Source organism: Eulemur rufifrons, chromosome 30, assembly GCF_041146395.1.
Source record: "Eulemur rufifrons isolate Redbay chromosome 30, OSU_ERuf_1, whole genome shotgun sequence".
Classification (NCBI taxonomy): Eukaryota; Metazoa; Chordata; class Mammalia; order Primates; family Lemuridae; genus Eulemur; species Eulemur rufifrons.
In genome coordinates, this window is record NC_091012.1 from 90,894,785 (window position 1) to 90,956,298 (window position 61,514).

General features: G+C 39.5%; 1 protein-coding gene, 1 non-coding gene and 1 pseudogene across 4 annotated transcripts; 2 read left to right on the forward strand and 1 right to left on the reverse strand.

Annotated features, from left to right (window-relative positions):
• Positions 1-12,338: 12,338 nt before the first annotated feature.
• OGT (O-linked N-acetylglucosamine (GlcNAc) transferase) lies at positions 12,339-48,145 on the reverse strand. Of its 3 annotated transcripts, none has more exons than XM_069464056.1 (22): positions 47,910-48,145; positions 44,837-44,987; positions 43,709-43,952; positions 37,455-37,523; positions 34,054-34,170; positions 29,848-29,927; positions 29,075-29,270; positions 28,676-28,816; positions 27,994-28,094; positions 27,389-27,542; positions 27,202-27,303; positions 26,824-27,003; positions 25,976-26,134; positions 25,733-25,822; positions 23,605-23,730; positions 22,923-23,093; positions 22,694-22,810; positions 22,423-22,593; positions 20,125-20,277; positions 18,179-18,431; positions 17,803-17,926; positions 12,339-14,618 (listed from the first exon to the last, which is right to left on the reverse strand). In XM_069464056.1, exons 1-22 carry the CDS (start codon positions 47,944-47,946, stop codon positions 14,444-14,446), a joined length of 3,111 nt encoding a protein of 1,036 aa, XP_069320157.1. In that variant the 5' UTR covers positions 47,947-48,145; the 3' UTR covers positions 12,339-14,443. The 3 variants fall into 3 exon arrangements, with proteins under 3 accessions (XP_069320157.1, XP_069320156.1, XP_069320158.1); XM_069464055.1 differs by having other exon boundaries at positions 44,837-45,017; XM_069464057.1 differs by lacking the exons at positions 34,054-34,170; positions 37,455-37,523; positions 43,709-43,952; positions 44,837-44,987; positions 47,910-48,145 and adding an exon at positions 32,618-32,779 and having other exon boundaries at positions 12,355-14,618.
• Positions 32,704-32,807, forward strand: LOC138379364 (small nucleolar RNA U13). The gene has a single exon (XR_011232127.1). It is a non-coding gene; the product is annotated as a small nucleolar RNA U13 (small nucleolar RNA).
• Positions 48,146-50,795: 2,650 nt separating the features above from the next.
• Positions 50,796-52,345, forward strand: LOC138378965 (suppressor of cytokine signaling 6-like; annotated as a pseudogene).
• The last annotated feature ends 9,169 nt before the right edge of the window (positions 52,346-61,514 follow it).

Below are 61,514 nucleotides of genomic sequence, written 5' to 3' on the forward strand. Positions count from 1 at the left end.
CTTGTCATGTCAGACCCCCTGTTCAGTACCCGGACCTCTGTCCCACTCAGGCACAGCCACCCAAGCTAGAGAGAGGGAGGGGGAAAGAAAATTGAGGGGACAGGGGGGTGAAACAAAACGACACTAGGGCTCCAAGCCACCTTTCCTTTCCCTGCTGAGATCCCAGGTTAGCTAGGAAACTGTGGCCAACGATAGCTCTTGGGTAGGGATCTAAGAAGTAGCCAGAGAAAGTACACAGTCATTTTTTATACACTGTCAGCACTGTGTCCCTACTTTTAAAAAATTTTTAAATTTCTTTAAGGACCTCCCATTTTCAGTTGAGTTCAGCTTAGCAAACATTAATTAGGTGCCCAAGTATCACGCTCTACACCTGGTACTGACTGAACAAACATCAGTAAACTACTATCCCTAATGCTTAAGAAGCTTCTAGTCTTCCTGTGTCTCATGTCCACTGAGCAGGTAGGTTCTGAACTGGAAGTAAAGCTCTGAGCCTCACAAAAAAGCCTCTTTGAATCCACAGAGGCAAGGATTTTCTGTGAGAAACAGGCTCTAAGAAACACAGGAATCTCTAGAAAATATAAAGGACGTGGCCAACAGCAGACATCAACAGCTTGATGGAGAAAGCAGGGATTTCCCCTGACGTGTCACTGCCAGCTGGCCCACAACCACCGCCCACCCAAGTGTCCACCAAGCTGGAAGAACGAGTCCATGCCTCCTCCTCCTTTCCTCCTCCTCGTCATTCCCACACATAGAGAAGGAGGGGAAGAGTGGAAGAGGGAGCAGCAGAGCAGCCTGCATACTTCTCAGCCTCAGTTCTCGACTTTGTCCCCTCTGCTCCCCTGGTGTAGTCCTAGGCAAGCAAGAACTCTACTGAGGGGGCCGCCTCAGGTCTAAGGCAGAAAGAACAGTGGCGTCTGTGTTAGGAAATTGACCAAGAGGTACAGGGAACCCAGCCATATCCACAGCCAGCACATAGGAGGAAAGAAATGGTGGCGCTTGCTACTAAGTGATTCCGAATAGAAAGTCTGCTGACTCTTATCCTCACACTACTGTGTGTGATGAGGTTTCAGAGCTCAGCTGCTTCTCTGGGAGAGCAGTATACTTGCCATCACTGCTTATTTCAAATAGCCTGGATTTCTTTTCCTTTCGCAAGTATTCACCATCAGATTCCCAGTCAATCGTCTCCAAGCTGAGTGATGAGAGGGGGAAAAACAAAAGAGAAATGTCAGTGCGACAGTCTCCCTGTCACGGCATTTTCAATGAACACGATCACTTGTCAATTTTTTGTCTTTTCCCCACAGTAATTCTGTTCCCCTTCTTTAGAGCTACTCAGTCTTGCCATTATTCCCGCTTTTCCATCTTTTCCATGTTTCTACCGCATCTTTCCATCTGTCTCACTTCTAAAAGAAGGTATCTGTCACGCATTGAGAGTGAAATGGGCTCTGTCAGAGTGCTCACATTCAAATAGTTTGGGTGCGGGGCAGGGGAACTGAGAGGGAAATGTCTAGTTAGAAAATGTCATCACTTTTCTTTATCGAGTTTGAGATCCAGTTGTCTGGGAAGGGCAAAGGGCCACAGACGGAGAGAGGCAGCCTGAGAGCAAGGAGGTTTCTCCTCAGCGCCACTCTCTGCAACCCCAAACCGGCAGGCACCCTCTCTTCAATTGAAAGAGTGCTCTGGCAGGAGTCAAACTCAGTGGTGGCCCTGCACCACTGAGGGTGCCAGTGGTGTACACCCCCTGGGGTCCTCATTCTCAGCTGGGGCTGGTATTTGGGTCAGAGACTCCAGCAGGATGAAATTTGCCACACTCCTGTATTTTCCAAATACTGTAACATGGGCATGATATACTTTTCATGATGAGAGAAGACACATGCTGGCTCACTCCCTTGACTAGATTTCCTACTCATTTATCAGCCACTACACACTGGACTTACTCAGTAGGAAGCTTCAAATTTATTTTTTTAGTAAGGAAAGAAAACTGGCTGGGTGTAAAGTTTCCTAGGTATGGGTCAAGACATCACCTTGGGTATCAGTAAATAGCACTATATACAAACTAAAAAGTGATTCATACTTCATCCTTTTACATTTGTGTTACACACACACAAATATGTATGATACACATACAAATATGTTTTGAGAGGTCAGGCAAAAGGAACAAAGGATGGGAAACATGACAAAGAAAGTTACACAACACAGAGCCCCACCCCAATCTCTAAAGGCAAAATATCCAGTTCCGGGATGGATAGTAACCGATAGAAGTGGTCCAAGGAAAGCACTAAGGAAGAAATATGTGGTCGAAAAGAAGGCAGATTTTGTTTGGTATCTTTTTCAAGTAAAATTTACCACCAGGAGTACAAGTCCGTAGATTGTGTTTCAAGGCTCATGTTACTGTCATTGGAAAATATATGCAGCCTGGGCGCAGTAGCCCACCCCTGCAGTCCCAGCTACTCTAGAGGCTAAGGCAGGAGGATCGCTTGAGCCCAGGAGTTTGAGGCCTCAGTGGGCCATGTTTGTGCTGTGAATAGCCACTGCACTCCAGCCTGGGCAACATAGAGAGATCCTGTCTCAAACTCCTGGCCTCAAGCGATCCTCCTGCCTTGGCCTCCCAAAGTGCTGAGATTATAGCCATGAGCCACCAAGCCTGGCTCAGATCCTGTCTCTGAAACAAAAAAGAAAAGAAAAGAAAAGAAAGAAACTATATGCATCAAAGGAAGAGCCTGTGACCTCAACCAGAACTCTAACATCAAAGGAGTAGGAAATTCACATTAGAAGGCTTTGAAGATACATCAAACAAAAACCCTCAAAAACTTTATGAAAAATCCAAAGAAGTTTTCCCCTTTAAAACTGGGGCCAGAGACTGGGCATAGTGGTTCATGCCTATATTTCTAGCACTTTGGGAGGCCAAAGTGGGAGGATTACTTGAGGCCAGAGTTTCAAGACCAGCCTGGGCAACATAGTGAGAACCCATCTCTAATAAAAGCTGTTTTAAAAAATTAGCCAGGCCCGTGCCTGTAGTCCTAGCTATGCGGGAGAATCGCTGGAGGCCAAGAGTTTGACGTTGCAGTGAGCTATGATCTCACTACTGCACTCTAGCCCAGGCGATAGAGCAAGACTCTGTCTCAAAGAAAAACATATATATATATATATATATATATATATGTGTGTGTGTATATATATATATATATATATGTATATATATATAAAACACTGGAGCCATAAATCATGAAGAATGTACATGCTTTTATATGACTATAGAAAAAGATCTAAAAGAATCAACACCAAATTAGTCATACCTCAGAAGAATGGGAGGACGTGTCCATGTGAAGGTGAACTTTGACTTTTTACTTTATATGCTTTTGTATTGTTTGTTTTTACCACAGACCCATATTCCCTTGGCAAGTTTTGCAACTCAATAAATATGTTATAATTACATATGATAAGGATATCTGTGGTTCATTCATTCACTGATTCAACATTTATTGAGCATCTACTATATGTTTGGTACTGGGGCTACATAAAAAGGAGCAAGACTTTCAAGGATCTAACAGTCTAGTGACAAAGACACAAAAGTAAATAGATGGTTTTCATGAACCTCATTCCAGAATGACTGGAATCAGAAACTACATTTTTAACAAGCACCCCCAGGCAATACTGACCCAGGAAGCTGGAGGACCACACTTTCAAGAATACTAGTTGAGTGCAACAGCCTTCTTTTCCTTGAATCAGGAAATATCAACAGGATGCTAAGTATAGGATGCTAACTAAGTAAACTTGGCATTATTATGAAATTTGAAACAATAGCCAGCCTGCTAAGTGACCCATTTGCTTTTCTGATCCAATTATTTAAACTCAGTATAACAGAGTAATTTGTAAAATAAGGTATTTCTATGTTGAGCCTAAGAAATATTGATTTATAGAAATGCCCCTCCACAAGGCTTTGCCCTAAAGGAAAATGTAAATGCCTTAGTTCGCATATCAAAAGCTACCTGGCCTCAGGAGGACGTCTCAATAGTCAGTAGCAGCTCCAGTCCAGGCCTGTGGCTCTCACCTGCTTTGAAAGACAAAGCAGATTTTGCCTAGCGCCATGGGACCCCGGAGCTGATCAACAAAGACAGGCGCCAGAGATGAGAGCTAACCCCAGCCGGGCCCAGACGGAACCATGCAGTTAAAGTAAATAGCATAAGGCACAGCTCGTTTGACTTCTAACTCCCCGCATTTCTGCATATCATCAAGGCTACCTTGTCACGGTACTAACAAAACGAAGACACTTGGGCTAAAAAAGACTAGTCAGTGGGTACCAGAGTACTAAATAGGCTTTGAATGATCGATGAAAACCAGTAGTCCACTTCTTGAATTATATTTCAGTAGCACTTCTGCCTTCAAAGTGCCAAACCATACTTCCCCAACCCCCTCACTCTGTTAATGACCTTGTCTCATAGGACACTGGGAAAATAGAAGCAATCAGCTGGGAACTCCTTCATCCTCCCACCAACAAATCTCCCAAACTATACCGGGCTCTCTGGAGCTTTCTCTATTGCTAACAGCAAACATTGCCCCTATTGCTATCAAAGGCCAATCCCTCCCTCATACTTTGGACCTCATCCCCTTCAGCCTTTTCAAGGATTTTATTCTTATAATTCCAGCACTCTGTGCTGCATCATTGAGCCCTCTCTCCTGGATCATTCCTTCTACTATCCCTAGACCCCATGTCCCCAATTTTATGTTAATAGCCTTGAGCTCTCCATTGAACTCCAACTGTCGACCTGACATCTTGGATATTCACTAATATTTAAAACATCACATGGCCACAACACAGAATTCTTGATTTCCTCCCTCAACCCTGTTCCTCTTCCAGCCTCACCCATCCCAGTCAATGGCAGCAACATCCACCCAGTAACGCAAGCCCATAACTGAAGAGTCATCCTGGATTCCTCTCTTTCCCTCACCTCCCACAACCAACTCATCTGCCAGACCTGTTGGCTCTACCTCTATAACATTATTTCTTCTAATCTAAGATATCATTATATGTACCTCTAAGAAAGAAAAAGGCTGGGTGCAGTGCCTCTTGTCTATAATCCCAGCACTTTGAGAGGCTGAGGCAAGAGGATCACATGAGGCCAGGAGTTTGAAACCAGCCTGGGCAACATAGTGAGACTCTCTAAAAACAAAAAAAGGAACAAAAGAGAGAGAAAGAGAGAGAGAGAGAGAGAGAGAGAGGAAAGAAACACTACCAAACTATAACCTGCCTTCAAATGATGCATGCCAATTTCAGAAATGTGAAAATATGAAAAGATGTCTCAGAACTGATGAAATTACAATATATTGCATATTCATCCAAATCTCTCCAATTCTATTACCACCCTACTCTAAGCCACCACCACGTCTCACCTAGACTTCTGTAATATCAAGTTCCTGGGCCTTGGCTACAAAAGAAACATTTTTTCATAGGGCTATTGTGAAAAGTAAATAAGATAAGGTCTGCCCACCTCTACTCCGCCTCTACTCCTATGGCATCGTGTACTTCTGCCCCATCACAGCATTTATCACGTTTCTATCCCCCACCCCAGGCAGTAAGTTATACAAGGACTTGGAAGTGTATTTGTTTCACATTGGTCAGTACAAAGCCAGGATTCAATAAATATTTGTTGAATGAATGAATGTATGAATGACTCTCAGAGAGTGATTCCAAGGACCCCTTTTATTATTTTCCACCCCCTGATATAACTTCAAGTTGTGAAAGGATTTTTGCCCACTAGATCTAAGTAATAATTTTCTCTATGTAAAACTATAATGACATATATGCTCATCTATGTGAAGGTTTGAGGTTCAGAGTCAGCCCAAGGTAAAACAAAAAAAACAAAACACTAACAATCTTATCTGCATTAATGAAAATACAGTGCCCAGATATCAGTGGAAGCAGTGGTCCCAACTTGCAGCTAGGGTGGTGTAGAGATTGGCAGGATGTTGTCCAGCCTCAAAGACAATCTCCATCCAGAATCTCAGGATCTGGTCCTTGCACTTATAGCTTCAGAAACTCAAGTTTATCAATTCTTCATCAAACGCTAAAGGCATGACTCCTGTTAACCAAAGTCACAAGGGACTGACTAATAAAAAAGAATGTCTATTTACCTCCCAGGACAACTCAAGCCAACCATTTGCCCTGGGTACTCTCTCTTTGGGAGCAGGTGACTGAGGGTCATGGAGAGAGCTATGATTTGACCTTTTGCATTTTTGATCACACATATAATATTACTTTAATTTTTAAACTAAATGCTACAAAAGCATCTTTGTGCATTTAATTACTTTCATAAACTGGATTTTCTTAGAACTGGCTTCCAAAAATTAAAGTAACCAAAAGTATGCCCAATTTTATAGCTCTTGGCACATTTGATTAATCATTTCCAAAGGGTTCTGTCAATTTATGTTAGCAGCAATACCACAATAGGGTTAAATATTTTAAATTTGCTAATAAGTAAATAATTTTTAAATTAGCACTTTTTATTGCTTAAGATGTATATTTTCCAACCTTTGCTGCATTCTTTTGCTAATCCTCCCCTTCATAATGACTATCACAAAATAAGGTTTATCAGGTAGTTTTTGTGGCTGATAAAAAATAATGAAAAGAGGAGGAAGAACACTTTGTCCCTATTCCTCCAACAGTCCCACTCCCCAGAGATAAATAATGTATCTTATTTATCCTTCTAGAAAGTTCTTAAGCATAAGCACATATCAGCACAAGTACACACACCTCTTTTTTTTTTGACAAATAGCATTATGCTATATGAATTGTTCTGCAGTTTGCATTTTTCATTTCATATACCTTAGTGGTCTTTCCATTACCAGTGCACATAGCTCTCCCCCGGAACGTCCCCATATACTAGTCATTAAATCATGCATCCTTCTTCTACAGAACTGAACACTGACCAAAATAGCCTGTATATGTCTGTATATGATTATATGAACAGGGAGAAAAGCATGGAAGGATATGTAAATATTTAGCATGGGTTACATACAGGGAGAAGAGACATGGGAAAAGGGGAAAAGGAGTCGACACAAAGTAAAACTGAACTACAAAAAAAGCATGTATGCTATAACCACGTTTATGTACTTACACATATGTGAGTATATGTATAAAGACATTAAATCAAATTGTTTTAAAAGAAAAAGTTCTGGTAGTAGAATTGCTGGTTCAAATGACATGGGCATTTAAAATTTTGATACCGTTAGAATGCCTTCTATAAAGGTTGTACCAATTTATGCTCCAACCAAGAGTGTTTAAGATTGCCTATTTTCCTACAAATTTGCCAACACTAGATTTTATCAAATTTTTTTATCTTTGCCAATCTGATTTATGAAAACTGGTATTTCATTTAAAAATTTCTATTTAGGCCAGGCGCGGTGGCTCACGCCTGTAATCCTAGCACTCTGGGAGGCCAAGGCGGGAGGATCACTCGAGGTCAGGAGTTTGAGACCAGCCTGAGCAAGAGCAAGACCCCGTCTCTACTAAAAATAGAAAGAAATGATCTGGACAGCTAAAAATATATAGAAAAAATTAGCCGGGCATAGTGGCACATGCCTGTAGTCCCAGCTACTTGGGAGGCTGAGGCAGAAGGATTGCTTGAGCCCATAACGGCACTCTAGCCCGGGCAACAGAGCGAGACTCTGTCTCAAAAAAAAAATCGTATTTAATGATAAATAATTAAAAGTTGAATAAATTTTAATGTCTATGGGCCATTTGTATTTCTTTCCCAGAGAGCTACGTTCTAATATCCTTTGCTCATTTGTGTTTGCTCACCTTTTTCTAAATTATTGATTTGTAAAAGTCCTTTGTAGATTAAGGAAAAAAGCCCTTTATATATGTAATGCAAATATTTTTCCAGTTTCTCATTTGCCGTTTTTATGCTTTTTGTTTCATACCAAACTTAGAAAGACCTTTCCACTCCAAAATTATTGGAAACAAAATCCACCTATGCATTCCTCTAACATTTTTTATTTTAATTTTTAACTTGTTTCATCAACAGAGTAAGACTAAACTAAGAAAAAACAGAACTTTTAAAATCTCACCCCTCCAAAAGCAATGACAAAATAAATTGTAAGGAAAAGATGGGAGGAAAGGAGTGGGAAGAGAATCCATAAGATTCTTGAGACTTAAATCAACCAACTGCGTTTGGATCTCATTTGTACCTTGATTCAAATAAACTATTTAAAAAGAAATCTCACCCATCATTATCCTCGAAGTACGATTGGTCAGGCTCTTCTTCGGACCTGTCCATGTCTGTAGTCAAGACAAAGAGATGCCTTCTTAAGAAAATCAGAACTCAGAACCAGTAAGACATTTCTACCTTCTGCATTTATCTTTCAGCATCTTTTACACCCTAATTTAAAGCTGAAACTTTGCTCTCTGAAATGAGAAATATTTAAAATTTTTTGTTGCAGACTTTTCCTGGACGGAGAAAACTAGAAACAGGGTGCATCCCCCACCCCAGGGGTTCTTTGCAGATCAATCAGAAAGCACAAAGTGCAGGACAGCCCCTGAGGTTAAGTCACTTCAAACACCACGTGTTAAGGAGGCAGCGTGCAAGGAAGATAGTCATTCACCTATTAGCCCCCAGATAAATTTTCTCCTTGGCATGAGGCTTTAGCATGCATAAACTCCTACTCAGTCCCCAGCCCAGTGCTCTCTCAACCCCCAGATTCCAACCCCTGCACCCCCCCCCCACCCCGCAGCCAGTCTTCACTGCTCAGGCCTCGTCCATCCCACCCCCCACCCCCTCCCCCCACCCCCCTCCACTCAGCTAGTCTTCTACTGACCAGGTTTCATCCACCCCCAGGCCCCTGCCAGCCCTCCACCTCCCATTACGCCTCCACCCTCCCTACGCCTTCACTCCCCCTACTCCCGTCTCACACCTGAAGGAAGTCTTCCACCTATGAGGTAGACCCTTCCATCCTCCCCTCTCCTCCACCTCCTTACTCCCCACTCTCAGCTGGTCTTACCCAAACTAGGCCACCACTACCCCTCCTACCTCCCCCTCTTCCCAACCTCCACCCTCCCCAATCCCTTACTCCAGCTTCCCACTGGTCTTACCAGTCTCCACTATCCTACTCCAACCTCCCGCTGCCAGCCAGAATTCCACCAAACAGGCTTCAAACCCGCCACTCACTCCCCACACCTCCTGTGTCACAGCAGGCCTAGACTCTCTCCCCACCATTCCCGCCTCAACCAGGCTTCCACCAATCAGGTCTCGACCCCTCCACCCTTCCCCCCCCACAACTATCCCTGTCTCCGGCTGGTCTTCCACCAATCAGGTCTCGACCCCTCCACCCTCCCCCCCCCCAACTATCCCTGTCTCCGCTGGTCTTCCACCAATCAGGTCTCGACCCCTCCACCCTTCCCCCCCCAACTATCCCTGTCTCCGGCTGGTCTTCCACCAATCAGGGATCAACCCCTCCACCCTTCCCCCCCTCCATTATTTCCCCCTCCTGCTGGTCCTTCCACCAATCAGGCATGGACCCCTCCACTATCCCCGCCTCCAACTGGTCTTCCACCAATGAGAGCTCAACCCCTCTACCCATCCCCCCACTATCCGCACCTCCTGCTAGTCTTCCACCAATCAGGCCTGGCTCTTCATCCTTCCCCCTCCACTATCCCCGCCTCCAGCTGGTCTTCCACCAATCAGACTTCCATTCCCCTCACGCCTCGATCTAAACTCTACCCTCCTACCCACTCCTGCCTTCCACCCCCAGTCTTCAACCGTCTTGACCCCCCCCCCACCTCCACCCCCCCCCCACTCCCACCTCATCTTGCCAGCCAATCTCCCACAGATAAGGCCTCAACCACCCCTACACCCCCACTGGCCTTTCACCTCCCCCCAGGCCTCCACTTCCCCTACACTCCCTCACTCCACCAGATCTTCCACCACTCTGGCCCAGGCCCCCCTACATGCTTCCATCCCCTCTCAAGCCCCTAGCCGTTATTCTGCCGGCTTGGTCCTAGACCTCCCCCAATCACCCTCCACCGCCCCCTTCCTCCCACCCCCACAGGAATATTTGTCCTCCCCATTCCCGCCAGAATACCAGAATACCATTAACAAAACAAAATCCCTTCTTCCAGAAGCTTTTTTCCCTCCCAGTGGAAACTGGTAAGATATTTTGCCTGAATCTCAGTCCCAAGATCCACAGGCAATCAGAATCCAAGGTACATGGTAGTCCTGATTTTAATTAAATCAGCCCAATTGGGATTAGCTTCATAGATTGCTCCTGCTTCAGCTTCAGTGCCCATCTCAGTCCCACTAGTCACCTACCTGCTGCGGCCTCCAGCGTGGCGGATTCCACCTCACCTCCAACTGGCTCCAACCGGCAGTTGGAGGTGTGCAAGATCCTCAGCAACTGGAGAGTGATGCCAGGCGCAAGACCTTTTTATAGAGCCCAGAGCCCCAGCAGGGGGTAGGAACTGACGTATTCTCCGTATTCTCGTGATCCCTGTACCCACCAATCACAGCGTGGATCACCAGGCAACAAAATTTGAACTTCGCGGTTATGAATTTAAATTTGGCGCCTAACCACACTGCTTCCAGAATCGGGTCTATCACTTCCACAGGATGTTGCTTATTTGTCCTGACAGTGCCATTTCAATACAGAGCTTGCCATTTCAATACAGATCTCGGCACCACGGTACTCACTGTAGCCTGGGCAACAGAGCGACACTCACAGAGCGACACTCTGTCTCAAAAAAAAAAAAAAAATACAGACCTCGGACCAAGCCAGATTCTGTAGTTGAAGTTCCCTAACTTAACTTTCTGAGGGATAAGGAAAACCCGAGCTGAATTCTCCCCTAACAAAATTCCATCCTTGTGGAAATTTGGATAAGTGATATTTGTTCCTTGTTTGAATTGCCCAAACCTCTAAGTCAGTTTGCCTGCCTTGCAAACTACTCCGAGCTGGGGGTGGAGGGGGGGGGCACATAGACTCCTAGATAATAGCAAGGCAGCAACCCAACAGCTCCTGGCAACACTGAACTATAAGGTTTGCTTTCAGAAGCCTCTGAACCCTGGAGATAAAGAGGGAGGTCAGTTGCGAAGCTTTTCGGTGCTCGCTCCAAACATACCAAGAAAAACAGGGGAAGCAAATGCTTTCCAGATTGTGCCCATTTCTCTGACAGACATCCATACGTTTCATAAATTGTTTGGCCAACAGAATATAAATAAAACATTCCTGCATTTATTTTGTGCTAGGCATTGTTCCAAGTGTTTTATGTGGATTTAATTCTTACAGTGACACTTTAAAAAGCAGGCACTCGTATTTTATAGAGCTCACATAGCTAGAAAGTGACAGCTAGGATTCAAACTCCAACAATCTAGTTCCAAAACCTACTCTTAACGCAGCGGACTGCCACTTTCTCAATTGACAGGGAATTGGATTAAAAGGGTTTATTACTCTATCTCTACAACAAACTTGCAAATTATCCTCTACAAGCCTCTTCCATAATAATGAGGATTTCATAACTCTGCCTGAGAGGTCTGGGCAAAGAACCTAAATGTTAGCTATCATTAAGAGGCATGTGCTTCAAGTAAAAGAGTGGGTTAGGATTGGACTAGAACCTTAAAACAGGCAGTTCATAAATCACACAAGTTTATTCTAGGTGTGCAAGCAACCCCCTTAGACAGAGGCAGAAGCTGAAGTAGACAAATAACTGGCACAGATTCTTAAATAGAAGAGGGTAGGGTTAAAAACTTTTATGAGCAGGCTACTGGACACCTTTCTTCACATACCTTTAGTAAACAAACATTAATCCACATTAAGGCTTTGAAGGCACAACCAACAGAAGTTGGGAAATTACCTTAATTTTTGTTCAAAAACACTTTCCCTCTCATTTATATCTCTGAGAAAACTGGCAGCCAAACAGCTTGTTCTGATCTCTGATGCACTGATACCCTCCTCCTCCCTCAGCCTCACGGCAGAGTTCAACCATTGTACAGAGGAGGAAGATAATTTTGCCCCCAAGAGCCAAGACAACACTAGTCCACATAAAGAACAAGACTACAAGGGTAAAATAAAGCCAGAGAGGGTAAAGGGTAAAAATAAAGCCATAAGCAAAAGAGGAACAAGATGAATTGGGGGGCAGGGGGTCCAAAGGCTTTGTCTTCTTAAATTGTTCATAAATCAACCCCACCGCCCCACCAGACTTGGCTAAGAAAACAATTTTTAATATCATAGCTACAGTAGGGAAATCTGATCCTTTTAAGTTCTTTGGAGCCATTCAAATGTAGGTTTCATCATTTGATGACACTATTATTCAGTCCAACACTCAATATAACAGGACACAAAATACATTAGCCACATTAAGGGGAAATCACTCATTTATTGTTTAAAGATCGCAAGACAATATCTGAATTTCTGTAGCACAATTAAATGTTTTACTTTTTTGATAAAGCAGGGTACAATAGAAAAAACAATTAGTTTCCAGTAATATCTATATCTCTATTCAGAATTAAGTCTTCCACAGACATGTTACCTGGAAATAAAAGCCTGTTACAATAAGCAAAGCTTTGACCAGAGCGGCTACTTTACGCGCCAGGAAAAAGTTCATCCCTATAGGAGGAATGATGTGCTATGTAAAATGGCTGTAAGGTCACAGCCTTGAGGGCATTGGAAGTATATTATCCTATTCCACATTAAGTAGTTCAGTGAACTTCAAATATTAGTTTATTTGCAACCATGCTGGCAACCTTTAACTGATATTTAAATCAGGTAAAAAATAAATTAAGAAATCCCTTAACTGATGTTTTTTGATTTACACTGTTAAATGGTACACGGTTCATTAACATGTAATTCAGGTTCAGAATTACATTTGAGACTCTTTGCTCAGAATTTGGTTAGCAGTAAGAATCTTTCAGAAATTCAAGTTCTTATTAATCAATAATTTGTCAGCTAGGATACATTCAGGCATCAGCTGCAACTACACAATAGGTGCACTGCCTCAGCGCTTTGGAAAGACATTATAATCTAGAACACTACTAGCAGACAAAAAATTATCTGTGACTGGATAGCGTTAAGTGCTGTACAGCAAGACAAAACATATATTCATATGTTGGCTTAAGCCCAAGTCCTCGACCGTTTGTTGAGACTCGATCATTTTATTCCTATGATTTTTAATACCAATAACTCAAGTTCTAATAGGACTAAAGTCTAATTTATACTCCAAACCAAGTAGCAGTGCAGTTCACTACTATTGAGGCTGAATCTGTACAGACTTCACGACCAAGTCCAGAACACAGTTGTTATAATACCCTACAAGGTCTGAAAAATAATTACTTGTATACATAAATGGTCCTTCAGAGATTTTACCTATGTTTCTCGATGAAAATTATTTAATATATTGAAGATAACTGCGACTTACTGATCAAATATTTGAATACTTATACTTACCTGGGATTTCATTTCTGCTGAAAGAAATAGGAAGAACAGGACTCACTTAAAAAAAAAAACAAACTTTAGAAAGGAAGGTCAAAATCTTATCACACACTATCACTTCTGGAAGCAGCATAGAAGGGGCAGTCAGGGGTAAAACACTGGTAAAATAGGTCAAAATTCGGCAAAAAAAAATCTATATTATTATCAATAACAGTACCACAACTGTGCCCTTCATAACTAATATCACTCCTAAGAATCTTCATTTGGCACCAGATGGTGTGTTTAAGAGAAACACTCTAGGATATTTTGAGAATCAGACTTGGTTTTGTTAGTTGAGTTACAGGAGAAATTTTAAGGGGGTAAGGGGGAGAGAAGGAAATGGGAAATGGACCAGAAGAATTTTTGAGTCATCATCTAAACCAACATAGCACTGATAGCTCCAAACATTAGGTCAGACACTAAAATGACTGATATAGGCTCAAGTGGTTTATAAAACCTATAAAAAGACTACACCAGCAAAGTCCCCACTGATCTGTCAGAGTTCAGAAACTAACGGAGTAACATTTTAGCTTAAAACCTTATTCTCAAGAGAATCATATACACTTCACATGAATAAAAATACCTGAAATCAAACATTTTTAAAAGCTCCAATACCCAAAATATAAAGAAAAAAATGAACTCAGAAGACTCAATCAATCCATGGAATCACAAAACGGCTGGACAATCTGTATCTCCCCTCCACACTAACCATCCCATGGAAGACCAAGGGAGATCAGAACTTCCAGACCTATGCACCACCTGGTTGCTGCAAAATTCTATGGAGATTCCTTGTGGAACAGCAGTTTCCCATCTCTTGTGTCTCTCTCTATCATGCAGGAATAAAGTCTGGCTGTGCTATTCTATTACCATTATGTCACCCATCTGCAACATGGTACTGTACAGATAAGTAAAGAAGTATGTTATCTAGTTCCCTTTCCCCCAGAAGGTGAGGCTCAGGTATAAGGGTAATTCTTCTGTGCACAGTCTTTTATATTTAGGTTGACTCAGTGACTTCGACAGGCTTAATCATGTGGTCAGGTTTGTTGCCAGCTGCGTAATGCTCCCACATCTGTAGATAGAGCCGCTCTAGTTCCATTGTGTATTGTTTGGTGTTGAACAGAGGGCTAGATATTCTCTGCTTCCAGACTTTGCCACGAATTTTCTTCAGACTGGGTAATAAAAAAAAGAGAACCAAGTGTACAAATCAGAGGAGAAACTCAGAACTAAACCCTATAAACTTAGTCACCTTTATGGCAAAATATATGAATAAACTTCATGTTATCTTCTTTTCTGATTGGCCCACTGTTACCTCAATGCCAAAAAAGTAAAGGCTCACAGCTAACACAATGCTAACACTTACAAACAAGTTTACCCCCATGTCCTCTGAAAAAAGTTAGTTCTTTCCTAAACAGGTATATCCAAGGACTATCATGCTTTCTCCATTTCACCTCATCTCTAGCTTCGGAATAAAAATAAGAATTGGCAATGGCACATGACTATTCCTATGTACTATCTGTTAGAATGTAAACTGCTTACCTTTGTGGAAAGCAATTTAGCAATGGGTGTATTAAGAATTTTAAATGTTCAGAACCCTCTGACCTATCAATAGCACTTTTCAATCTATTAAAAAGAAATAATTAGATACAAAGACACACATGATCATGCAAAGAAATTCACTGAAGCATCACTTACAATAGTTAAGGCACAAATACAAGATGAAATATTCAGTTTATGAAGATTTTAATGAAACAGGAAAACACTCAAGGGGGGAAAGAAATGCATGTCTATTGTCATAATTTTCCACTTATATCTGAACTGCATCATTTATTTAGGAATTAAAAATATGTTCCATGCTCAGTGTTACCTGAACTGACACTAAAAATAAAACAAAAAACAAATGTTCCTAATATCACCAAAACTATGGTTTTGTTCAGCAACAGGGAAAAAGAAGCAATCAATTCTTCTGGAAACAGGAGGGAAAGAATTCTATTCCCCTTCTGAATATATTATTTCTCATGAGATTATTCTTAGACGAAGAAAGAATTATTACTGTAGAACCAGAAGCTGGAACACTTCTGTGCATTTTTAAAAGCAGTTTTAAAAAGTTGTTTTAATGTTTGTTGCAACAGAACTAGTAAAATAGCTGTGCACGTATACATATGTTGGCCTCAACTTAGCCCTGTCCATTCTTAATGCTACTTTCCAAAGAAGACCTCTGCACTCTACTGTTTAAGGTTCTGTGTGTCAACAGAACAGTTAAACTGTGGTACATCCATATAATGAAATACTACTCCACAATAAAAAGGAATGAACTTGCTGAGTGAAAGAAGCCTTCAGAATGCACACCATATGGTTTTATTTGGATAAAGTCCTAGAAAGGCAAAACTAATTTATGGTAGGAAAAAAAAATCCAGAACAGTGGTTGCCTCTGGGGGTTGGTAAGGAAAACTGGCTGAGAAAGGGGCATAAAGGAACTTTCTAGAGTGATAATAATGTTCTATATCTTAATAGGGATTTGGGTTACAAAGGTATTTCTCAAAACTCACTGAATGGTAATATCTGTGTAATAATGCTTCCCTCACTATATATAAATTCGGCCTTGGCTGGGCACGGTGGCTCATGTTTGTAATCCTAGCACTTTGGGAGGCTAAGGCAGGAGGATCACTTGAGCCCAGGAGTTTGAGGTTGCTGTGAGCTATGATGATGCCACTGCACTCTAGCCCAGGCAACAGAGACTCTCTCAAAAAAAAAAAAAAAAATTCTGCGTCAAAAGAAAAAACAAACAGCTTAGTAAAATATTAATGGTAGAATCTAAGCAATAAGTATAAAAGTATTTATAAAACAGAAAATTTTCATAACAAAATGTTAGGGAACAGTATTGTATGAACCAAACTAAGTTACAAAAGTCTAATAAAAATTTAAAAAATATTACAATGTTTACTGTAGTTATCTCTGAGATGATGGACATGAATCTTAAATTTTTTTGAATGCCTGGGCTCAAAATTTTCATTTTTCTATTGAAAATCTGAGTATGTAGTATACATAATAAATTGTGAATTGGTGGGAGTTATATAACGTTAACCTTATCAACATTTGAAGATACTGGCACTTGATATGCTCTTAAGGAAAATTTGCCTCCAAATTTTAAGCTGGAAAGTCACTGCAATAACTGTTTAAAAAAGAATTGCAACACATTTTTTTTTAGATTTTCAATATGTATAAGAATTGTGTACAAATCGAAATGTTTGTATACTGATCCTCAACACAACCAATAAAATCTCAATTACAAAAAATAAATTAAAAATAAAGCAAACAAAACTTTTTTTTTTCCATTTTTCTTGGATGTATATGTGATGTTCAATGGAGAAAATTTTGAAAATAGCTAACATCTGCTGAATGCTTACTATGCACTAAGAACTATTCTAAGTGCTTCACGTGAAGTATCTTTTTTAATCCTCACAAGATCTTGTTAAGCTCCATTTTGCAGATAGAAAAATCAAGGCACATAGAGACTAATTTGCCCAAAGTCACAGAGCTTGGATTCACTCAGGCAGTATGACTCAAAGAGCATGCTTCTTTAACTTCTATATAATATGCTACTTCTCAGAAAAACATAAGGAAAAAAAAATCACCCATAATACCCAAAGAAAAACCTCATTAAGAAATACTATTTCATTGTATGGATGAAACCTCATCTAGCTAAGCATCACCCCTCTAAATCCCACCCATTTTCAGGCATTTAAGTTATGCTTTTTATTTCTTATGCTACAGTGAAGAAGTGGCAGGATTAGGGTTAAAGATCTGACTTTTTTTTAAGGCTCCAAAAACTGTGAGGAAGACTTATACCAATTCATTCACCAATTAATGAAAAGGCCAGTGCCTCAACAATGCTCCCTCACTGATATCATATTAAAACTCTTTATTTTATAGAAAATAACGGATATACCTCAATATTACTTTAATTGGCATTTCTACTAGAGACTGAAACGTTTTCTTGTTAACCACTTGTATTTCCACTTCAGTGAGTGTCTGGTCACTTCCTTGTTTACTTTCCTATTGGGGGATTTAAAATTTAAATGTCCTTCAGTCTTTATATAGCCAGGCTATTAATACTTTGACATATGAAACAAAGATTTTTCTTTTCCTCATTTGTCTTTTAATTTTTTTATTCAGCCTCTTACTCTCTACATAGTAAAATCTATTGATCACTTCATTTATGAAAGTATAGAAAGTTCTTCTCCCATCCAGAGATCATACAACTGATTCACCTATATTATCCTTACTTTATAGTTTTATTTTATAACAGCTATATTCTCTCTACCATATAATATGTTCATGGAAAAGTTTACTTACTATTCTAGATCAGTTCCCAGTTTCACAGCTATATCTTCATATTCTTGTCTATTTTTAGCAATAAGCTCAAGACAACCTAAGCAAGTAAGCTGGGAAGCTGCAACTCGAGAAGCAAGAGTCTCTCCTATAAAACAAAAGATAACAATTGCACACCTGAGAATGTAAATAACACAGTTATCAATGTTATTTATGGTAAGCATCCACACAATACAGATTAAGAGAGTGGAACCAAGTGTTCAGATTTAAACAAGTTTCATTATCTATCATCTTTCCTTAGCTGTTGCTTCTAATACTATAATTTCACCTGTGTCTTCCCCTCAAAAGAGATTTTTAAAAAAACAAGAAGGAAGATTCCAATGACTTATCAGCAACTTACCTGGCATAGTTACCATGGGTGTCCCTGCCCAGAGGACATCCATCCCCGTGGTGTGTCCATTACAAAGTGGAGTGTCCAAGCAGACATCTGCCAGCTGGCCTCTCCTGACATGTTCCTCTTTAGGAGCAACAGGTGAAAAAATGATACGGTTCTGGGGAAGGCCCATGTTTTGTGCATACTGTTGAATATTAGGTTCTCCTACTGCTGGAAAACGCAACAGCCATAGTACACTATTGGGAACACGCTTCAGAATCTAAAATAGAGAAAATAAGAATAATTATTAATGGCAGACCTACACTTCTCAAAATATTCCCATAGGTCTCTAATAATCCTACCACACTCTATTCTTTCCATCCAGACAGAAGCCTACTGTGAACTTAAAGTCTTTTCTTCACATAGATGAATTAGATCAACTGAATTACTCTTCTTCTGCTTAGCTGTCCCCAGAGAGAGTTCAAAGAAAGAGACGAGACTGACATTATAAGACACAAATCAAGTTACTAATTGGCAAAATCTTAGGTAGCTACCTCCTGTGGGAACTGACACAGGCAGTGGTTTTTGTTGAAGATATGGAAATTTTCCATTTCAAATTTTAAATCCCCCACCATGACACAACAAAGAAAGTTAACTCACACTTGCCTAACTGTATTTGCCTAATATAAATCAGAGATCAGCAAACCTTTTCTGTAAAGGGCCAGACAGCAAATATTTTTGGCTCTGTGGCCATAGACCATCATAAATGCTCAATTCTTCCACTATAGCTTGAAAGCAGCCATAAACAATGTGTAAACAAGTAGGTGTGGCTGTGTCAATAAAATTTATAAAAACAGGCAGTGGGCTGGATTTGGCCCATGGGGACATAGTTTGCCAACTCCTGATTTAGAGCTTCTTCTACTCAATGTACCACAGAAGTTCAAAAAGAACACATGAATTTCTGAATTCAGAATATTTCCGATTTTAAAAAAAGTAGTACAGTACACATATATTACATAACCCCGTCAGCAGCAACTCCTTATAAACAAACACATTAGTACCTCTGCCTTGAGAGGAAGGAATGTTCATACTAAATGGATTAAATAAAAGATGATAAATAGCTTAATGTCAGTTCAGGTAGTTTTGCTGTCAAATTTGCCACACTTATGAAAAAGCTTTTGATTTTCAGATTTTTTTCAACATTGGAAAGTGAGGACAGTACACCTGTACTCATCCTCATCTGCTTCCTCTTCTCCTCTACCCGCCCCTCTCCTCTAAAACAAAACAAAACAAAACAGATATGGGGGGGAGGAAATTAACCAAGGAATTATATTCAGATTACCTGAAGGTAAAACATGCCATTTTATTTTAATTCTATGGACTAAGATCAAGTTACAGATATGCAATATCCTATTTATGCAAACTGGTCTGATGAACTGAGAGGTAATGACATAAATCGACTCCTTCCTGGTTATAACTCTAAAATACTGCAAGAATGTTAAACATGGGTGGATATACATGACAGCTTTTGCTATCAGCTAAGACCAGGGGTTGGCAAACTACAGCCTGTAAGCCAAATCTGGCATGCTGCCAGTTTTAGTAAATAAAATTTTATTGGAACACAGCCATATTCATCATTTATGTAAAGTCTGTGGTATTTTCATGCTACAACAGCAGAGCTGATTAAATATGACAGAGACCATAGACCACAAAACTGAAAATATTTACCTTCTGGCCCTTTAAGAAAAATTTTACTGACACCTGATTTAGACAGAATATATATATTTAAAAGGTTCATAATATAATATTTAGAAATTAGAAGAAATCAAAAATGCCTTAAAAATCTATAATTCTTGAAGATTAGGAATAAACAGTTCCTGAATGGGGGTAGGAGGACCTGCCTCAGCAAGATGGTCTATGTACAGAATCTTTACTAGTCTCTAGACTTTAATAATGAATCTATGTACACTCACATTTGCCCACATCTGCAAAGTAGAAGGGTCAATTTTATACAACTGATTAAAGTTACAGTACACAATGGCATCTTCCGGTAGCCCATACTGAGAACGGGTAGTTACGATAATGGTGCGGGGAACCTCCTCTCCAGTTGCAGCCTTATTGTTGATCTAGAACAAGGAAAAGAATATGATTACATTTATTTAAAGTCAAGAAAGTCCTTTTTTTTTTTAAGAGACAGGTCTCACTCTGCCACCCAGGCTGAAGTGCAATGGTGCAATCACAAGCTCAAATGCAGCCTTGAACTCCTATGGTCAAGAGGAGCGATCCTCCTGCCTCAGCATCCCAAGTAACTAGGACTACAGGCCTCCAACATCACATCTGGCTATTTTTTTAATTTTATAGAGATAGGGTCTCACTATGTTGCCCAGGCTGGCCTCAAACTCCTGGCCTCAAGCAATCCTCCCCTCTCGGCCTCCCAAAGCGCTGGGATTACAGATGTGAGTCACCACATCAAGCTGATTTTTTTAATCAATAAAGAATCTGGCCGGGCGCGGTGGCTCACGCCTGTAATCCTAGCACTCTGGGAGGCCGAGGTGGGTGGATCGTTTGAGCTCAGGAGTTCGAGACCAGCCTGAGCAAGAGCGAGACCCCATCTCTACTAAAAATAGAAAGAAATTATATGGACAGCTAAAAATATATATATAGAAAAAATTAGCCGGGCATGGTGGTGCATGCCTGTAGTCCCAGCTACTCGGGAGGCTGAGACAGGAGGATCGCTTGAGCTCAGGAGTTTGAGGTTGCTGTGAGCTAGGCTGACGCCACGGCACTCACTCTAGCCTGGGCAACAGAGTGAGACTCTGTCTCAAAAAAAAAAAAAAAAAAAAAAAAAAAAAAAAAAGAATCCATAAGATGCAAAATGTAAAACCATTCAAAGTCATGTCACTGAACTATGGGAAAATATACATGATACAGTAAGTTTAAAAAAAAAAAAAAAGAAAAAGAAAATAGGCCGGGCGCAGTGGCTCACACCTGTAATCCTAGCACTCTGGGAGGCCGAGGTGGGAGGATCACTCAAGGTCAGGAGTTCAAGACCAGCCTGAGCAAGAGCAAGACCCCGTCTCTACTAAAAATAGAAAGAAATGATCTGGACAGCTAAAAATATATATAGAAAAAATTAGCCGGGCATGGTGGCACATGCCTGTAGTCCCAGCTACTCGGGAGGCTGAGGCAGAAGGATTGCTTAAGCCGAGGAGTTTAAGGTTGCTGTGAGTTTGACGCCACGGCACTCTAGCCCGGGCAACAGAGTGAGACTCTGTCTCAAAAAAAATAAATTTAAAAAAAAAAAAAAGAAAGAAAGAAAATAGTTGCAACACTATTTTAATTTGGGGGAGATTGCACTATGAAACATCTTGTTCTAGCCTGCAAAGTTCTAAAACCCTATTAACAATCCAACAGCAAATTTTTGCTCATTTTCTTTATGGATAAAATGTCCTTTTCATAATCACACTCATACTTCAGGGATAAATCACTCTTCCAAATGGGTCTCTTCTCCTAAGACTGCCTCTCCTCACACTGATCATCACCATTTTTGAGCTTCTACATTATACAATTAATCTTCCCTTGTAATTTCCACACATTTGAATACTGCCTTAGTTGTTATGTAATTATTCCAGATGTTTATGGACATTTAACTGTTAACTCCTAAGAGGTCAGAGATCCTTGGCTTATACTCTTGACAGAGCTACTTATTCAAGAATGCAATATATATTTAAGTATATATACTACATTACTGTGGTTAACACATGGGTCCCAAAGTAATTCAACTCAGTGGCAGATACAAACACAGGGAATTATGTGTTACGTTGAATATGATCATATATCCCAAATATTACAGAAGCACAGAAGACAGGTACCAATGGAGTGGCGATAGAGAGGTTAGCAATAAGTACAGGAACAGATACCTGAAGGAGCTGTCTGAACTGAGAGTCTGAGTAGGATTTATCCAGGGAAAGGATGGGGTTATAGAAGCAAGAAACTGTAGTGCCTACAGATAGTTGACCATATGATAAGAGAGTAAAGCCACAGTGAGGGAATAGCAAGATATTAACACAGTAGACATTCAGTAATAACCTACTGGCTAAATCTGGAAGACTTAAAATAAGATAAACCTACATAAGATGCCAATTTCCACTGAACTCATTTCCTCATTTATAAAATGGGAATAATGACATTTGCTTCCTAGAGTTCTTATGAGGTTTAAAGGAAATAAATGCATGCTTGGTGGTACATATTATGGCCTATTATTCTCTCACCTGGGTAGTTGCCAGTCCATTGCTAATACTGAATCCATTAATTGTTATCTGAATCTGTCCTCTGTTAATCATTTCAATAACTGCTTCTGCAATGGTATTCATAGGAATGACAGGCATATTAAGAGCTGTGTTACTGGTGTCTGCATTGTCTCCTCCCTCAGGACATTTCATCTTTAAAAAAAAAAAAAAAAAGACACAAAATGCATTATTAGGGAAAAGATCCCAAATGCAGTTAACTTTTCTTCAGTGACAATATTAACTAGGTTCTGACCTTGACAATTTTCACATCTGGTAGACTATCAAGAAATGCTTTGAGGTCGATGCCATTCAGAACAATCCGATTGTCATAAATGTGCCCATTGGACTTAAAATCGATGACTGCTTTTTTCTAATGAAAAAAATAGTTTCAAACATGTCTGTTAGGATGAGTATGGACAACAGCAAGGAAAGAAATGACTACAGTTCTTTGAAATTCCCCTATAGCACTGTTTTATACTGACCTTCAGGTGAGGGAACATATTAGCATGATCACCAATAAAGAAAGTGTGGGGCATATAAGCCAGTTTCTCAGAGTACTGCTCAGCAACTTCAGCTGGTGATGTTTCCTGATCAGTGATGATGTAATCCATGAAAAGCGCACCACTAGTCCCGGGGTATCCCAGCCACATTGCCTAAAACCAAACAATCCCAGATCAAAAACTGATTAAGAACCTTCATTAGTATACTCATCTTTAAATTCATCATCAAATACCTTAAATATGTATAGCTTTTCGTATGTCAATCATACCTCAATAAAGTGGTTTTTAAAAAAAAAAAGAACTTTCATCAAAAGGTGCCAAAGTTAAATAAGTAAATAAACAAACAAGGAGGGTTGACTTCTTTAGCTAAGAGCAATCAAGTAGTATTTTAGACTAAACTTCTAAGTGCTAAAATGTTTTTCAAATCTGTAAGACAGAGCAACTGTTTATACCCAACCATGAATTATATGCCTCCACCTACATGTACCTATAGGCATTGCGTTCTACACTCAAATTCTTTATTCCTGTGCATTTCAAGAACTTTTAAAAAATCAAGCATGTCTGCCCTATTGTTTCAAATGTCAGTTAACCAGAGGGGGGAAAAAAACAGCATTGTCTTTTTAGCCCAATACATGTTATAAGCGATTGCTATTAATTCCTTTACCTGTATAGGAGCTGGTCTGAGAGCAAAGAGCTCATTTCGAGCGCCCTTGGTATAACCATTCATATTTACAAGGATGTGAATTCCATCCTGATGGATGCGATCAGCTGCTTTTCCATTGCATGGAATCTATGGAAAATAGAAAACAAGAACTCACTATGTATAATCTCAGATTAGTTCATTTAGCTTTTTTTTTTTTTTTTTTTGAGACAGAGTGTCGCTTTGTCGCCCTGGCTAGAGTGAGTGCCGTGGCATTAGCCTAGCTCACAGCAACCTCAAACTCCTGGGCTTAAGTGATCCTACTGCCTCAGCCTCCCGAGTAGCTGGGACTACAGGCATGGGCCACCATGCCCAGCTAATTTTTTCTATATATGTTTTAGTTGGCCAGATAATTTCTTTCTATTTTTTTAGTAGAGACGGGGTCTCACTCTTCCTCAGGCTGGTCTTGAACTCCTGACCTCGAGCAATCCACCCGCCTCGGCCTCCCAGAGTGCTAGGATTACAGGCGTGAGCCACCGCGCCTGGCCCATTTAGCTTTATTGGCATTAAAAAGAATTCAGATTCCCAGATTCAAAAGTGGTAAGAACACAAATCCGACTACATTAATGCAGGGCAAAAATATGATTGTCATCAAAATGGGCCCAAAGCATTACAGAAACAACACAGAGGAAGGAGAGTTTATTTCTGCATTGAATGTATGAGGAACTGGTATTTGAAATGGGCCTTCAAAGATGAATAGGAGTTTGAGGGAGTTTGACAGAATACAATCTCAGCAGCAAACTGTATGAATAAAGAATCAGAGTAAAGTATAAGGTAGGTTAAAAAAATGGTGAGTAACTCACTTTTATTTGGTATAGAGTATACATGAAGGTGAATGGTGGGTGAAAGTCTTGGCAAACAAAGTTTTGGCAAACTGAGAAAGGTTGTAAAGGCTATGCTGAAGAGTTTAGACTTTAGTCAACAAGCAGCGAGGTCCCTGATGGTCTCAAAGGTATAAAGGGGTATGCTTCTTGGTCACAAAGAGTTTAACTATACATTAAAAATGGCCAGGCATAACAAACTTTTAAAACAACTATACTGCAAAAGGTGTTGGTACATACTATGTATTAAATGAGAAGAGTCTTACAACCCTTCTGCTAGGACTTCAATGATTTACATATACACACATACACGTGTGTATATTTATATATGTATGTATACATGCACATAAGTATATATATATATATGCATACATATGTGTGTATACACAAACATACACCCTATAAAGAGAAAATATATTGTCTCTACTAGTCACCAAAGTGGCCAATAGAGTCTACAAAGAAAAAATTATAGTCTACAGACTCAGCAAATTAATTTCCCCACAGGTTTCAATCTTAATTTATTTTAAAACTTATACAACTAAAGGATGTAACAACAGAACAAGTACAGAAACAAAGATAACCAGAGGCAAACACTGCCAGGTACAGTGGCTTACACCTGTAATCCCAGCACTTTGAGAGGCCAAGGTGGGAGGACTGCTTGAAGCCAGGAGTTTGAGATCAGCCTGGGCAACATAGTGAGACCCCGTCTCTACAAAAAATAAATTAGCTGGGTATGGTGGGGCATGCACGTAGTCCTAGCTAATTGGGAGGCTGAGACAGGGGGATGGCTTGAGTCCATGAGTTTGAGGTTGCAGTGAGCTATGATCACACCACTGCGCCAGCCTGGGCAACAGAGTGAGACCCTGTTTCAGAGGGAAAAAAAAAAAAAAAAAAAGGCAAAAGTCCACAGAAATAGATGAACCATAGTTCATCTATTTTCTTTAAATAACCTATTTATTCTTCCAAGTCACCATTTTGTTCAATTTATTCAGTTAGTACCTATTAAGTTTCTATTGTCACAAGTGCTGGCTCAATCCCTATAAAAGTTGTATGTCCAAGAACAAATACAACACATTTCTGTTTCGTTCAAAACCTCAGCAAAAACCATGTTGATTATAAACATAAATGACCAAGGAAGTAAGATCAAAGCAATTGCCCATATGTAGTACTATAATGTTTAATACCTATCATCAAAAATATAAACCATATGCCAATAGCTTTATTCAAATTTGCTCAAAATAAAAAGTTGGAAGTATAAGAGTTTCACCTACCTGAGAAAGATCAATGAAATGATTGGCTTCTGCCATCACCTTCACTCGGAAGTTTGTGCCATCATCTGGGCTCAGGGCATAACAGAACACCTGAAAGGCGGCACAAAGTACATTTAATAAAAACTTGCTCAAATCTTTTGAAAAGACATTGGGTTTAATACCTCGTGGTGACAATAAAGCCACCACTGTGGGGTTTGGTTTTTTTTTAAACAAATAGTGATTCTAGAGAAACACTAGTCTTACCTCAAATTTATCAGGATTGTGCATGCCTGGAATAGACTGCATAAGGTGAGATGTAGGATGATTTCCAAAGTCAGAACTCACATATCCTACACGAAGTCGGCCATCACTGAGTTTCAGGTCTTTTGGATGTTCATATGGTGGTTTATGAAGGACATTAATCTACCAACAGAACCCAAGGCTTGTTAATAAAATGGAGTCTATCCAGAAATTTTCAACTAGGAAAACTGACTAAAAACACACCAAACCTACACATCACACCTGTTGAGGAAGGTTTGCCCAGAATACTTCATTTAATTCCTATAGCCAGTTCGATACAACCTTAGCAGTGTATGTAGTATGTTTCATACTTTAACATTTTCCTGAGACCTATGACAAACCGTGAGCAAATTTAAAACCATAGGAATGAAGCAGCATGGACACAGCATGATAAACCCTCCAGCATTTTAGAAAATTCTGTAGGGAATTTTTTTTTAATATAGGGAAATCTTTTTAAAAAACAAAACTATACCTAGCACTCTAATCTATTCTCCAACCTTTGATCAAGTAGTGCTCTAATTCTCAAAGGTGAGCACAAAATACCAAACATTTTATTAACCATTATGGCTTTCAACTTAAAGGAAAACACCACCAGTCTATTGTTAGTGTTTAAGTTAAGGATTCCACCTTATGAAGTGCAGGGGGTTATGCTCAAGACAGGACACAATGGAAGGGGGACTGACAAAAAGTTTCATTTCTCAACTTGGGCAGTGTTCACTTTATGATAACTCATTAAGCTATACATTTGATTTGTAATTTTCTGTATCTGTATTTTAGTTTACAACAAAAAGATTAAAACAAAAGAATCATACCTTATCTAGGCAGAGGTTCCCATGCCTCTCAGCAATAGCCTTCCTGAAGCCATGAGAAAGAGGATATAGCATACTATGATGAGGATGCACAGAAGGCAACCTATTCTTTTCTAACTGGTCAGCCACAATGCTGACCAACTTCTTCATTCGCTCATCATAGTCTGTCCAATCACAGACAATCTAGAGGAAGCAAAAAAGAAGTTATTATCCCAAAAACCCTATCGAAAGATCTACTATTTTGTGTGTCTTTGGCCTAAAGTAACATCAGATAACCTATTAAAAAACACTGTCTCCGGTCAGGCTTGGATTATTATGGTACATAACAATTAAAAAGCAATTACAACACTGAAAGCCAATTACTGGCCTGTTATTCTTTACCTGCAGGCAGTGAGCCAAGTTACAATAAGCATCAGGAAAATCGGGCTTAAGTTTCAGAGCCGTGCGGTAAGAAGCTATTGCTTCTGGAATATTCCCTGAATCCTGAAAATAAATAAAGTGGGATGGTGAAGTTTCCTAAAATTAAACTTTAGGCGCTAAGATGCACATTTATAATAAACAGTAGTACCTTGTGAATGGAAGCCAGATTGCTGTGGGCATCTGCAAATGCAGGGTTAATCTGGATGGCACGCGTATAACATTGCAAGGCTCCCTGAACATCCTGCATCTCCTTTAGAGTGTTTCCCATATTAGAGTAGGCATCAGCAAAGGTAGGACTGATTCTGAAAGAGAGGACAAAGGTTTTATCTAGTACAAAAATCTTAACCCCCCTGTTGCTAGTAAAAGCCATTTTAGCACTTGCCCAATGTGCCAAATGCCAAACATTTAAAAATTAAAAGATAATTTAAAAGGGCCAGGTGCGGTGGCTCACGCCTGTAATCCTAGCGCTCTGGGAGGCGGGACACTTACTTGAGGCCAGGAGTTTGATACCAGCCTGGGCAACATAGCAAAACTCCACCTCTACAAAAAATTTAAAAATTAGCTGGGTGTGGTAGTACATGCCTATATTCCTAGCTACTCAGGAGGCTAAGGCGGGAGGGAGGGTCACCCGAGTCCAGAAGTTCATGTTTTAGTGGACTATGATCATGCCACTGCACTCCAGCCTGGGCAACAGAGCAAGATCCTGTCTCTTTAAAAAAAAAATTTTTTTAAATAAGGCTGTGAGTTTCTTACCGAATAGCCTCCTTATAATGCATCAGAGCTTCTTGTAGTTTTCCCTGCTGCTGTAGTACACTTGCTAAGTTTGAATGGGCAGCAGCAAATTCTGGGAAGACCTAGAAAGAGTCAAAATCATAACTGAGATTTACAAAAAACTGTTAAACAACAGTAATAACTTACCACAACCTTAAGAACTTTGCTCAAGTACCTCTATACCCCTAAACTTCTCTCTACCTTTTCCAAGTCTACAAGGCCTAGTAGCTCAAATTCTACCTCTTCCTCTATTTTATACTTCTCCTTGTTTCAAACATAATGAGGTAGACCTCTCCTCCTCTCCATTTACGCTGACTACTCCAGCACCATTGAAATCTCTCTCTGCTACTAATCACCATACAGCCATCAGGCTCTGAAATTATATACTTATCGATAGCTCCTCTTAAACTACGGGGTAAATTTAATTTTTTGTTCAGGTCTTATCTATCCATAGAAAAATGAACTCTGAATGTAGAGATTTTCTTCAGTGTTACACAGGACCTCACATCATACCTTAGGTACTCAATTATTGGTTCAGTGAATAATCCTCTTTTAAACAATTCAACCACTATGTATTTTTACAAAAGTGGATTACATGGCAAACTTAATTGCTTTCCCTCTACTATCACACAGACTAAATACCCAGCCACACCACCCAACATACTTCTAATGCTTTACGATACAAGCGAACTGCCTCTTCGATGTTTCCCTGTTCTCGTTTGATATTGGCTAGGTTATTCAGGGAGTCTGCATGGGTGGGACACAGACGGAGAGCAGTATTATAACAATCTTCTGCTTCAGCGACCTAAAAAACAAAACAAACCATTCAAAAACTACACAGAAGAATCACAGAGACAACACTGATACTGTTCTAATAATTGCTCAGTTATGCCTATTGGCTGGTAATACTCCAGAAAATGGGTATTTTTTGGTATTCTTTCCCTCAACCAAAACTCCACAGTAAACCAATATACCATCTCAATACTGAATAACAATACATACAAAAAAAGACTTTCTTAATCCTACCAGATAACAAAGAAATAGACTGAGTAAAAATCCTTACACTGCCCTTCTCTTTGAGAGCATTGGCTAGGTTGCAGTAAGCATCAGGGAAATGTGGTTGTAGTTCAATAGCTCGCCTGTAGGTGTCTATTGCCAGATCTATCAGGCCTTGTTCATAATACACACAAGCCAGGTTGCCGTGCACCACTGCATGATTTGGACTCAAGCTTAGGGCACGAAGGTAAGCTGCCACAGCTCTGTAAATAAAAAACACACACACACACACACAAAAAAAATGCAACTAATTTTTAATGGATGCTTTGGTACAATTAATTCAAGCTGCACTATACCAAAATATATCAAAATACTATAACCTCAAACCAAAATTGCACCTTTATAAAATGTATTTTTATACTAAGAAATTTTCAGAAGAACAATGAAGCATATTTAAAAAAAAATTTCTACTCCCACATAATAGGCTTTCCTTTGACAACAACTAAAAAAGTTAAAAGTCGGGATTTACTTAGCTTTCTGAATCAGATCAAAGGAATAATTTAGTCTAAGAGACAACCATTTCAACAGTTCTGCAATAAAGGAAATTTTAACTAAACTCTGAGTGAGAAGGATAATGGCTTTGAGGAAAGCCAACAATGAAAAGTCAAGCAACAATACCCACAAATAAAAGGTAACAGAGCAGACATCATGGGCAGGGAAAAACAATATATTAGAAAAGGAAAATGTGTTTCAATGGACTATTGTCATAATTTTAGTCCAAATTCTCAAGTATCAATAGAACAGACTCAAGAAAATTTATTGAATAGAACGTTCTCTCACCTGTCAAAAATGCGCGCCTCTTTCAAGACATTTCCTAAATTGATATAAGCATCCAGAAAATTTGGGTCAAGGGTGACAGCCTAAAAATTTCAAGACAGTTACTTAGAGCAAGTTAGGATTTTGCCAGATTAACTTTCCAATTACAATTTTTTATTCTGAGGTCATTTTCAACTTCCAATTACATTCACTAGTATAATTAAATCTTATTTCATTTTTAAAACTCAATTTATTTAGTGCCTTCTCGTTATTTTTACAAGCCTCAATTTTATGAAAACAACTTCTCATGTTCTCATGAGCAAAATGGGTCCTGAAGGAAAAAATTTAAAAGTGGGTCTTCTCCAATTTTATTGAGCTGAATACTTCTAATGATTGCCCCTATTTTATTCACAATTAATTAACCAGTCTAACTCTTCTAATGGCAGAAAGAGGCAGCAAGCTCTTACTGAAAAGGAATCATATACCTCCAGTTGTATACAAACAACTGTATACTCAGCAAGACCTTAGTAAGATATATAATTAGAACTATATACTCAGTAAGACACAATACTTAAGGAGATACTAACCATTAAATGATGTCATCTGAATAACTCTGAAGTTGTCTTAAAATATGGCTGGATATATCTAGAGCAGTGATTCTCAACCTTGGCAGTATATTAAGAATTCACCCCCTAAAAGTTGCCTGGACTCTATCACAGGCCAGTTAAATCAGACCCACTGAAGATGGGGCCAGGATATCCATATATTTTTACAAGCTCCTCATGTGAGACCAGTGTAGAGAACCACTGATCAAGAAAGGTACTCCTTGCTGTGCATTAAGATGTAGGGGGGGGGGAGAAAAGAAAGGTACTCCTATAGTGTGGTAAATGTAAACTTTAATCAAAACACTGAAAAGGTAAAGAGTAATTGTAAATACATTTAAAATATTCATAAGGAACACTGCATCCTCACTTAGATGGTAACTCTGTAGTAAAGACAGCATGCTGCATTTAACTTAGATTGTCTATAGTGATAGATGACCTCCCCCAAAATCTTTAACTTTTTATTACGGAAATTTTCAAACATACAAAAACAGAGGAACATGAACCCAACAAACCCAAGTCTCCCTTATCCATCCTCAATTCATAAATCATGTTCAATCTTATTTAATCTATATTCCAACCTACTCCTCCAGATCATTTTGAAACAAATCCCAGACATATTCCATTTGAAAATATTTCAATATGCATCTCAGAAACAAGAATGCTTTTCCCTCCCAACATAACCACAATATCATTATACCTAAAAAAAAATGACAGCAATTCTTTAATATCAAATATCCATTCAGTGGTCCAATTTCTAATTAGCTTTACATCAGGATCCAAATAAGACCCATGCAATTTGTCAATGTGCCTTTCTGAGTTTCTTTTAATCCTTGAAATTAAAAGTTTAATTAAAATCTCCATTTTTATTCCTGCAATTTATTGAGGAAATCAGATCATTGTTCTGTACAGCTTCCCATAGTTTGGATTTTGCTGACTGCATCCCTATGGTGTCCTTTAACATGTTTCCCTGGCCCATGTATTCCCTGTAAATTGGTAGGTAGAACTAGAAGCTTAATCAGATTTGGGTTTTCTCGTTTTGCAAGACTACTTCACTAGTGGAATTGTTTACTTCTACCACAAGGTACTTAGTATCTGGTTGTATTTCTTTATTTGCCATTGATAAATGCCCAAAGCTATTAATGGTGATGCTCTATCATTCTTTCTTCCTTTATCAGTTGAAATACTTTTATAAGAGAAACTCCCCCATCAACTACTGGGATACTCTAAAGTCCAATTCATACAGGAGAGGGAGGACAAATGCTTTATTCCCCCCCCCCCTTTTTTTTGAGATAGAGTCTTGCTCTGTTGCTCTGGCTAATGTGCAATGGCATGATCATAGCTCACAGCAACCTCAAACTCCTGGGCTCAAGTAATCCTCTTGCCTCAGCCTCCCGAGTAGCTGGGACTACAGACACATGCCACTGTGCCCCGCTAATTTTTCTATTTTCAGTAGAGATGGGGTCTTGCTGTTGCTCAGGCTGGTCTCAAACTCCTAAGCTCAAGCAATCCTCCTGCCTCAGCCTCCCAGAGTGCTAGGATTACAAGTGTGAGCCACTTTGCCTGGCCCTTTTTTTTGATCTTTAATTGACAAATAACAATTGTGCCGTATATTTATGGGGTACAATGTGATGTTTTGATCTATGTATGCATTGTAGAAAGATTCAGCCAAACTACTTAACATACCCATCACCTCACCAACTTTTTTTGTGTGGTGAGAATGCTAAAAATCTATTCTTTTAGTAATTTTGAAATATATAATACATTATTATTAACTGTGGTCACCATGCAGTACAATAGATCACTGAAACTTATTTTATTCCTCCAGTCTAACTGAAATTTTGTACCCTTGGAGCAACATATCCCCTTTTCCCATCCCTCTCAGCCTCTGGTAACCACCTTTCCACTGTTTCTGTGATATCGACTATTTTAGATTCCACAAATAAGTGAGATCATACAATTATTTGTCTTGCTGTGCCTGGTTTATTTCACTTAGCATAAAGCACAGGCAACAAAAGCAAAAACAAATGAGATTGCATCAAACTAAAAAGCTTCTGCACAGCAAAGGAAATAATTAACAGAGTGAAGAGACAAGCCATAGACTGGGAGAAAATATTTGCAAACCGTACATCTGATAAGGGGCTAATATCTAAAATATATGAGAAATTCAACTCAATAGCAAGAAAACAAACCTGATTAAAAAATGGGCAAAGGATCTGAACAGACATTTCTCAAAAGAAGAGATACGAATGGCCAGATATATAAAAATATGTTCAAGATCCTTTTGTAGTTCATAAGCATGATGATTGGGTGTTCATGCGCATGTGTGAGATGTGCCACTCTCAAACCTTGTTACGACGTCGGCACATTACCCATCTGACATGAAAAAAAAAAAAGAAAGAAATATGTTCAACACCACTAATCATAAGGGAAACGCAAATTAAAACCACAATGAGATATCACCTCACACCTGTCAGAATGGCTATTATCAAAAAGACAAATGATCTTAGACAAGGTAACATCAGGAATTAAAAATTGGAAATTTAGAAATTTTAAATAAAGAAAAAAAATCTGATAAAAACAAAAAAAACAAAAAGGCAAATGTTAACAAGTGTTAGTGAGGATGTGGAGAAAAGGGAACTCTTGTACACTGATGGGGGAATGTAAATTAGTACAGCCATTTTGGAAAATAGTACGGTGGCTCCTCAAAAACTATTCTTCTCTTTTTAACCAATTTTCAAAATGAGTTGTTCCTTATCTTCCAATGGTGACCAATGAATTTTTTAGTATAATTATGAGCTCATGGATTTAAATATATTTGATAAGTTTCAGTATATTTTAGTTATTATTCCCTGTTGATGCTGAAGTCCCCATCTTTCGCCAGTCAGAGCCTCTTCAAGTTGCCTGAGTCCTTTTGAGACAAAGCAGTATGTCAAAACTTCCTTGCTTTCTGGTATGACAATGCATTGCAGACAAATCTTGTATATTTCCTGCCCCAGACCTGGAATCACCCTTTTCACCAAGAAGCTCTGCTTCTTTAAAGCCCATTTTAAAATGTATTTTTAATTACTAAAGTACATTCTCAATGCCAAACTGGAAGCTGCCATACCATATACTATCCAGCAAACACTGCAATACAGATGCTTCTCCACTTAGAAAAAGGTTACATCCCAATAAACCCATCCTAAGCTGAAGATATCTCAAGTCAAAAATGCATTTAATACACCTACTGAACATCCTAACTTAGCCTAGCCTACCTTAAACATTCTCAGAACACTTACATCCACCTACAGTTGGACAAAATCATCTAATACAAAGTCTATTTTATAATAAAGTGTTGATCTCATATAACTTATTGAATGCTATACTGAAAGTGAAAAACAAAACGGCCGTATGGCTACTCAAAGTACAGTTTCTATTAAATGCATATGTCTTTCACACTACTGTAAAGTTAGAAAATTCCTAAGTCAATTCCTAAATCAAACCATAGTAAGTCAGGGACCGTCTGTACTGTCAGAGAAACAAAGACATTATGCAACTGGTTAAGTAAAGACCTATTATTTAGTTCTGGTAAAAACACTCTGCACATGTACGTACTTCATAAATACCAATTATTAATTTAACTAACCTTTTCAAAGTGATGAATTGCAAGCCAAATCTCCCCTTGTGCATTGAAAACACAGCCAAGATTACTCCATGCTACCGCAAAGTTCGGTTGCGTCTCAATTGCTTTCAAATAACATGCCTTAGGAGGGGTTAATGAAAGAAGATGGGAGGGGAAGGAGGTAAAGGGAAAGGGGAAAATTTGTAAAGGGGGAAAAAAAAAAAGATTGGGGGGAGGGGGGAAGAAGGTGATATCATTATTCCTTCTCTGACCAGCCAAAAGTGACCCTGCAGCATAGGCTCGCTTGCGCCAAAACTAATGCGCTGCCACAGCTGGCTGCTCCTGCGCCTGCGCCACCAGAACCCAAGTGCAAACCACCGTGTTCAGTTCTGCCAACCAATGACCAACCCTTACACTGGGACTAATGTGGGAAGTCAGTTGCTGTAAGACTGTATATGCTGGACTCCTCTTATCCAAACACCTAAGGGCTCTTGTTACGTTTTCAAGTTGTATCTAGAGGGCGCCACTGCCAGGTTTTCCTACCCCCACCATTTCCCAAAGTGTGTTCCACAAGGTGTTAAGAGGTGTCACCGGAAAAAAGGATTTCATGATCAAATAAATTAGGAAAACAGAAAAGAGGTTTCTTTACTACAGGACTTCCCTAAGCCTTTAATAGTATCACAGGGATCCCCGAACTTAGCTGACCATGGAACTCTTCTTTCCTTGGGCATTTTAATAGAGTACTATGAAACACATTTTGGGAAATGCTACTCTTCAACAATAATGGTCCTCACTAGCATCAAAACTATCCTACTGAAAAGAAAAACGCTTTTCTGCCAAGTCAGAGATCATGAAGCCAGGCTTTAAGTTACATCCTCACAACGCCCTGTCTCCCAAGAAGGACTGAGGCTGAAACCTCACATGACAGGATTGCACCTAGGTTGAGGTCCCTGTAATGCGAGCGCAAACATCGCTTGCGCAACCTAACAGCATCGCACTGCGCAATCGCTGCGAACTGCTGCGCTACATAGAACACCCCTAGACGCAGCAAACGGCCAACCAGATCCATTAATCTACTAGACAGGCCCATAGAGAACATTCATTTAATGAGATTAGTTAGACTTGAGGTATGTTAAAACCCAATTTTATCCAAAAAGGCTAGAGAATAGGACTGAGGGAGCCAGTCAATCAGATTACTCATCTAGTCAACCGTTCACAGGGGCTCATTCGCACGCAATGCGCATTAACGCTGCGCAGCCTTTGCGCTACTGCAGGGTCACAGCGCATCATCAGAAGAGCAGAATGCTGCAATCCAAACAAAGAAGAAAAAAGGAAAAAAAATGAACAACAAGAAGAGTTAGAAGCTTTTACTAAGTAAATTATCTCTAATAATTTTTAATATCTTAATTAACTTTTACTTATCTTTGACAGAATTGTGGCTATAGTATAAAACATTCTCTTAAATAACTTGCTTGTAAATAAATTATTTTAAGCTGTTTCTGAAGCCACAAGACAGAAGATTCAGGCATGGAGGCAAATTGTTTTGCTGTGGCAGTTACAAACCCGTTACCATATTTCTCATCATGTGACTTTTCGGTGCGTTCCTTGCTGGAAGAGGAGGAGGAGGTTGTGTGTCTGCCCTAGATCCAGGCCTCGAGCTCCCTTCAGCGAGGCACCTTACGCATGGAATAGGAGGTTTCACCCACCTGAAACCTTCTAAATACAATATCAATGGTGAAAAACCAAAAACAAGAGAGAAAATAAAAACAAGATCATTAGTAAAAGTTCAACAAAGCAATTGAAATTCTTTGGATGTCTATTACATATGGGAATGAGGACAGTCTCAAGTCTGTAACATGGGAAACATGCAGAAGGGAGAGGGTTAATCAGGGCTATTGCATACAGCAGGGATTTTTGCTGGAAGAAAGGCTCTTCATTTTCTACAAAGACAACTTAATTTTACTTCCATCTACTAGGAATATGCTGGCTTGAATTTTCAAATGCACTGATTACAAAAGAAATACATTGCATTTCACTCAAGAGTATTTTCTTGTTTACTAAATTCTCACAAAAAACAGAATAACATTTTTCAAACTAGGTGTCTCCAGAGCTCTGAAATAAAGAAGTCAGCAACCTAAGGCAGGCGCAACGTCTCAGCCTAAACCGATCTCTAAAGCTGCAGTGAAGTGCAATTCATGTTAGCTGTCCGCTTGGTGGGGTGACAATTAATAGGAGCTGATCAAATATTTGTCCTATAAATTACCAATTAGATTTATCGGCTAAGATTGAAATCAATTACAATTCATTAGCTGGAAACCTACATAAGGTTAATCCAAAGTGTCAGCAGAATTTATGAGCTATGCACTCAAAACTAGTGCCTTTTTAACATTAGATGGTGCTGAAAAGCCTTCTCCTTCCCTGGCTGAAGCAGTCAAACAGACAGCTACGCTGCGCATACACTCCACGCATTAGCATGCGCGTGGGGCTCAGAGCAACAGGTGGGAGTTTCAGAAGCATTCTGGTTTCTCCCCACTCCTCACCCCTGCAGCGCGGTTGCGTAAGGTGGCTTGTAACAAGACAACTGCATTTATAAATTTAATTTTAAATTATACCAAAAGCTTTAATTAACCCAACCTGGTGTTCAAATTCATTATTTGAAAACACAGAATGCTAAAAGCCACCTTTCCACTTTGGCAAGTTTTCTTTCGATCAGTCCATTTCCCAAACAAACCAGCTTTGTCCTTCTGACTTTTTTTTTAAGGGAGTGGGGTAGGAAGGAATAAAAGAAAGAAATGAGGAAGAAAAGGAGGTAGACAACCAGGATTGGAAAAGAGGAAAAAGGAACTCGGGGAGGGAGTGAGGACAAGAAGGGGCAGGACGTTCCAATTATTAATTTGCAATCATTTTAACAGCCTTTCTTCCACTGTAAAAAGGGTGAGGAAGATGAAGGGAGGAAGGTTAAATAAGAATTTTAAATGCCAGCATTACAGGGTAACATTTGGATGAAATTCTTCTCCACTTACAAGCCACAAAGGACTTAGAAGAGCAGCATTTTCAATGGCACCTGCATCATATAGGAGTCTTGAGCCAAATCACAGGCGCTCTGCTTGTCACCAGCAGGCAAGCCTCAGATTTGAAGGAATGTTATTTATTCCCACATAAGATCATGATGGAGCCCACTGTTATAAAGATGATCTAGCTCAGCAGAAAGGCTCCAAAATGTTCAGGTTCTTGCTTTACTCCCAGATTTAGAACAGATATGCCAAAGCCTGGCCCTGCTCTAGTCTGAGGCGATTCATGCCGTCAGTTTTCCTCAGTTTCATAGGACTGTTTTGTGAAGATAGCTCAATGAAGAGTTGAAGACTTGGCAAAAAGTACAAGTTTTCATAACACTGATGTTTAAATGTGTTCTATCAAACACCTACCTTGGCTTCTTCCAAGCGACCCAGGGCTTTGAGCAGGTTCCCCAGGTCACTGCGAACACAGTACAAATCCTAGAAACCCAGAGATACTCTGTCATTAATTATACTCTGCTCTGTCGATCACAAATATCTTGAAATCATTTTTATGCATCTAGCTCCCTGCCATTTTATTCTGTAAACCAAAGATACTGCCTTGACCAACTTAAGTGCAAGACTACAATCCCTCATCCTCAATTCCAAATTCCAAAGAAGTTCCAAAAACTCATTTGATGGTTAAATCTAACCTGAACTGACACAAAGCTATTTATAGAATTTATTTATCTCACTTAGTATAAATACTCATGTATTTTGTTGCAGAAATATGTTTTACTATAAGGTGCTATTTCAGACCTGGCTGAGAGTTTTATATATGGTATTATCTTCCTAAAATCCTAAAAATTCTCTATTTTGAAATGCATTTGGCCTTACCAGTTTCAGATAAAAGACTCCAGGACATTACTAGAGCTTCTACCCTCCCCAAATTCAGTCATGTTAAAAAAAATTATCAAATATTTGTTCAACTATTTTATTCAAGGCTATGATGAATCACTCCTATATCAAGGACCAAAAATTTTCCACAGTGAGCAAAGCAGTATTTAGCAAGTGATTACCTATCAGCAAATCTACCCTTAGGCTGTCAGATATATTTAGAAACCTTAACTTCATTTCACTATCAGGCAGGATTACCATCCAACCAAAGCCTCAATCCTGGCACCTGCCACTAGATTACTCATTAGTATTAAGTGCCATTAGAGTTGAGTGGGTGAATAATGAAAAGCAGTTGACTCTGCTTTTTATTAGCAGCTCAATTGTGTTGCTAGTCATCTGACTCACCAGTCCATTCATCAGTATGAGACACTCATCAGAACAGTGAGCTTAAATTTTTATTTGCCCTATTTTTCCTTTGTTAGTCAAATCTATCAGTCCACAAGCAGAGACAATAGCAATATGAAGTATATTTATCATTCCAAATGTCCCATGGGTAAAAGAGCCTTAAATTAAGTCCTAGAAAGTGAAATTGTGTCAACTATGCCAAATTATCATATATAGTTTTCTCTCTGCAACTGTATTATGGTTTCCAGAATCAGTTAATTTTACTGATAAACAGCTTTTGTGATTGTATTATCATCATCCATGAAGTGAACGAAAAAGTATGCCAAAAGTACACTGCCACAGAACAATCTTATGGTCAGCCATAGTGGGTCAGCTCTATCATCTACCTGACTCAGTACTGTCCCTCAAGCAATGACTGATGTTTTGGGAGAATATGGTTGTCTCCCATGACCTCACGCACAAAAGGCTAATACTAATCCTCAAAACATCATAGGTACCATTAATCTTATTATAGACTTATCCTCCTCTAATTAGTCTAAGCACTTTTTAACCCTATTTATACTCTCTCTCAGAAGTAATGAATTCTATAATCTTGCTATCTACTTTGTATGGTTATTTTTTTCCTAAACGTAAAGGGTTAGGATCTATATTCCAGGACAAAAACAAATAAAAGGGTTACCCCTCTGTTTTGGCAGACTATGACTGAATAATCCAATCTGTTCATAAATTCTTCTACTACTTAATAATTGTGGTTATACATCTTTGGACTTTTACCAACTCTTATGCTTTTTCTAAGCCATTATAATAATAAGTCTTGCAATAATTCTCCAACAATGACTATAATGACGATACATTTTAACCAACTGCTGCATAATTTTATCCTGTAGTTTAACACAGTACTCATAGTTAAAAATAATCTTGGCCGTCTTGTTATGACAGGAGGTCCTACGGGGTCCATCATCATCTGTGGCAAATGTATCTTGCTCTGTAAATCTATCTTGCCCTTCCTCAATAAACTTAAAAAATCTTCAAAATTACTATAAAATAAAGATTACTATAAGTAGTAAGGCAGTTTTAGAAAAAGGTAAAACATGTCATATTAAATATAACAGTGAAATCCAATTCTCCTGTTTGGGAATCCAAACCTATATGCACAAACGGCTGATTTCTAGAAAATGCAAGGATATCATCATTCTCCCCAAAAGTTCAAAACCTAAGACCATCAAATTCTGCGTCATCTATCAAATCAAAACTTTGTTAAGAATCACATTTCCCAAATATGGCCCATTCTATCCATCCCAGGTTAATACCTTTCGTGCAAACCTTTATTCAATTCAAAAATATGCCTGGAACTGTAGGGAAAAGAAATTAATGGAATCTTTATCAGCAAGGAACTTACAATCTATGTGGAAAGACAAGGCACACACTAAATGCCCAAACAGTAATAAAGAATTTTAAGAGAAGTAGATGAGCTCAAAGGAGAAGTTTAAGCTAGGCAGTGAAGGATGAGTAGGGTTTTAATAGACAAGGGAGGAGGCCATTGTAAACAGGGGAAAATAGTATGCATAAAGGTAAGGAGATAAAAATGAGTAAGATTTTCCTATAAAACTATTCCTCCTAAGATGGCATCTGTTTCCTGCCTTTCCTCCTAGAGCCCCCCACCCCCACCACCCATAACATCTATACACATACATACACATGAAGTAAAATCAGGTCGATAAAAACCTACAGTTCTCAATTGCCTCTCAAATTAAATTCAAACTCCTCAGCCTCTCTATTCTTTCCAAATCTTCCAATTGACTCTCCTCTACTACATTCACTTCTTGTTACTACTTGACTCACCACTTCAGCCAAGGAAGTCTACTTGCTATTTACCTTCCTACAGAATGCTTAGGTTATAAGCACCCACTCAAGGAAATCTTCTGATTAATACTCTCCAACAATAATCATCCGAGGAGCTTACACCTTTTTTTTCTTTATGGGCTGGGTCCTATCTCTTATTATAACATATTATAACCCACAAATTTTCCCCCAATTCCTAACAAAGCATTGTACACACAATAAGTACTCAAATATTTAAATGTGACATCTGCACAGCAAACCTTAACAAAAAGCAGAACAGAGAATAGAAATATATGGTTTTCTACAGTTCAGCTGTATAAGTGAGGCTCACAATAATAATAACACGACAGCAACACATGATGGTCAGGATGCCAGTAGCTCTCAATTCTGTGGATCCATAATCAAAGCAAAAGCAACGATTCAACAACTTATAGATTCAAAAACAGAGCTACTTAGAGCAACTCAGGGTTTATAGCCATTATACAAAGGACAATTTTATACACAATTCATAAGACAGATTGCTGGGTATGAGCAACTCTAGGGAGCCATCATGTGGAAGAACAGCATCTGCAACAGCACCTTCAAATACGATGGACTAAAATTTTCATGAAATTATTAAGCCATCCGACATTATGGAAGACAATTCAGTGTAAAAATATGAATAGCAACGTCTTAAAAGTAATTTCTATAATCAAGTCACAGAGAATAACTCCCAAACTGACATACTAACTTAAAAAGATAAACACAGCTGAAAACAGGTTACCAAGAATACTACCTTAACATTTTACTCTTTCACTGCTGCAAAACCAAAATAACCTCTAAGTTTCCTTAACCATTTTTCATAGAATGCCAACTATATCTATAATCCAGGCCCACAATGCACTAAAGATGCATTTAAGCACCGTCAACAAGAAACAACATAAGGAACAGACTCAAAGAGTGTCAGTACCAAACTGACAATGGGCATTTGACACAAAGTTTAAATGTAGTTAACACTAAATATCCTGAAATAAATTAAAGCATGATCACTATGGTGTATTTAGGTGAAATCAAGGGAGTTTGCACAATCTGATTTTCATTCTTACTAGTAAGAACAGAGAAATAAAGTAGCACCTTCCACCGTAAGAAACACAGAACCAGATAGGAACACATGGGCCATTCAGTGCCTTCAAGAGGTAATCCCATGATTTATTTTAGTACTGTCTCACTTCTTTGGTAGAGCACGAAGATGAGCTTCCTGTTAACAGGTTAGATAGTGGAAACAACCCAAGTGCCCACCAATACATGAGTGGATTAATAAAATGTGGTATATGTATACCATGGAGTACTACTCAGCTATAAGAAACAATGGTGATATAGCACCTCTTGTATTTTCCTGGATAGAGTTGGAACCCATTCTACTAAGTGAAGTATCCCAAGAATGGAAAAATAAGCACCACATGTACTCACCATCAAATTGGTTTCACTGATCATTACCTAAGAGCACATTCAGGAATAACATTGATCAGGTGTCGGGCAGATGTGGGTGGGTGGGGGGATGGGTGTACACATACATAATGAGTGCAATGCGTACTGTCTAGGGGATGGACACATTTGAAGCTCTGACTGGGATGGGGGGCAAGGGCAATATACGTAACCTAAACTTTTGTACCCCCACAATATGCTGAAATAATAATTTTAAAAAAAGTAAAAGCAAAAAATAAAAATAAACAGGTTAGATACTAAATAGCATTGGTTCCATCTCCCACTTTAGTTTTCCCTTCTCAACATACTCCTACAATTTGGCATACTGTCAGTAGCAATGACTGCTCCGTTACACAAGCAACTGAAAAACTTGAGCCAAGGGGATCAGAGTTAAAGTTGGTAAGGACCACAGCTGTGTAAGAGGGCACAAATGAGTTTACACTCAATCAACAAAGGAAGAGTGGAAACGACCCTTATTAATAAAGGGAAAGAACTTACTGTGACAACCGGGTACACAGGTGAGCCCTGAGCCTTGGGAAGAATGAAGTCCAAGCCCCAGTGGCAGCACATACAGGGTTTCCCTAAAACTTTCTGTGGGTAACTACCTAGATAGTACTGCAATAAAAATTATAAAAAGTCACACAAATTTAGATTTACATGCATTAAAAACCATTCAAAAACAAATGAATTTTTTAAAAAAAAATTTTAACCCTCAAAATTAACTGAAAAAATTGTTAATAGACATCATGATGAAAAGTGATTTCAGATCTTTAAGCAAACTACTAAATTAAACTTCAATTTCCTCTCCACTCCCACTGCTTCACTTGACCAGCCTTAAAAAAATACAATAAAAAATAAAAAATAAACCCAATTTCCTAACCTATAAAATGGAGATTAAGGGACAGCAGGATATGATCAATGGTTTTCAAACTGTGCTCAAGGGCTGCCTGGAGGGGTGGGTGCCCTCTGGGTACATCATTCCATTTTTATCTTTTATTTCTTTTCACTTCAACATTTGTGTTTAAGATATGCAGGCTCAGGTTTTAACATCCACTTCACCATTACTAGCTATGTGATCCCAAGAAAGTTACATAACCCCCGAGTCCTTGGTTTTTTTTAAATTGGTAAAATTGTAAATAGTACCATCTACTTTGAAGGATCATTATGAGCATTAACTAAGACCAATCATCTGAAGCCGTTAGCACAGTGTCTGAGCACATAGTAGACATTCAATAAATGGCAGCTATAATAGTTAATAATAATTATTAACCACTTCCTTCCAGGTTGGTTGCAAAACTGAATGTTAACATGGCTTGGGAATATATTCTTAAACTTTTTCTGGATTCCTATAACCCCTCACTTTATCACTTACCTCTTAAGTTTACATTTACTTTCCCTAACTTAAAAGTTTTGAGGGCAAGCCTTATGTTTTTGTATCTTTCAGAGACCCTAATCACAGTATGAACTTAACGTCTGTCAACTGGGCCTCACTTGTTCCCCAGAACACATCTGCAACTTAGACCAAAAAATAAATAAATAAATAAATAAATGAACCAATCAAAAGCCTGGTGGAGATAGTATCACCTCAATTCTACCACTTCTAATTATGTTGAAAGAAAAGAGAACAGGATATTGAGGAACAAATTTTGTAGCCTAGCTTTAATGTCACTAATCCATATATTGGCATCTTGTTTTAACTGTATTACAGGTTAAGACCCTGTATCCACCATTCCTTGAAAATCAATTAACTATTGCAAACACCTATCAGAATTTATCCAAAATTAATCACAATAGTGCAAAGAAACAATGTCATGTGTCTTATACTTTATTGGCATTATAAAAAATTGATGAGTTTCTTGCAGTAATAATTTTTATGCTTTTTAATGTAACTTGCTAGATAAAATGAACTTAACATAATGCAGACCAGGTCAAAGCAATTTCATCATTTTAAGTACATAAACATTTCTAAACTCTTCACTTTATTCCACACAAAAACCTATTTCAGTGTCTGAAGTATCAAACTATATTTCTTTCTGGGTTTCTGTGACGGGAAAAGAGCCATTAAAAATTTTACTCACAGGATTGTACTGAAGAGCAGAGACATAAGCTTGCACTGCCCCTTCCATGTCACCTGCTGCTACCAAGGCGGCTGCCAGGTTAATATAACCATCGATGAAATCAGGTTTGAGACGCAACGCATGTCGATAATGTTCAATTGCTTCCTGCAACTGCCCTCTTTCCTTGTATACGTTTCCCAAGTTCGAATAGGCTTCTGCCAGAAGGGGATTCTGCTTAATTGCCAGGGTGCTAAAGTGAGCAGATCTGGAAAAGGTGAAAAGTGTTGATGCATGGTATGTATGTTATAGAAAAGAAGGTTTGGCCCATATGCAACTCAGTCTCTGAAGACCCTATGCTATTGCTAATTACATAACAATACACTATCTTTTAACTAGTACATAATGGGGAACATTTTGGAAATCAAAGTTTTTCCAAAGTGGAAGTATTCCCGATTTCAAATTGAACAGCGAGTGTTTTCTTATGAGATAAAATTTCTCCTAGAGTTAATATTACAAAACTGCCACACTGGAAATCATGATCATTAAGATCAAGAATGAAAATACTATGTGCATGAGTCTCATTTTCCATTTGTTGTTAAGATTTGATGACACACATTTTTAAATGTCTAAATATGCCAGAATAACAATTTATTAAAAAGAAAAGAACAGAAATTCTTCCCTTTTGAATGATTCAACTGTTTAGCTAAAAGCAACACATTGTAACGACGACTGCATTTGCAATTTGAAACACATATGCATCTCCTACCATAGTATATACAACCATCATTTCTGAGCATTTCAGTCCCTCAAGCTTGACATGTCTTAAAAGGTGAGACTGGATGCTCAGCTGTACACCAAGAATAATTTATTACCTGAACAGAGTTTAGAAAGTAGCAGACCCAGGTGGAAAAAAATTTAGCAAAGGTCTCTAGTCATACTGATAATATAACCACCACCACAAAAGGAGGGGCAAAAACTGGCAGCTGGGTATGTCACAAGTGGGCAAGAGAGCAGATGTGCTTTGGTCGTTGAGTTGAAACCCAGTACTGGAAAAATTTCAAGTTCAAATATTTAAGTATCATTTTTCAAAGCTCAGCACCCAGAGGTAGCAATCACCAGCAGGTACCCCCCCACACACACATCTCCTACCTGTCCAGCCTTCGACACTGGAAGTGTATAGATGAAAGTAATAAAAGTACACCAGTATTGTCTGGCTCTTGTCTCCAGAGCTGCATGCAGTGTCTCTCAGCTGCCTCAAAATCTCCTGCCTGATATTCTCGATGTGCCAACTCAGCTAACCCTTGGAAGGAAAGCATACGTTTCGTTGGTTCTGGAGAATCATCAAAACATTTGAGGGAAGGAGGGGGGAAAACAAAAAGTTAGAAATGCAAACCAAAAAATGTAAAAATATGGTATATTAAACTTAAAGATGAAAATGCTTGAAATTATGTAAAGCACTAGAGTGTTCTGCACATTATTTATATCTCCAAGTTAACATCAGGTGCAGAATTGGCATTTTTAGAATTCACCCATTAATATTTCTCCTCAAACTAGAAAGGAATATTAACTTCCAAATGAGATTACATTTAATGAGCAAAAATACTTTGTACTTTTAAATTATAAATTATAGGTAGCACCTAAAGATTCACTGAACATTATTCCTTATACTTTAGTTAATATACAGAAATAAAATATCAAACGTGTGATTTGCAAGGTCACAAAGATTTAATGTCAGAATAGCTTACTGAGAAACTTAATATCCTGTACCTTGTTTTAGGTTAGATTTGTGGTAACAATCTATACCTTAACCTCAGTGGGGGCACCAGATGTGTTTTTAACTCTTGAAATGATACTGTGTTTGTATATTTCACAAATTTTTATTTTTCAAAAGGGCAACACTAGAAACAAGCCTAAGGGAAAAAACCTAAAAGTCAAGGTGCTATTTTTAAAACAGCTGATAAACAAGATGAATTCATTCCTCCAGAACCAAGATATTTAAAGGGGTCATCAAACATCTCAAATAATGATCCAAGATTATATTGCTCCTCTACCATCCCAAATTCACAAAGAGACCAAATTAGCTAAATCCCACCCATGGTGGTTTAGCACTAACATTTTCCAAAGAGCTCTGGCATTGACTAAAGGATGAAGACCATGGCAACCAATTCTACATAAACCAAGCAGTTAACCTACAACTGCAATGGTTAAAAAAGTAAAAAGAACAGGAAAATGCTGAAGTATAAAATATTTGATAAAGCGCAACAGAATAAACAGGTGTAGTAGGTGACTTAATTCAGATACATAAAGATAAAGGGTATGAATCCTAGAGAAGAAAAAAAACTGCCTAAGTTTCAATTGTAAATACTTAAAACACTGATACATTACTGGGAATTCGACCACAGCACTTTCACTAAATGGTTGGAATGGGAAACCATGGACAAATTTGAGCCTAGCTACCCAATCATTAGGGCTGATGTCTGTTCCAGATACTCAGGAAAGCAAAGTAAATTTCCTGACAGAATGCACAGCTGACCACGAACACAAAGAGCAGAGAGACTTGCATCCAAATCTGGGGGAAGTTATAGCTCTAATAGAAACTAGAAAATTACATTTTAAACAAGTCTCTAAAACTTCCTAGCTCCTTATTTTAACAAAGTACTTTGTCGCTTTTCAAAGCTGTTTATCTGTTATTTTAACACTTGAAACGACAACTTCCTCCAATAAAATATCACATTTAAAAAAAGTGCAAGCTATGAGCCCTGGAGATCGAGGCTGCAGTGAGCTATGATCACGCCACAGCACTCCAGCCTGGGCGACAGAGCGAGACCCTGTCTCTAAATAATAAAGAAAAGAAAAGGGCAACCTGATACGGAATCTAGTATAGAATCTTAAATCTTTGAAAAATCACGGGGTCCGGGGTCGGGAGGGCGGGGAGAAGAGCACGTACTAATTATTAATCCCACTCTCTACAATTGTGAATAAGATACCACTGACGATTCACCTATAACTGCACAATGTCCAAAACAGTAACTAAAACCCCTGACGTATCTCAACTGAAAAACAACCAAAAAATAACCTCGTGGGAAACCTTAGAACCGCAGCTTAATTCCCCACCCCCTCCCGCCCCAAATAGCCTCAATATGGAAAGGCAGCTGAAGGACACTCCTATAATTTGGTTGTTTTCTAATTCTTAGTACCAAATGCTCGCGACTGAATTGTCTAAAAGGGCAACCGCCTTGGACTTGTACAGCTACACTCCAGTTGCTTTACAAACTCTTCAAGCAGGGATGGAAACTTAAAAAAAATATACACCCTATGAATAAAGAGATATCGGGCTAAAGAATGGGGATGGAAGACCCAGAGGCGGCGGCGGAGGAATACATCGAGAAAAGTAACACAAAGCGAGAATTGGGCGGGCAGGGTGGTCAACGCCAAAGCAACAGCACCAGGGTGGTTTCTCCCCCAAGGATAGGAAGTGGACCGTAGGGCTGGCAACCTCGCAAAGGAAAGGGTGTGGTTCCCCGAGGACAGGGAGGGAAGGGTGGGAAATCCAGGCTGGAGGCAGCGGGTGGAACTGGGCGATGGCAGAGGGAACCCTTGTAAATTTCCAATCTAAACCGGGACCGCTCAACCGAAAAAAACACCAGAAAGGCGCTGCCCAGCGGGGTACTGCTTACTGTCCCCGCTTCCCGAGGTTACTTGTAGCACATCGACGAGCTTTTGCTAGTCCTTGGGTGATGCAAAGTGAGGGTATGATTACATCGGAATGGCAACTCCCGCCCTAAAATAGCAGAGAAGGACTAAATCTGGCTAAGGGGAAAGGGATGGAGGAGGTGGAGGGAAAAAAGAACAGGCGATGAGCTAGAATTAGGGGAGAAAACGGTTACGAAGGAGAGTGAAAGGGCAGGGATTCCAGTGCAGTCCATTCCGAGACATTCTAAGCGCGCACGTGTGGTAGAAGCGTCCCGAAAGAGTAGAAGGCTAGAATATTTATGGAATAAAAAAAAAAGGCAAAAAAAGAAGCAAAAAGCAAGCAAGGAGGAAATGTTCGATGAACAGACGACAGCAGAAACCCGACCAGATGGCAGTAGACCACGAAAAGCTCAGCAATGCCACTGATGTAAGGGGGATGGTTAGAGGGAAGGGAGGAAGTGATGAGAAGTAGAGGACGGCGCGAGACCCCCAAAGGGGCGTCTGCCAAGGTAGAACGGGACACCAGTACCTGTGCTGTCGGCCACGTTGCCCACGGAAGACGCCATCTGGAGCTTCTTGAGAGAGCGAGAAAGAGGTGATTGACTGCCGCTGCCGCCACTACCGGCAAGAACGTTTCTGGAGGTAGTAGTACAAGGGCAGCAGTCGTACCAAGTGCTTTGGAAGGCTTAGGCGGCGGCAGCAGTTACAGACTTCGAACCTTATGAACTCTGGTTGGCCATTTACCTCTCACGGTCTTGAAATGGCGGCGACGGCTCCTCGGCCGAACAACACGAGCCGGAACTACTTTCTGTTACAATCAAGTACCCGCGCGGAGGTATCCCGGTAATCGAAGCTACCAACAAAATGACTACAGTATAATCAAAGTCGCAGGTCTTATGTAACCTTCCGCGCAGGGCCCATTGCGACAAACACGATGTTGTCAAGAGCGCATGCGAGTAACTCTGTCAACCCGACTCCCGCTTAGGGCACTCTGGGGCTGGAGTGTCCAAGTTTCTTAAAAGTCTAGCCGAAGAGTAAAAAGAAACTCGTGCACAGGACGGATACATTTTTGCCAAAGTGGTAAAGTATAGTCTGTTTGTTACCTAGCCAATAACGTAGATTTTAACATAAATGCCAAAAGTGTCTAAAAAAGTTTAATGAACTTTATTTGTACAAAAATGGATAGTTACAAGGCTGATGGATCAATTCTGAGCGAGTAAATTCAAATGATTGTATGTCAAAGACAGAACTGTTATTCAAAACGATGAGGGAGAGGATTCCGATTTGAACACGTGTTAATTCTGACTCAGGCAAATTTGATAAAAAAGACTGATAGTTTCACAGGGCCAAATGAATCCAAACATCTCCGATTTGGTACGTATGGCTCAAAATTTCGAAATCGTTTTGGTATTCAGTAGAGTTCTGCGCACAGTAAGAGAGCAAATGCCCAGAATTTGCATTCCAAAGGCAGCCATAAAAATGATTAACGTTCGTCAAAATCCATGACTCTCCTCTGAGTTCTGACTTCATTTCCACCAAATGGCTCTGCAAATTGTGACAATCGGTAATTCCATTGAGCTCAAGGCAGTTCAACAATGATAAATGAATTCACTTGCCATCTGCCTAAACCACATATCTATATTGAGTCATGAATTGCCTCCACTTCCTTAAACAAATCAGTTATGATCCTCCTGCAGTTTAAAGTCCACTGTTCAGACATCTTGTCACATTGGTATTAATTTATACCTCTTCTCTTGTTGCAGAAAGGATTTAAGGTAGCTTGCCACATCAGCAAGAAATTATTACAAGCCACTGGAAGCTACAAATTGGATCTCTCAGAGCCTTTTATTTCAAAAAGTCCTTGATCTGCTTGAGGCTGAGAGTTCGAGACCCCCTCTCTACAAAAAAAAAAAAAAAATTAGCCGGGCGTGGTGGCAGCGCATATAGCCCCAGCTACTCAGGAGGCTGAGGCAGAAAGATCGCTTGAGCCCAGCAGTTTGAGGTTACAATGAGCTGTGATGACGCCACTGCACTCTAACCGGAACATCAGAGCAAGAACTTTTCTCTAAAAAAATTAAAAACAAAAAAGTCTCTGACCTAAGAAAGCATGTCAGTTAATTTCTTCAAAAAGTTTCTACTACCTAGCCCTTTGACTATATTTTAAAAAAAAGTTCTTAACTTTTGCTTCAATTTCTTTGAAACAGTGAACAAACTGTTAATTATGTATATGAGCACAGAGAAGATTCATAATACTATCCCATAATCAAGAGTCATACAGTGAAAAAGACAAAGTTTACTACACCACAGACTCTCCTGGAAATTGGGCAGCAACCTCTTCCTGTAATTTGATTTAACTAGTAAAACCTTACCCCCGCCCCCCCACAAGTACCCACCTGTGGTGAATAAACTCAGCTTTTCAACTTTTAGACCAGATTGCTCAGATGCCACTGGTAAATGTTTAGGCCTTACTGATTAGTGGGCGCTAGCTAATTAAGTAAAACTCTTCTTATTGTTAAATACCAGGTCATGCTCCCAAGTCAGACAAGTTTCCCTATCTTGAGAGAAGAGTCACAGGATATTGATATTATGATATATTGTGCTGCTATGGAAAGCTGGAAGGTGGGGCTCACAGTGGCTGGATAAGAAAAAAATCCTGCTGGAGCCTCAAGAACCTAGTCCAGGTACCCTCCAGAAATAGCACCTGGAGGGTTTAGTTTGAAGGACTTATTCATCAAACATACCTTCTTCACCCAATCAAGTAACATTTACTAGCATCTCTATGTGCAAGGCACTGTCAGAGGACACAAAAATGAACAAGACAAATCCTTGCCCTCAAGGAACTTGAAGCCTAGTTAAGTAGACACAAAAAGCCACTAGAGAACAATACAGAAAAGTATTATTTAGGTGATAAAATACATTACTACCTATGAATATCTAGGGAAAAAGCAATCACGTCAACCTGGAGCGGGGTGACGAAGAAGCCTTGATCTGGGCATTGAAGAAGGTGCTTTTATGTGTTTTTTCTCTTTCACACTGATTTCTGGTTATTTTTTCTTTTATGTGCAACAATTCTAAATTTAGAATCATCTATAAATAAATCAGCTGCTTCTTCAACCCCAAACTTTGCCACCCTAATAACACTACTACTGGTGTATTAGTTTTCTGCTGTTGTTTAACAAATCACCAAAAATTTAGCGGCTTGAAACATACATTTTGCAGCGATAGTGCCAGCGCTGGAGGAGGGAGCGGAGACCCGCGCTGACGGCCGCTGCCGCGCCGCTGCCGCTGGAAAATGGCTCCAAAGGTTAAATGAAACTGAAAAAAATACATAGATGCAGCATCGCGGGCTCTCCAGATGTGTGGGGATAATATTCCAGAGAGAAATTGATCTCCCTGGATTAAGTAACCAATCACAATGAAGGAAATTAGTCTTAAAATCTTCCAGATTTTTTTTAACCTGAATAAAAGTAAACAAAAAACTGATTTCTTGGTAATACAACAATTTAGAAAAGATGAGTCCTTATTTGGTAGCTGCTCTGGTAAAGATATGGCCAGCTGTGATATCAACAGTGAAGATGAATAAGGTGGAAAAATAGATCAAACAGTGAAAGCCTAATGAGTACATTGAAAGGCAGCTTTCTGCAAAACAAAAGCAGAAAGGCAAACTAAGCACACCCTCTGTGAGGTCTGCCAGATGAGGAGAACTTTTCCTTTGCTCAGCACCAACAGTCTTTAAAGCTGTGAGAGCTCAAAGACCATAAGAGCTATTCTCTCTGTAATCACTATTGCCCTCCCTTTGGCTTATTGACCTAACAACTCTGAGGAGACGCCGCTCACAATGGAGGTGAGAGTCAAAGCTTTGGTTCATTCTTACACTACAACCAAGTCCAGCACGGAATGATGTTTGAAAAGATTTTCACAATCTTCAGCCTGAAACTGTGTGCAAAGAACAAAGTAGTTCATTAAAGAGTTCAGAATTTCAGAATGGAGACTTGCATCTTCACCTTGATGAACATGTGCCTGTAGTTATTGGACTTAAGCCTCAAGATTATGTTTGGTATTCTGTGCCTTTAGATGAGTGGCCATATCCTGTGCAAGGATCTCATGGCTATTGTCCTGACAGTTCTCTGCAGTCCCTTCTCAAGTGGGAGGGATCTCATTCCCCAAAAATAAGAATCAGGTAGACCAGGACCTGGTCCTTGCCCCGGAGGACCCCTCTGTGAATGGCTTGTTCATTGGCACCATAGGAGTCACATTACAGAGCATGTAAAGAGTGAGGCATGATGATGTCCCTCCACTCTCACCATTTCTACCTCCAATACAGAATGATCAAATCCAAAGGAACTTCAGTGGACTCATGGGCACGGATGTCCATGTGTCTGAAAGTATGTGCTATCGTTTGAATTTTGATCCTGACTCTGCTCCTGGGGTTGCAGGAGTTTATGATTCTGTGGAAAGTACTGGTCCTATGGCTGTGATAAGCCTTACAGAGGAGCTGAAAAAAGTTGCAAAATAAGGATGGTACTGGGAGGCAATCACGTGCTGAGAGGCAGAAGCTAGCAAATGTGCTAGATGGTTTTTTTCTTGTTCAGGATAGCACTGATGACCATTATCTTTTAAGCTCGAGCTTTTGCTCCCATGGTAAAACACTTCACTCTAGAATTGAACACTCAAATTGTAGGTTTTGCTTTTGTGAACAACCAGATGTAGAAGGACAATTAGTTGATCTAATTGAACATTCAACCAGAGACTGGAAAATGAAGCTTTTTGTTATTCAAGGTCTCGGTTGCCTGGATCTGCAATTTACCCTGTCAGACTGACCAATCCAATATCACAATCCATGCAGGTTTGTTCTTTGCAGTCCCTGTGTCATTAGCTTTATGTCAACATTTCAGAATAGACTTATTTCAAAAACTGCCTTTGCCAAACAAAATGAAGGATTATTTATAGGAGAAGCACTGCTAAAAGATTATGAAACCCCTGCATCTTGTACTTTGGGATCAAGAAAAGGAGACTGATATTTGCAATTTGTAAACTTTCATTGTTATCAATTTTGTTGCCATAACCAATTCAGTTTTATGTGTAAAAGAATAATCAATTTGTTGAGGGGTGGGGAAGTGTTGGCAAGGTGTCTTGAGTCTATGTTGGTTCTTTAAAAAGGAAAATCTTGAGTTTTTAAAAGTGTGAATTATCTTTCATCAATTTGCAAAATAATCACAATGTGAATTATCAGATTTTCCTTAATCTGCCCCACAAGTCCTTTGCTGCTGTCCACCATGATTTTATGATTGAAAGCATATTTCATGTGTATTCAACCTAAAGTAGAGTTTAATGAAACTTTGAGAATAATAATTATTATCTCTTTCAGTGGTCCATTTTCAAAAGATAGTGTTGGAGAAACATACCTGTGTGATAAAACACAGAATTTACATACATACTGAAAATGATTTTATTCAGAGGTTCTTACTCTGCAAAAAAAAAGAAAGAAAATGATTTTAATCTTATATTTTAGAAAGATTTAGAATTATGAATTGATATAATCTGGGTAATAGAACACAGATCTGCAATATATCTCTTAGAACATCCTTTTCTAAATTATTTTCAGGTTTTGCTAATTTTTGGTTGTGAAAAGTTGAATTTTTTGTTGCCTTCATTTTCATCTGTGGTTTGTCTATTTTTTAAAGTGGGCTTACATTTAAAAATCTTAAAGCAATGTATGCCACCACTTTAGAAATTGTCTTATCTGTCGTTAAACTCTTGTATCAATTGGCATAACATATAAAGACAACTAGAACTATTTTTTAAAAACTAGATGATCTTAGAGTCATAGCAATTTTTTGTGCTATCTATACTTACCTTTGGGGTTTTTTTGTTTGTTTTGTTTTTTTAAAGACTCTAGGGTTTCACTCTGTCTCCCAGGCTGGAGTGCAGTGGCACAATCATAGCTCACCTTAACCTGGAACTCCTGATCCTCCTGCCTTGGCCTCCCAAAGTGCTGGGATTACAGTCATGAGCCACCATGCCAGCTTGGTAAATGTTTTATCTTGATCTCATTAGCTTAGTCAACATTATCTTGACTTGATTGTACAACTACTGATTTTCATTAGATTCTCTTGCAACATTAAAGTTTATATAAAGTTTGAATTGATCTGGATAAAAAGAAAATATTGTTTATAAAGAAAAAAAGAAAACATTGTTTTGAAGTTGGATTTATATTTTTCTTTTTTTTTTTTTTTTTTTTTTTTGTTGAGACAGAGTCTCTCTTTGTTGCCCAGGCTAGAGTGAGTGCCGTGGCGTCAGCTTAGCTCACAGCAACCTCAGACTCCTCGGCTTAAGTGATCCTACTGCCTCAGCCTCCCGAGTAGCTGGGACTACAGGCATGCACCACCATGCCCGGCTAATTTTTTCTATACAGATTTTTTTTAGTTGTCCATATAATTTCCTTCTATTTTTAGTAGAGACGGGGTCTCGCTCTTGCTCAGGCTGGTCTCAAACTCCTGACCTCAAGCGATCCACCCGCCTCGGCCTCCCAGAGAGCTAGGATTACAGGCGTGAGCCACCGCGCCCGGCCTATATTTTTCTTTAATGTAGCCACTATTAAATATGCTAGATTTGACCCATGCCCCACCCCCCAAAAAAGACTCTATCAGATATATAGGAGTCTTATAGCTAAATCTCAAGTAATTTGGAACCATTACTTAATCATTTTTTTTCTTTGAATCAATAGTCATGGAAGGGTGGTTATCCCCAATATTTTTTAGTTATTTTGAAATTCAGAGTGTGTATTCTTTTTTTTTTTTTTAACAGAACCATAGCTTACAAGCAGAGTGTATATTCATGGAACAATGCTGTAATGTAGTGCTTTGGAATTGCCTATCCAGAAAATGTTTCCAGTTACACAACTTTAAAGCAAAGTGTTTCCATCTCAGATAAAACATGTACTTAGAGATGTTTCTTCCTTTATCAGTTTTCCTATCTTCATCCTCATTGAAACACAGGGGTAAAGGTCTTAAGTCAAATTTAACAGCTTTGTCATTCAAACATATCTATATCCTCACTTTTTTCTCTATTTGTTTTGAGATCAGAAGTGAGATACTACCAAGAAAAGGCACAAAGCCATAATATCATGGTATTATGGTATTTGGACTTAAAGAGGTTAAAAACTATTGCAGAGTTGTGAACTTGTTATGAAATTAATGCAAGACATTTAAATTACTTTTTTTGGCAAAATTATTTATTTGTAAACAATTTAAAATATATCTACAGTGAGTTAGAAGTCCTTGTGCATCTATATTAGATGGCAGGTATTGTCAGAGAGCCACTGTATATTAATAATAAATGTTGAAATAGCTTCTCTCTGTTTCTAGAAACATTTACATGTACTGCTTGTGAAATCATGGTGCACAGATGTCTTTGAACTGTCCTGAACCTTGTTATATCATGTGGATATAAGTTGTTCCTTGAGTTTTCCCCATGATACTATGTGTTTAAGATCTAGATTTTTAGTGTCAAGATTATTCTGATTTTCATCTAGTTTTTTTTAATTGTATTTTGTGTTGTTTTGGAGGGCAAGTGTTAATACTATTCTATTTCAGAAAGCCAGTTGTTTTTTTTTTTTTTAGAGAAGAGATCTCAATCTGTTGCCCAGGCTGGAGTGTAATGGCCCTATCATAGTTCACTGCAGCCATGAACTCCTGGGCTCAAGTGATCCTCCTGCCTCAGCCTCCCAAATAGCTGGGATTACAGGTACCCACCACCATCCCCAGCTAATTTTTTTCATTTTAGAGACTGGGTCTTGCTGTGTCACCCAGGCTGAATTTGGACTCTTGGCCTGAAGTGATCCTCCAGCCTCAGCCTCCCAAGTCACTAGGATTACAGGAGTGAGCCACCTCACCTGGCCAGAAAGATAATTTTTTAATGTGCTTTTGCATATTCATAATATAAAATACTTTAAAGAAATATGCCCTATTATAATATCTGAAATTTTTAGGTTCTGATAGAATATTGATAAAAATAAAATTATTTGCCAAGAATTAATTTGCAAACAAAAAAAGGATATTGCAATATTTTCTGCTTTTGTATGGAGAGATAGCCATTGGTGTAGGTAGCACAATATTATGTGAAAAATTTGCTTTACATGATACTAAAATGGTCTGGTTAAAAATGGAAGGGAATAAAATAAAACTTCATCCTGTAGTTTGGTCTAAATACATTTTGATCATATTTTTGGATTCTATTGAATGATAACTTAGATGACATATGGGCACAACCTGTATCTGATTTTTAAATATGTGCATCTAAAAATGTAAGCTCAAGGCAAAAAAAAAAAAAAAAGAAAAGAAACGGAAAAGTTGTGTCCATTTGCCATAATAAATCGATCAGAGTTGTCTTTTTAATCAAATGTTTCATTACAAAATATGATGGAGGCCAGAGCTATTGTCAGATTGTCAGTCTTACTAGGACACCATTATGCATTTTTACAAATGCATAATGAGAAAACTATTGAAAGTACGTTAAAATTCCCTCTCTTTCTCTCAAAAAAAACTGTTCTCTTTCTACTTGAGGCAACAAACTGAAATTTTAGAAGGTCAAAATATTTATCAAAGGAAATGATCATAGAACTAAAAATAGTTTTTTAGGGAGACCAGCTACACAGTACAACCATCTTGCTCTTGAAGAAAATCATATGCCATATAGGAAATAAATTATAAAGTATACATTTATAATTTCTGACCCAGTATTGTTAAAACAGGATAGAAGTTACTAAAATCTTAAAGAGGTTATGGGCGATACCTCTGTTAATGGTACAACTCTAAATATTTTCTTTAAAATGCTTTCAGAAATGCTAATTTTAATTATTATATATTTCACACTGTATATGATATTATTTTATGAATAATTCAAAATATATTTTGTCATTTAAATCTTAGTGGCATTTCATCAAATGCAAATTCTTTTTTTTTTTTTTTTTTTTTTGAGACAGAGTCTCACTCTGTTGCCCAGGCTAGAGTGAGTGCCGTGGCGTTAGCCTAGCTCACAGCAACCTCAAACTCCTGAGCTCAAGGGATCCTCCTGTCTCAGCCTCCCGAGTAGCTGGGACTACAGGCATGCACCACCATGCCCGGCTAATTTTTTTTTCTATATATATTTTTAGCTGTCCATATAATTTCTTTCTATTTTTAGTAGAGATGGGGTCTCACTCTTGCTCAGGCTGGTCTCGAACTTCTGAGCTCAAATGATCCGCCCACCTCGGCCTCCCAGAGTGCTAGGATTACAGGCGTGAGCCACCGCGCCTGGCCCAAATGCAAATTCTTAATTTGAAAATGAAATCATAGTACCAGCAATTCAGGAAAGTTGTTTTTTTTTTTTTTTGAGAGTCTCGCTCTGTTGCCCAGGCTTGAGTGCCATGGCATCAGCCTAGCTCACAGCAACCTCAAACTCCTGGGCTCAAGTGATCCTTCTGCCTCAGCCTCCTGAGTAGCTGGGACTACAGGCATGAGCCACCATGCCCAGCTAATTTTTTCTATATATATTTTTAGTTGTCCGGCTAATTTCTTTCTATTTTTTTAGTAGAGACGGGGTCTCGCTCTTGCTCAGGCTGGTCTCAAACTCCTGACCTCGAGCAATCCTCCCACCTCGGCCTCCCAGAGTGCTAGGATTACAGGCGTGAGCCACCTCGCCCGGCCAGTTGCAGTAGACATCTGCTGTGATCAATTGACCAGGTTTCATGAAGCTGTAGTGGATAATACCAGCGCTGGACCACCAAACACACACCATTAGCTTTTTTTGATGAATATTCGGTTTTGGACTGTGTTTCACACTTCATCTTTATCCAACTATTGTTCTGAACACTTGGGATTGTCAAAAATAATCCATTTTTCATCACACGTAACAATAGTGTAGAAATGTTTCCCCTTTATGTCATGACAGCAAAGAAAGGCAAGCTTTGAGATGATTTCTCTATGATGCTCATTTAATTCATGTGGAACCCATCTATCCAGCTTCTTTACTTTCAAATGGTCCAATATTGTTGGAATAGTAATGTCAAACCTTGCTGCTAATTCACCATGTAGGTTGAGATGGATTTGCTTCCACTACAGCTTTCAGCTCATCATTATCCACCTTGGTGTCAGGTCGCCCACATGGCTCATTTTTAAGATTAAAATCACCAGAACAGAACTTCTCAAACCATGGACATACTGTACATTCATTAGCCACATCCTTCCCAAACACTTCGTTGATATTTTAAGCTGTCTGCACTGCATTGATTCCACGATGGAACTCATATTTGAAAATAACACAAATTTTTTACTTATCCATGGTTTCACAAAAATTGCTCTAAAAAAATGTGAAAGATGATCACAAGCCAAAACTTGTATTTGAAAGACTGAGGATGTACCTTCACAATAAACATAAAACAAGAAGTGTCAAAGTGAAATGTCAGAGACATCAGCCGTCAAACTTAGCAATTAAGGAAATCGGACATTTCATATGTAGTAACCTAACATGAATTTGACTACTTTAGATACCTTCTATAAGTGGAATCATATAATATTTGTCTTTTTTGTGACTGAACAGCCCAGCCTGTTTTAAGAGCTCGGCTGATTAGGTCAGGCTCACTCAGGATAATCTCTATTTCTTAATTACATCTGCACAATCCCTTCACAGCAGCACCTAGATTAGTGTTTGACTGAATAACTGGGAGAAGGTGTGTGTACTTGGGCAGGGGCAGAACATTAGCAGCCATCTTAGAATTCTGCCTACCACAAATGGCAATGAGTAACCCTGAAAAGGGAGGGAGAGTGCTACCGGGGTAGGGGGGAGCCGTCAGACAGTTCCACATACTGAGTTCAACTTTCATATACAGTATTAGCCCTTTCAATTTGCCACATATGGAGACCTCCAAGCAACAGAGCACTGAAAAAGAGTGAAACAGCCTGATTCCATAATGTTCAGGGTATCAAATTCTTGCCTCAGATTAATTGAAGGATTCTACCAAGAGGGAAACAAAAGCAAGTAAAGAAAAGTATATTAGCTGAGGCCCAAAAGCCTTTGATAATTTCATCCCCTGCCCATAGAGTGAGCAGAGTGGAGGTATTAGTGGTAAGGACCCCATTCTCAAAAGTCCTGACAGCTGCTTCTGGGAAGAAAAGCTGGGCCATTAAAGAGCATAAACAGAAAGGAAAAACCAGGCCTCATATTGCATGCTGAAAATAGGTGAAAGGGTGTGGAGCTGCAGGAACACATGTGGGATATCAGAATAGCTCTGGAATTCATCCTCTACCTCCATTGCCAGTGCCACTCCCCTCATACCGGCTTGGGCCATTGCAAGAGCTCTAACTGGTCTCTCTGGGGCTCTAGGCCTACCTGACTCCAATTTTCCACTTGACCTTAAAAAATCTAAAATACAAACCAGAATTAAGTCAATATTCTGCTTAAAACCCCTCAGTGGTTCTGCATCGTTTGGTTTAGTGCACAAGAACCTCCATATGTCAGCTCTGCCTAGTAATCCAGCCTCATCTGCTGCCATGTCCCTGTGCTCACACTTGGCGTCATTCACACTGGTTTTAGTTCCCTAAAAAAGATCAGGCTGTTTCACACTTCCAGCCGTGCCTTTTCCCAATCTTCTCATTATAGTTAGAATGGCCATCCCCTCCATCCCAGTTTGCCTAGGAAATTCTTAATGTATCCTTCACTCTCCTTAGGTAAAGATACTGGCCCATCACCTCCCCCTCCACTCTAATTCCTGGCCCTCATACTAGGGGATCTGATTGTCCATGGAGATGACACAACAGAGAGCCAGTCCCTTGACTCTCTCAATTACCTTCTCCATTCCACTTCAGTCACACCCACCAAAGCACCACATCTCGAACTTTGTGGTCCAGAACTGCTCACCTCTAACATCCATAACTCCAGTATTCCTTTCTGACCACAATCTCCTCTCCTCTTGCTCCCTCAGGCCCTCACCCACATGTGAGTTCTTTGACTGCATATGGACCCCTCTAGTCCTTTGAGCCCTCCATTTTCTGCCAGTCTGCCAGCCCCTCCTGGGCTCTTTTCCTTCCCTTCCCAACCTGTCTTAACCCCACGCTTGACCACCCAAACTACTCCCTCATCAGCACCCTCAATTCCCTTGGCATCCCTGTCTACCACACCGGCCCCACAAACCTCTAACTTTGGCTCAGTACAACAAACCACCCTTCTCACCTCCTTATGCATGTTTGTACCCTGCTAGAGAAAACTCAAAAATCCATACAAATCAGTGCCACTAGAAATACATGGTCTTCTTCAGCCTCAGCTGAACTTCTACAAACAATACTACATTCACATCCATCCTTACCTTTCTGTTCAAAGTCCACCCATTCACCTGTGCCCCAAATGCCATCTTTTTCTTTTCTTTCTTTCTTTCTTTCTTTCTTTCTTTTTTTTTTTTTTGAGACAGAGTCTCTCTCTGTTGTCCTGGCTAGAGTGCACTAGAGTGCAGTAGCGTCATCATAGCTCACTGCCACCTCAAACTCCTGGGCTCAAGCGATCCTCCTGCTTCAGCCTCCCAAGTAGCTGGGACTACAGGCACCTGCCATCATGCCCAGCTGATTTTTTCTATTAAGTTTTTAGTAGAGACGGGGGGCTCTTACTTTTGCTCAGAGTGGTCTCAAACTCCTGGCCTCAAGTGATCCTCCTGCCTCGGCCTCCCAGAGTGCTGGGATTACAGGCGTGAGCCACCACACCTGGCCTAAAATGCCATCTTTTTCAATCTCTTTCAGACCCCTGCTTCATTATCATTTTTCTCTCTGATTTCAACCTGTGGTGTTTTATCCTCAGCCTTAAACATGTTTGGGTCTCACCCATTAAAAAACAATAGTCTGGGCCGGGCGTGGTGGCTCACGCCTGTAATCCTAGCACTCTGGGAGGCCGAGGTGGGCGGATCGTTTGAGCTCAGGAGTTCGAGACCAGCCTGAGCAAGAGCGAGACCCCACCTCTACTAAAAATAGAAAGAAATTATATGGACAGCTAAAAATATATATAGAAAAAATTAGCCGGGCATGGTGGCGCATGCCTGTAGTCCCAGCTACTCGGGAGGCTGAGACAGGAGGATCGCTTGAGCTCAGGAGTTTGAGGTTGCTGTGAGCCAGGCTGACGCCACGGCACTCACTCTAGCCTGGGCAACAGAGTGAGACTCTGTCTCAAAAAAAAAAAAAAAAAAAAAAAAAAAAAAAAAAAAAAAAACAATAGTCTGGCCGGGCGCAGTGGCTCACGCCTGTAATCCTAGCACTCTGGGAGGCCGAGGCGGGTGGATCACTCGAGGTCAGGAGTTCGAGACCAGCCTGAGCAAGAGTGAGACCCCGTCTCTACTAAAAATAGAAAGAAATTATATGGACAACTAAAATATATATATGCAAAAAATTAGCCGGGCATGGTGGTGCATGCCTGTAGTCCCAGCTACTCGGGAGGCTGAGGCAGGAGGATCGCTTAAGTCCAGGAGTTTGAGGTTGCTGTGAGCTAGACTGATGCCACGGCACTCACTCTAGCCCGGGCAACAAAGTGAGACTCTGTCTCAAAAAAAAAAAAAAAAAAAACAATAGTCTGAGTGCCATAGCTCACAACTGTAATCCCAGCACTTTGGGAGGCTGAGGCAGGAAGATCACTTGAGGCCAGAAGTTAGAGACCAGCCTGGGCAACATAGTGAGAACCCACCTCTAAAATGAGAGGTGTGGTGGCGTGCACCTGTAGTCCCAGCTACTGTGGAGGCTGAGGCAGGAGGGTCGCTTGAGCCAAGAGTTGGGAGTTCTGGTAGCTGAAAAAAAAAAAAAGAATTGGGAGTTCTGCAGTGAGCTACAATAGGGCCACTGCACTCCAGCCTGGGCAACAGATGGAGACCTGTCTCTAAAAAAAATAAAAATAAAAACGGTACCTGGGCTGGCAGAAGATATTTGCAATTCATATAACTGATAAAGGATAACTATCCTGAATATACATATTTATGTTTAAAATGACTATATAGCAACAACAAAAAGACAAGCCACCCAATGAAAACTGACTAAAAGTTACCCCACTGGCACATGAAGTACTTTATATGCACAAATACTAAAGAAACATGAGGTATCTGGATCAGGGAAAAGAGTTCTTTATTAAT

Coding starts and splice junctions, on each gene's coding strand:
- OGT (XM_069464055.1), bottom strand. CDS start 47,946: ATGGCGTCTTCCGTGGGCAACGTGGCCGACAGCACAG. Junction 27,304..27,388: donor ATCTGGCTTCCATTCACAAG/GTACTACTGTTT, acceptor ATTTATTTTCAG/GATTCAGGGAATATTCCAGA. Junction 18,432..20,124: donor CTTTGCAGATGTGGGCAAAT/GTGAGTGTACAT, acceptor TCTCTATTTTAG/ATTCTGAAGCGTGTTCCCAA.